The sequence below is a fragment of the Triticum aestivum genome, chromosome 3A, assembly GCF_018294505.1.
Source record: "Triticum aestivum cultivar Chinese Spring chromosome 3A, IWGSC CS RefSeq v2.1, whole genome shotgun sequence".
Taxonomy (NCBI): domain Eukaryota; kingdom Viridiplantae; phylum Streptophyta; class Magnoliopsida; order Poales; family Poaceae; genus Triticum; species Triticum aestivum.
Genome location: NC_057800.1, coordinates 472,586,588 through 472,658,676, shown reverse-complemented (window position 1 = coordinate 472,658,676; position 72,089 = coordinate 472,586,588). Strand labels below are relative to the sequence as shown.

The window sequence follows — 72,089 nt, the reverse complement described above, 5'->3', positions numbered from 1 at the left end:
CACCGCTGGCGACGTTCGTGTGGAGACGCACGGCGGTCAGCTTCTCCCACGGTACGCGCATTCTAGACTGAGGCCCCGTTCATGTCGGTGTAGCGCTGAATGTTAGCTGATAGACGCTGTTAATCTCACTGTTTGCCGAAGTAGTTTACTGTCAATATGCTCTGCTTAAGAAGCTTCCTTGCCCTGTTCTGCACTCAATCTGCTTAGCTGAGATGGCATGCCAAGGCCGATTAGTTGCTAAAATATCCTGCCATATATTTATTGTGACGTAGATTGCCATGGTCTAGTAGCCAATCTGTTAGCTGAAATAGCTCTACACCGTTTTATACTCGATCTTTGTTGCTGCGATGGCCTTCGATAGTTCGATGGCTGTGTGCTCGGCCTCATTGACTGCTGAAACAGCCTGCCATAATTTGGCACTCAAATCTGTTTGCTGAATTAGCTTTACATATATTTCGTTACTTAGATCTGCTCGTCCAAATATCTTGCCATAGCTTTAGACATCGACCTAGGTATTTTTTTCTGGACTTCATAAAAAAGCATATATGTTTTTCCTGTAATATCTAGTAGAAGAACTAATTTGTATGTCTAACAGATGGACAGGACTTGGATAACTTCTGCTCGAAGATTCTCCGCTGCATATGTCGAGGGGGTTGAAAACTTCATGAACTTTATCAGAGCTGAGTACGGTGGTCCGAAATCAGATGTGCTCTGCCCGTGTAGCAGTTGTATGAATTCAGTTACAAGACCCCAGTCAACTGTGCAAAATCATCTACACTTGTATGGGATGTCGGTCACATATACTAGGTGGGTTCATCATGGTGAAGCTGTGAACGTCAATGTTATTGACTACGTGGAAGCAGCAGATCACCATCTTGATCTGCCTGATGCTCAGGTGGAAGAGGAGGAGGAGGTGGTGGTGGCGGAGCCAGTGAGTTTGACCAACATTGAAACAATGCTACGAAATGCTCGTGCATTCCGTGAACTTTCACCTGCAGAAGAAAAACGGTGGGCCCGCATGTTGGAACAATGCAACGTTGCTGTCACCCCAGGAAATAAGCTGTCAGTATTCTCAGCTATGGTCACCTTTCTTCAGGTGAAGACATCTGAGCGGATGACCAACAAATCATTCGATGCGATGTTGGCTGCTTTCCGCGAATCTTTCCCAGATGCGTCTGAGCTGCCACACACCTACAGTAAAATGAAGAATTTCCTTCGTGCAGTTGGAATTGGATATGATATGATCCATGTTTGTAAGAATAATTGTGTTCTGTTCCGGAAGGATTATGCCAACTTAAGTGAATGCCCGAAATGCAAATCATCAAGATGGAAAGATGGCGATGCTGTGAAGAGGATTCCTCATAATGTTCTGAGACATTTTCCAATTACACCAAGATTGCAGAGGTTGTTTCATGATGCTGAAACAAGAGAGGATGTACTGTGGCATTCTAGGAACCAGGAGTACAGAGATCAGAATGTAATGAGCCATCCATCTCATGGTAGTGAGTGGAAAAGCTTCAATGATAAACACAAAGAGTTTGCTGCTGACCCGAGAAACATTAGACTTGGCTTAGCTTCAGATGGATTTAACCCATTTGGCCACCAGAGCGCCACATATAGCATGTGGCCAGTGCTTGTTATCCCTTACAACATGCCTCCAAATGTCTGCACCAAAGAATCAAACTACATGATGGCCTTGCTCATCCCAGGTCCAAAAAGTCCTGGAAAGGATTTTGATTTGTTCATGGAGCCTCTTGTGGAGGAACTTCAACAGCTATGGAAGGGTGTTCTCACTCGAGACCTATATAGCAGCCCACCAGCTGATTTCTTTCTGCGTGCTGTTATAATTTGGTGCATCCATGATTATCCGGCTTTGGGCACTATGTCAGGGCGAACGACACATGGTTACAATGCATGTGTTCGCTGTGACAGGAATCCGCTGTCATACGCAATACTTAGCAAGATCTGTTACATTGGACACCGCCGTTTCCTTGCCAAGGACAAGCCGCATCCTAGAAAATACCGAAGACATGTGTTCAATGCAAAGCATGAAAACCGTGATGCGCCAAAGAGGCTCACCGCCGATGAGTTGCAAGTGGAATTAGAGAAGGTCAGGCATATTACACCAGGAAACCATCCTGGTAATGGTAGCGGGAAAAGGAAGCGTGGCAGGGTAGAAGAGAGATTATTGTTTACCCGCAGGTCCACTTTGTGGGACTTGGAGTATTGGAAAGATTTGGATCTGAGGCATAATCTTGATGTGATGCACATCGAGAAAAATATATGTGACAGCATTATCGGCACACTTCTTAATATTGAAGGCAAGACGAAAGATACCTTAAAATCTAGGATTGATTTGACACACCTGGGTATCAGAAAGGATTTGCAGGTGCAAGATGAAGGTAAACCACGGGATATGGCACCAGCTGTGTACGTCTTGGACAAGGTAAAAAGAAAAGAATTCTGCGAGGTCCTGTCACGTGTGAGATTCCCACATGGATTTGCTTCCAACCCTGAAAGGAGAGTCAGTGCAGATGGAAACAAGGTACAAGGGTTGAAAACTCATGACTGCCACGTCCTACTTCAAAGGGTTTTACCTGTTATCCTTAGAGGATTGGGCCGCCCTGACTTATACAGAGCAGTTGCAGAGTTGGGACAATTCTTCAGGGAACTCTGCAGTAGGAATATCAGGATAGATGCTTTGGAGCGTCTTAGAGACAAGATACCAACTATCCTATGCGACCTTGAGAAGATATATCCTCCAGCCTTCTTTGATGTGATGGTGCATTTGGCTGTTCATCTACCTGATGAGGCACTACTTAGAGGTCCAGTACAGTATGGCTGGATGTACCCTATTGAAAGGCGGCTAGGCACTTTCAAGGGCTATGTTAGGAACAGAGCTAGACCCGAGGGTTCCATTGCAGAGGCCTACATTGCTACAGAAGCGTTGACATTCTGCTCAAAATACATTGAAACAGCTGATCAGCTTAGCAAAGAGGTGGGTGAAGACAATCCCGGGCTCAATGTTTTCGATTATTCTGTTCGAGTTACAGGGAAGAGTCGACAAGAGGACAAACCTAAAGATTTGGACAAAATGGTTTGGTATGTGTTGAATAACTGTCCTGAGATACTACCTTATATCAAGTAAGTGCAGTACTGCAGCTTATACATCGTAATCTACTAAACTTGCAGCACATTCTTATATATTTAGATGTTTGACGCGATCACTATGTTGTGCAGCATCTACAAAGAGGAGTTACTGCCGCAAAATCCAAGAAACATTGACAAACTGGTTATGGCAGGATTTGCGAAATGGTTCAAGAACCATGTAAGCTTTTGAAGTGCACTGTCAGTTTTTTTAATATATTGAGTACATAAGATGATCAGCTTGTCTATTTTCTAACCATAGGTTAAGAAGATGCGGGAGGATGGGCAGGCAGTTGATGATGCCCTTTACTCACTAGCAATGGGTCCTGATACTCGGGTAAGACATTATGAATCTTGCGTTGTTGGAGATGTGCGCTACAACACCCTTGCACGAGACGAAGGCAGGAAGACACAAAACAGTGCCATCATGAGCACGGATACGTATGACAAAGAGACAACTGAAATGTATGCTAACATAACAGACATTATTCAGTTGCAGTATATCTCCAGTTTCGAGGATCATCGGTGTGTGGTTCTGTTGTGCTGTCGTTGGTATAACCTGTTTTCCAGGATCGCAAAACCCAGAGCTGATGATTATTTCAAATCCATCAATGTCAAGGCGGCGTACCAGACCAACGAGCCTTTTATTTTGGCAAATCAAGCAACACAGATATTTTTCTTGGAAGACACATTTGCACGTAGCGATGACTGGAGAGTATTGCAAAGGTTTGAGCAGAGGAATTCGTTTAATGAAGTTGCACAACAAGATGATGCTTACACTGCTCCTGATGTACAAGATAACACAGATGTTCCTAATATCTTTGAGAACCATCACGTCAATGACGCCGGCGAAAAGATTGCCTGTCGTGCTGTGGACATACAAGAGTTGATCAAGAAGAAGCCAACGTTCGAGGACGTTGAGGACGAAGAAGAAGATGACACCGTGGGGAATTACGATTCAGACTGATACACATGGCGAAGATGTTGACGCTGCTGCTGCGGATGATGATTACATTGCTTTTGTCGTATTTGCCTGTCAGAAGACGTTTTTTATCTACTATGTGAAATTGTGTTTGCTATGACAACTGAAACCTGATGAACATGTTGTTTAGTATTTTGCTGTGAGAACATCACTTGTTATGTATGCTGATTTGTGTTTGGTGATTGTATGACAACTAAAACATGATGACATTGTTGTTTAGTTGTACTCATATTTGGCTGTGAAACTTGAATTTGATGACATAGTTTGCTGTTGGACTGCAATTTGCTCGACGTCTTCGAATGAGAACAAAGCTGACCCGACAGGGCCTCTGCTATTTATTTATTTATATGAGCAAAAGGGGATACCCCCTGATTTCCGTTAATAGAAATCATTAGATGTTCACAACACTACGCCCAGCCTGCTACACAGGTTTCATTCATTACTAGTTTCAGCAAAGTGCTCATGTCGTAGCCACTGAATACATCACGAGTGCTACATACACTGCAAATAAAGAGACAATCATCCTACAGAGCACATCGATTTTGCCCATTATCTTCACAAGCTCTTTCATCTCCTCATTGCTGTCAAGGCCGTTCAGCAGCTGTTGCTTGGCCATGATCAGAGGAACTGCATCTTTAACCTTCTGCTCTGCATCTTCCTCTTCTGTCGTTCCTTCAGTTACTTGTCCAACACCCCAACCTGCTGGTATTGGGATTCCTCGGCTAACCAAATAATCAGCGTAGTTGCATTCCCCCACATCAGCAACTTCCCAGAAATACAAATCACACGAATCTTCCCTTTTCTGCACGAATCAAATTGGTAGATCATCAACCAAACTATTAAAAAAATCAGCAACTGAAAGCAGCAGAACAACACTTAAACATATTATTACCCCATGATTCGGGCATTTGTAGAAGACTCGGCCAGGGTTGCGGATTGTGGTTGAGACGCGACGGATGACTCTGCGTGATTTGCAGCAGTGGCACCACACCAACGGCAGCGGGTTGCGATGAGCAATCGGCTGCGGTGCGCGTGCCGGCGAGGGTGTGATGAGACCCACAGGCGATGGTACGGGTTGCGACTTGGCGCATATCTGGTTGTTGCCTGCTGAAGAGCAGGTGGACGAGCAGCCAGCGGACATGGTTGCTGCGGCCAGAGCTTCTGATGCTAGGCAGAGTAAGTAGAGAAGAGGAGAAGCGAACGTTGGATATGTCAGTTTCATTACTTGCAGAGTAGCATAGCACCATATATAGTCATAGTCTAGGTTTGGATTCGAACCAGCTACAGGAGCACGTCTTTCTTTTTTCTAAAACTCGGCAACGTCTCATTACTGGTACACTAGCTTGTTCTGTACGCCTTCCCAAGTCTTTGATTTTCTTTCCCTTTTTTGCGAGGAAGGAAGGAGGACAAAATTGAGAGTTCCTGGGACTCGAACCCAAGACCTCTCGGTTGAAAACCAAGGGTGCTAGTCACTTATGTGGCGAACGTTCCCTGTGAGGAGGACGGCAGACGAACGCATTTTCCTCGCAGTTTTCTTCCTATATATAAAAAAGTATGCTACTTGGTGTCCGCTTAGTCAACAAACGATTGTGCCAACCTTGACCGTTGGATTGACATTCAACGTCTGTCGCGTTTCTTCAGTCTCTTCTTCCTCGAGCCGCCAAAGCCAAACCAGCGCCGGCGGGACCGCCTGCTCCCGCCTCCCACGGCTGGCTGTGATCTGCCCCGGCTCCTGTTCGTTCCCGTCCGAGGCCTCACCATCGTCCTCCGCCTTGGTTCGCTCGCCGCGGCGCCGCCCTCCGGTGTTGTCAACATGGTCAACAACCGAGAGGAATAAGGAGATGACTGTACATGGTGAGGATGACAGTAGGGACCCAGCAGCGCGCGCAGTAATTTTGTTTTTTCGGGACGGAGAAGGGTATCAACTGGGTTGTGCGGGACCCGTGGCCCGTCTAGCCCAGGCTTTTATTTCATATGTTTAGCACATGACCAGCCCAGTTTGTTTTTTTCCTTTCTGAAAATTGCTAGCCAGCTATTTTGTTTTTTGCAGAATAACCAACGTAGGCCTACTTGCTTTTCTACGCCCTGCTGGGCCGGAAATCTTTCAAGACGAGGAGGGATGCATTTTGCCCAGAAAATGGGCTATAAGTAATAAGAAATGGGCTATAAGTAATAATAAATGGGCTGTAAAATGAAAAAATACAGCAAACAGACAATTAGTTCCAAAATACTGTTTTCTTTCGGATTTTGATATTTTAAATTTCATTGTTTTTGTGCGGGTAAAATTTCATTGAATTTAAATTAAGGTATATTTAGATTTAAAATTAATTTGAATCTGGCTAGAAATTTCGGGCTGTATGCTGTTTGGGACAGATTTGGAGGCTGACTTGTGGGTCTACTAGGTTGACGTGTACTTTGGCTTTGTCAACTTAGTCCACAAACGATTCTAGCAGCAGTGACCGTTGGATGTTAATCCAACGGCCGTGCTGCTTCTTCAATATCTGATCTTCTTGCTCCAGCCGCCCAAACCAGCTCCGGTGGGACTGCCTGCTCCCGCCTCCCGTGGCCGGCTGTGCTGCCGCACAGGCCGCACCGCCCCACCCTACTTCATTGCTGGCCAGGCCATTCCTCTACTCACCCACACCTCCTGTTATTTTCCGGCGACGGCAGCCGGACCAGTAAACCCTCGTACTCCCCACCGCATGGGCAACCATTGCCGAGTCTTCCCCGGCTCTGTGTCGTTCCCTTCCTAGGCCCCGCCGTCGTCCACCGCCATGGTGCTCTCAGCGCGGCCTGGTCAACTTGGTCAACAAACGACATCCATCGGCTGTGGACTATACGCGCAAAATAATGATTCCTCCACCTGACAGCTGGGACCCACCGGAAGGGCCTCTGTATTTCGCGAAAAAAACGTTCCCCCCGCTGACATGTCGGACCCACCAGCTATATCTTCGCACGCAAGGAAGTGCCTCCTTATTACGCACAAAAAATGAATACCCCCTGCTAGCTGGGACCCACCATAGTGGGAGGATGACTTGTGGGCCAACAAAGTTGACGGGGACGGAGGGCTTTGTCAACTTAGTCAATATGAACGATTCTAGCTCCAGTGACCGTACGATGTCCATCCAACGGCCGTAGTGCTTCTTCAACCTCTGGTCTTCTTGCTCCAGCCGCCCAAAGCAGCGCCGGTCGTGCCGCATGCTCCTGCCTCCCATGGCCGGCTGTGCTGCCGCGGAGGCCTCACCGCCCCCTACTATTCCCACCGCTGGCCAGGCCCTGCGGCGACGGCAGCCTCACACCGCAGCCGAACCAGTGAACCCTCGTACTCCTCTCCGCGCGGGCTTCCACTGCCGCGTCTTCCCCGGCTCCGCGTCGTCCCCTTCCTAGGCCTCGCCGTCGTCCACCGCCGTGGTGCTCTCCGCGCGGCGTGGTCAACGTGGTCAAGGAACGACTTCCATCGGAAGAGTACTGTACGTGGAGAGGCTGACAGCTGGGTCCACGGCCACAGCCCAGTTTTTTTGTGATTTGCCAAGTAAGTCGCTTTGTCAGGCCTGTTGGGCTGCAAATCTTTCAAGACGAGGAGAGCTTTCATTCGGCTGGCCGAGAAAATGGCCCATCAGTAATGAGAAATGGGTTGTACATTTTTAAAACACATCAAACCGGCAATTAGTTTCAAATATCTTTTTTTTCATTTCAAGATTTTAAATTACATTAATTTTTATGCGTGGAGAATTTGTTGGATTTTATATTGATATACATTTATTTTTAAAATCAGTTTGAATGTGAGTCGAAATTTCGGATTAAAAACAGTTCGGACCGCACCGAAATATGCAAAATTTCGTATAATTTTTTAACCGTGGCCACAATTTGGGCTGTAATGCTAACAAAAAGAATATGGGCTCCAAAAAAACCTTAAGAATTAGCAAATGGGCTGAAAATTATTAGAAATAATGGCAGATGGGTTGTATGCTGTTTTCCACAGATTTGAGGCTTTCCTAAAAAAAGGTTGACGCACAAGCAGTGACTGTTGGATGTCCATCCAACGGCCGTCGTGCTTCTTCAATCTCTGCTCTTCCTGCTCCAGCCGCTCAAACAAGCGCCGGCGGGACTGCCTGCTCCCTCCTCCCCGCGGCCGGCTGTGCTGCCGCGCAGGCCTCACCGCCCCACCGTACTCCCATCGCTGGCCTAGCCATCCCTCTACTCACCCACACCTGCTGTTATTCTCCGGCGACGGCAGACGAACCAGTAAACCCTCGTACAGTCGTACTCCCCTCCGTGTGGGAAACAACTGCCGAGTCTTCCCTGCCGCCGTGTCGTTCCCTTCCTAGGCCTCACCGTCGTCCACCGCCCTGGTGCTCTCGGCGCGGCCTGGTCAACGTGGTCAACGACCGACATGCATCTGAAGTGGACTGTACGTGGAGAGGCCGACAGCTGGGTCCACGGCCGCACGCAAGGAAATGCCTCCTTATCACGCGCAAAATAATGATTCCTCCACCTGACATCAGGGACCCACTGAAAGGGCCTCCGTATTTCGCGAAAAAAATGTTACCGCCGCTGACAGCTCAGCCCCACCAGCTATATCTTCGCACGCAAGGAAGTGCCTCCTTATTACACAAAAAAAAATGAATACTCCCCCTGTTAGCTGGGACCCAGTATAGTGGCAAGCTAACTTGTGGGCCTACTAAGTTGACGGGGACGGAGGGCTTTGTCAACTTAGTCAATATGCACGATTCTAGATCCAGTGACCGTACGATGTCCATCCAACGGCCGTAGTGCTTCTTCAACCTCTGGTCTTCTTGCTCTAGCCGCCCAAACCAGCACCGATCATGCCTCGTGCTCCTGCCTCCCGTGGCCGGCTGCGATGCGGTGGAGGCCTCACCTCCCCCTACTACTCCCACCACTGGCCAGGCCATCCCTCTACTCACCCACACCCTTTGTTACTCTGCGGCGATGGCAGCCTCACACCGCAACGAACCAGTGCCCTCGTACTCCTCTACTCGTGGGCATCCACTGCCGCGTCTTCCCCAGCTCCGCTTCGTCCCCTTCCTAGGCCTCGCCGTGGTCAACGTGGTCAAGGAACGGCTTCCATCGTTCGTGGATTGTACGTGGAGAGGCTGGCAGTTGGGTCCATGGCCGCAGCAAGGAAGTGCCTCCTTATTACATGCAAAATAATTATTCCTCCACCTGACAGCGGGGACCCACCAGACGGGCCACCGTATTTCGCCCCCCTGACTGCAGGGACCCACCAGCTACATCTTCGCACGCAAGGAAGTGCCTGACAGTCGGGACCCACCTGGTCGAAGCGTACATAGCGTTGTCATTCTGGTCATGAACGTGTGCGTACATATATACTGGTGGATGTAGAGGCGCGCACGTGTCGTAGTAGAGGCGGACAGGGTGCAAGAAATAAAATATGGCCACGTATGTGTACATACGGGCGGGGTCTCGAACGCCTACTTGCGCATACGTATGGCGAGGGCTCGTTGACATGGCTGGGTCGGAACGGAGAAACAGCATCGTCGTCGTGTTCATGGGGAGGCAACGGAATGCGTCGTGCTCATGGGGAGGCAACGGAATGCGTAGTGTTCATGGGGAGGCAACGGAACGCGTGGGAGCCAACCGGCTGGGTCGGAACGGAATGCGTGGTCGTGTTCATCGGGAGGTTTTGGATGGAACAGGCGACGGAAACGAGGCCTGGCGTATCGTAAAACGAAGGAAACGGCCTTGTGTTCAACCGGCCACGTCTGAAACGGGATCCTGTTCATCGGGAGGGGTCTGGCGTACCACAAAACGGAGGAAACGGACCTCCTACGGTCGAAACGGGGGTCATGTTGATCGGGAGGGGTGTGGCGTACCGCAAAACGGATGAAACGGACTTGTGTTTGAGCGCTACGGTCGAAACGGGGGTCCTGTTCATCGGGAGGGGTGTGGCGTACCGCAAAACGGGACTCCACGGGATACTGTTCATCTCCACCATCGACCCCCTCCAGCATCCACGAGCTACTGTTCATCCACCGTCGACCTCCTCCAGCCTCCACCTGCGACTGTTCATCCACGGGCTCCTGTTCATCCAGCCTCCACCGCGCACTACTCCACCGGCTACTGTTCAACCAGCCCTCTCCATGGGCTCCTATTCAACCACCCCTCCACGGGTTACTGTTCATCCTGCCCTCCACCGTCTACTGTTCATCCTGCCCTCCACGGGGTGGTCCTGTTCATCCAGCCCTCCACGGGGTCCTGTTCATCCAGCCCCAACCGGCTCGATCGATCGGGGTCTTGTTCATCCAGAGGCAACACCACGGGGCCCTGTTCATCCACCCTCATCAGGAACTATTCATCCAACCCCCCCACCCCCAACCCCCGGCAACGCTCACTGTTCATTCAGAGGCAGCATCGATCGGCTTCAGTTAGCAGTAGTAGCGAAGGAATTGCTCGATCGGGTTCAGTTAACAGCCATCGATCGATCTCTTGGGTTCAGTAACGCGTAGCCTGGAGTGCAATTGCTCGGGTTCAGTTAGAGCCCAGCGCCTCGCTCGGGTTCGGTTAGAGCCAACTCCTCGCACACACGCGCGTACGTGTACGAGAGAAACGTGCATCGCTTGGACCCCGACCTCCCACCGTAACCGGGAACTCCCTGAAATTTTCCTCGCCCTCGCTTCTACCACGGTTTTTTCTGTCATGGACGGCCCAAAGAATGTCATGCAACTGCGTCTCCGGCCCGCCCAGGACGAAAACCCATTTTCTGTCATGATTTTTTTCATAGAAGTAGGAGCCCACCACATCTATGATGATACCGGGTTTTGTCACAATTATCGTCGAGAAGTGCCATATGTATGACAAAAAAAATTTGTTTGGCCCAAAATGTCATGGATGTGTCTTTTTTTGTAGTGCCTGCCGGAGGGGGAATCCCTCTCCGGTGGCCATCTTCATCATCCCGGTGCTCTCCATGACAAGGAGGGAGTAGTTCTCCCTCGGGGCTGAGGGTATGTACCAGTAGCTATGTGTTTGATCTCTCTCTCTCTCTCTCTCTCGTCTTCTTGAGGTGATACGATCTTGATGTATCGCGAGCTTTGCTCTTATAGTTGGATCTTATGATGTTTTCTTCCCCCTCTACTCACTTGTAATGGATTGAGTTTCCCCTTTGAAGTTATCTTATCGGATTGAGTCTTTAAAGATTTGAGAACACTTGATGTATGTCTTGCTGTGCGTATCTATGGTGACAATGGGATACCACGTGATTCACTTGATGTATGTTTTGGTGATCAACTTGCGGGTTCCGCCCATGAACCTATGCATAGGGGTTGGCACACGTTTTCATCGTGATTCTCTGGTAGGAACTTTGGGGCACTCTTTGAGGTTCTATGTGTCGGTTGAATAGATGAATCTGAGATTGTGTGATGCATATTGTATAATCATACCCACGGATACTTGAGGTGACATTGGAGCGTCTAGGTGACATTAGGGTTTTGGTTGATTTGTGTCTTAAGGTGTTATTCTAGTACGAACTCTAGGGCTGTTTGTGACACTTATAGGAATAGCCCAACGGATTGATTGGAAAGAATAACTTTGAGGTGGTTTCGTACCCTACCATAATCTCTTCGTTTGTTCTCCGCTATTAGTGACTTTGGAGTGACTCTTTGTTGCATGTTGGGGGATAGTTATGTGATCCAATTATGTTATTATTATTGATAGGACTTTCACTAGTGAAAGTATGAACCCAAGGCCTTGTTTCCTAGCATTGCAATACCGTTTGTGCTCACTTTTATCATTAGTTACCTTGCTGTTTTATATTTTCAGATTACAAAAACCTTTATCTACCATCCATATATCACTTGTATCACCATCTCTTCGCCGAACTAGTGCACCTATACAATTTACCATTGTATTGGGTTTGTTCGGGACACAAGAGACTCTTTGTTATTTGGTTGCAGGGTTGCTTGAGAGAGACCATCTTCATCCTACGGCTCCTACGGATTGATAAACCTTAGGTCATACACTTGAGGGAAATTTGCTACTGTCCTACAAACCTCTACACTTGGAGGCCCAACAACGTCTACAAGAAGAAGGTTGTGTAGTAGACATCAAGCTCTTTTCTGGCACTGTTGTCGGGGAGGTTAGTGCTTGAAGGTATATCTTTAGATCTTGCAATCGAATCTTTTTGTTTCTTGTTTTATCACTAGTTTAGTTTATAAAAGAAAATTATAAAAAAATGGAATTAAGTTTGCCTCATACGCTTCATCTTTTTAATATCTTTCGTGAGTATGATGGAAAGGAAAATTGTGCCAAAGTGTTAGAAGAAGAATGCATTAAAATGTTTGGCACTAAATATTTGAATGATGAGCATGATTGCAATGTTGTTAGTGTGAATTCCTTGAATATCCATGATGCTAATGATATGCAAAGCCACAAGCTTGAGGAAGCTATGTTTGATGAAGATGATATTTTTTGTCCCCCAAGTTTTGATGAGAAAATTTATTATGATGAAAGCATGCCTCCTATTTATGATGATTATATTGATGAAATTGGATTTTGAGAGGTCGTGACTTTATTTTGTGATGAATCCACTATTTCGGAAGAGGTTCCAATTGATTATGAGAACAAAGTTGCTATCTATGATGATTATTGTGATGACTTGTATTCTATAAAGAATAATGATATCCATGAAACTTGTCATCATGATTTTAACCTTCAATTGGATTATGCCTCACATGATAGTTGTTTTGTTGAGTTTGCTCCCACTACTATTCAAGAGAAGAAATTTGCTTATGTGGAGAGTAATAAAATTTCTATGCTTGTAGATCATGAAAAGAATGCTTTAGGTTCTGATTATATTGTTGAATTCATTCATGATGCTACTGAAAATTATTATGAGGGAGGAACTTATGCTTGTAGGAATTGCAATAATATCAAGTTTCCTCTCTATGTGCTTAAAGTTTTGAAGTTATGCTTGTTTTACCTTCCTATGCAAGTTGATTCTTGTTCCCACAAGTTGTTTGATCACAAAATCCCTATGCATAGGAAGTGTGTTAGGATTAAATGTGCTAGTCATATTCTTCATGATGCTCTCTTTATGTTACAATTCTTATCTTTTATGTGAGCATCATTGAAATCATCATGCCTAGCTAGGGGCGTTAAACGATAGCGCTTGTTGGGAGGCAACCCAATTTTATTTTTGTTCCTTGCTTTTTGCTCCTGTTTAGTAATAAATAATTCATCTAGCCTCTGTTTAGATGTGGTTTTATGTGTTTAATTAGTGTTTGTTCCAAGTAGAACCTTTGGGAAGACTTGGGGAAAGTCTTTGCGATCATGTTGTAAAAAACAGAAACTTTAGCACTCACGAGAATTGCTGCCATTTTTTATTGGAGAGTGCTATTTAGTTAATTATTTTTGAAGATGATTAATAGATAAATCCTCAGGTCCAGAAATTTATTTTAGAATTTTTGGGGTTCCAGAAGTTTGCGTTAGTTACAGATTACTACACACTGTTCTGTTTTTGACAGATTCTGTTTTTCGTGTGTTGTTTGCTTATTTTAATGAATATATGGCTAGTAAAATAGTTTATAAACCATAGAGAAGTTGGAATACAGTAGGTTTGACACCAATATAAATAAAGAATGAGTTCATTACAGTACTTTGAAGTGGTGTTTTGTTTTCTTATACTAACGGAGCTTACGAGTTTTCTGTTAAGTTTTGTGTTGTGAAGTTTTCAAGTTTTGGGTAAAGATTCGGTGGACTATGGAATAAGGTGTGGCAAGAGACTAAGCTTGGGGATCCCCAAGTCACCCCAAGGTAATATTCAAGTACAACCAAGAGCCTGAGCTTGGGGATGCCCCGGAAAGCATCCCCTCTTTCGTCTTCGTTCATCAGTAACTTTACTTGGAGCTATATTTTTATTCGCCACATGATATGTGTTTTGCTTGGAGCGTCATTTTACTTACTTATGTTTTCCTTGCTGTTTGAATAAAATACAAAGATCTGAAATTATTAAATTTTAGAGAGTCTTCACATAGTTGCATAATTATTCGACTACTCGTTGATCTTCACTTATATCTTTCAGAGTAGTTTGTCATTTGCTCTAGTGCTTCACTTATATCCTTTTAGAGCACGGTGGTGGTTTTATTTTATAGAAATAGATGAACTCTCATGCTTCACTTATATTATTTTGAGAGTCTTAAATAGCATGGTAATTTGCTTAAGTAATCCTAATATGCTAGGTATTCAAGATTAGTAAAAAAATCTTATGAGTGTTTTGAATACTAAGAGAAGTTTGATGCTTGATGATTGTTTTGAGATATGGAGGTAATAATATCAGAGTCGTGCTAGTTGAGTAGTTGTGAATTTGAGAAATGCTTGTGTTGAAGTTTGCAAGTCCCATAGCATGCACGTATGGTAAATGTTATGTAACAAATTTGAAACATGAGGTGTTATTTGATTGTCCTCCTTATGAGTGGCGGTCGGGGACGAGCGATGGTCTTTTCCTACCAATCTATCCCCCTAGGAGCATGCGCGTAGTGCTTGGTTTTTGATGACTTGTAGATTTTTGCAATAAGTATGTGAGTTCTTTATGACTAACGTTGAGTCCATGGATTATACGCACTCTCACCCTTCCATCATTGCTAGCCTCTTCGGTACCGTGCATTGTCCTTTCTCACATTGAGAGTTGGTGCAAACTTCACCCGTGCATCCAAACCCCGTGATACGATACGCTCTGTCACACATAAACCTCCTTATATCTTCCTCAAAACAGCCACCATACCTACCTATTATGGCATTTCTATAGCCATTCCGAGATATATTGCCATGCAACTTTCCACCATTCCTTTTATCTTGACACATTCATCATTGTCATATTGCTTAGCATGATCATGTAGTTGACATAGTATTTGTGGCAAAGCCACTATTCATAATTCTTTCATACATGTCACTCTTGGTTCATTGCATATCCCGGTACACCACCAGAGGCATTCACATAGAGTCATACTTTGTTCTAGTATTGAGTTGTAATCTTTGAGTTGTAAATAAATAGAAGTGTGATGATCATCATTAATAGAGCATTGTCCCAAAAAAGAAGAAAGGCCAAAAAAAGAAAGGCCAAATAAAAAAAGGGGAGAAAATAAAAAGGGGCAATGCTACTATCCTTTTACCACACTTGTGCTTCAAAGTAGCATCATGATCTTCATGATAGAGAGTCTCTTGTTTTGTCACTTTCATATACTAGTGGGAATTTTTCATTATAGAACTTGGCTTGTATATTCCAACAATGGGCCTCCTCAAGTGCCCTAGGTCTTCGTGAACAAGCAAGTTGGATGCACACCCACTTAGTTTCTTTTGTTGAGCTTTCATACATTTATAGCTCTAGTGCATCTGTTGCATGGCAATCCATACTCCTTGCATTAACATCAATCGATGGGCATCTCCATAGCTCATTGATTAGCCTCGTTGATGTGAGACTTTCTCCTTTTTGTCTTCTCCACATAACCCCCATCATCATATTCTATTCCACCCATAGTGCTATATCCATGGCTCGCGCTCATGTATTGCGTGAAGGTTTATAAAGTTTGAGATTACTAAAGTATGAAACAATTGCTTGGCTTGTCATCGGGGTTGTGCATGATGAGAGCATTCTTGTGTGATGAAAATGGAGCATGAATAAACTATATGATTTTGTAGGGATGAACTTTCTTTGGCCATGTTATTTTGAGAGGACATGATTGCTTAGTTAGTATGCTTGAAGTATTATTATTTTTTATGTCAATATGAACTTTTATCTTGAATCTTTCGGTCTGAATATTCATACCACAATTAAGAAGAATTACATTAAAATTATGCCAAGTAGCACTCCGCAACAAAAATTCTGTTTTTATCATTTACCTACTCGAGGACGAGCAGGAATTAAGCTTGGGGATGCTTGATACGTCTCCAACGTATCTTTAATTTTTGATTGCTCCATGCTATATTATCTACTTTGGATGTTTATGGGCTTTATTATACACTTTTATATCATTTTTGGGACTAACCTATTAACCCAGAGCCCAGTGCCAATTTTTTTTCCTTGTTTTAGAGTATCGCAGAAAAGGAAAATCAAACGGAGTCCAATTGACCTGAAACTTCACAGAACTTATTTTTGGAGGAAAGCAGCCCGGGAGACTTGGAGTCCACGTAAGGGAAGCAACGAGGAAGCCACGAGGCAGGGGGCGCGCCCACCCCCTGGGCGCGCCCTCCACCCTCGTGGGCCCCTCGTGGCTCCCCTGACGTACCTCTTCCTCCAATATATACCCATATACCCTAAAACGATAGGGGAGCACAATAGATCGGGCGTACCGCCGCCAGAAACCTCTGTAGGCACCGAAAGCCAATCTAGACCCGTTCCGGCACCCTGCCGGAGGGGGAATCCCTCTCCGGTGGCCATCTTCATCATCCCGGTGCTCTCCATGACGAGGAGGGAGTAGTTCTCCCTCGGGGCTAAGGGTATGTACCAGTAGCTATGTGTTTGATCTCTCTCTCTCGTGTTCTTGAGTTGATACGATCTTGATGTATCGCGGGCTTTGCTATTATAGTTGGATCTTATGATGTTTTGTTCCCCCACTACTCTCTTGTAATGGATTGAGTTTCCCCTTTGAAGTTATCTTATCGGATTGAGTCTTTAAAGATTTGAGAACACTTGATGTATGTCTTGCCGTGCGTATCTGTGGTGACAATGGGATACCACGTGATTCACTTGGTGTATATTTTGGTGATCAACTTGCGGGTTCCTCCCATGAACCTATGCATAGGGGTTGGCACACGTTTTCGTCGTGATTCTCCGGTAGGAACTTTGGGGCACTCTTTGAGGTACTATGTGTAGGTTGAATAGATGAATCTGAGATTGTGTGATGCATATCGTATAATCATACCCACGGATACTTGAGGTGACATTGGAGTATCTAGGTGACATTAGGGTTTTGGTTGATTTGTGTCTTAAGGTGTTATTCTAGTACGAACTCTAGGGTTGTTTGTGACACTTATAGGAATAGCCCAACGGATTGATTGGAAAGAATAACTTTGAGGTGGTTTCGTACCCTACCATAAGCTCTTCGTTTGTTCTCCGTTATTAGTGACTTTGGAGTGACTATTTGTTGCATGTTCAGGGATAGTTATGTGATCCAATTATGTTATTATTGTTGAGAGGACTTGCACTAGTGAAAGTATGAACCCTAGGCCTTGTTTCCTAGCATTGCAATACCGTTTGTGCTCACTTTTATCATTAGTTACCTTGCTGTTTTTATATTTTCAGATTACAAAAACCTTTATCTACCATCCATATACCACTTGTATCACCATCTCTTTGCCGAACTAGTGCACCTATACAATTTACCATTGTATTGGGTGTGTTGGGGACACAAGAGACTCTTTGTTATTTGGTTGCAGGGTTGCTTGAGAGAGACCATCTTCATCCTACGCCTCCTGCGGATTGATAAACCTTAGGTCATCCACTTGAGGGAAATTTGCTATTGTCCTACAAACCTCTGCACTTGGAGGCCCAACAACGTCTACAAGAAGAAGGTTGTGTAGTAGACATCACCCGTCATCTACTTATTACTACCAAATGCCTTCCCCTAGGCCCAAATCATGGTGAAGTGTCATGTAGTCGACATTCACATAACACCACTAGAGGAAAGACAACATACATCTCATCAAAATATCAAACGAATACCAAATTCACATGATTACTTATAACAAGACTTCTCCCATGTCCTCCAGAACAAACGTAACTACTCACAAAGCATATTCATGTTCAAAATTAGAGGGGTATTCAATATCATAAAGGATCTGAACATATGATCTTCAACCAAATAAACCAACTAGCATCAACTACAAGGAGTAATCAACACTACTAGCAACCCACATGTACCAATCTAAGGTTTTGAGACAAAGATCGAGTACAAGAGATGAACTAGGGTTTGAGAGGAGATGTTGCTGGTGAAGATGTTGATGGAGATCGACCCCCTCTCGATGAGAGGATCGTTGGCGATGAAAACGGCTTCGATTTCCCCCTTCCGGAGGGAAGTTTCCCCGGTAGAACATCTCCGCCGGAGCCCTAGATTGCTTCTACCCAGGTTCCTCCTCGAGACGGTGGTGCTTCGTCCCGAAAGCTTCCTTATGATTTTTTCCAGGTAAAACCCCTTCATATAGCAGAACATGGACACCGGGGACCTGCCAGGGGCCCACAAGCCCTAGGGAGTGCCCAGGGGGGTAGGGCGCGCCCCCAGGCTTGTGGCCACCTGGTGGGTCCCCCTCTGGTATTTCTTCGCCCAATATTTTTTATATATTCCAAAATAATTCTCCGTAAATTTTCAGGACTTTTGGAGATGTGTAGAATAGGTCTCTCTGATTTGCTCCTTTCCTGTCCAGAATTCCAACTGCCGGCATTCTCCCTCTTCATGTAAACCTTGTAAAATAAGATAGAAAAGGCATAAGTATTGTACCATAATGTGTAATAATAGCCCATAATGCAATAAATATCAATATAAAAGCATGATGCAAAATGGATGTATTAGTTGGAAACCTTCATGTGATTTGGGAGCAAATTTTGAATGACGATGCTTATCTAGAATGTAAAACTTTGAGCCAAATAATTGAAAGTATCCAACTTGGGCTTTGTTACTGGTGAGTAGCTCGTATGCCGCTTTACCAAGAAGCTTGTGAAGATAAAGTCGATCGGTGGCATGGCAAGTTGTTTCCACCAATTCTGCCCAAAAGTGTTCTAGTGTCTTGTATTCATCTAGCATCATTCTCTCCATCTCAATGAGAGTCTGGTTCTTTGTCTCAACAACTCCATTTTGTTGAGGTGTGTACATAGCTGAGAACTCATGTGAGATACCCTCTTCATCAACAAAGCTGACCACATTTGTTATATTGTCACTCCGAACCTTCTTGATCTTCACCTCAAACTAATTTTGAGCCTTTCTAGCAAAGACCTTGAAGATCTTTTGGACCTGACATTTGCCATCAAGAAAGAACACCCACGTAAATCTAGAAAAATCATCAACTATGACTAAACCGAAGGAGTTACCACCAAGGCTCTTGTAGGCGTTAGGACCAAAAAGATGCATATGAAGTAGCTCGAGTGGTATCCTCATGGTCATGATGTTCTTTACGGGATGGTTTGCTCCAACTAGTTTTGCCGCCTGACAAGCACCGCAAAGTCTATCTTTGTCAAAGATAACTTCTTTAACACTAAGAATATGATCTCTTTTGATAAGATTATCAAGATTTTGCATTCCATCATGTCCTAGTCTTCTATGCCATAACCAACCTTTACAAGATTTTGCAATGTGACACGTACGAGGTTAGGCTCTTTTAGTGAAATCAACAATATATAAATCACCTCTACGAATACTGGTAAAGACCATATTATGATTATCTCAACAAAACACTTGGCAATCTACTTTGGTAAATAGAACGTTGAAACCGAAGTCGGCAAGTCTAGATACGGAAAGAAGATTTTAACCAAGGGATTCAACAAGCATGACATTTTTAGTGGGTCTATCATGGGATATGGCCACCTTATCAAGGCCAAGTACCTTACCCCAAAAGTCAGATATTTGCATGGACCATCATTTTTTCAAGCTCATGAAACATGTCTTTGTCTGCAGTCATGTGATCAGTGCATCCACTATCCATAATCCACTCTTTTCCTCCGGACAAGTAGTCTCTAAGGTTTGCCATGAGGCTAAGATTCCTCATAGTCTTCTCATATTCGATGTTGAACTCTTTATCCTCATCATAATGGCCATGTTCAACATTGTCATCATCACTTAAGGTGTGTCCGTCACCACCTAGGGCAATTAATTCATTAGTTTCAAGATCATCACACTGCTCAAGTGAAGGAATTCGAATGGCTTCTAAAATGGTATTGCTAATACTTCTAACATCGCCTTTGGCATGCATGATACCTTGAAGCTCAAATAAGCAACCATCAAATTTATGATCACTAGGCTTCATCTTATGAAGAGCAATAGTCTTGTGACAAATCTCGTCGAGATTTTTTAGAGAGTAATTTGGATATCGCTTTTCCAAACCTTTCCACAAGGTATAGGCACATCCAAAGTTTTGCATACATCTAAGCAGAAGTTTAGGTAATCCTCTAACAATAAGATTAAAGGTTCTAAGATTATGAAGCATATCAAGTTCTTCCTTGGAGTGGGGTGCAAGGGATCAATGGCGGGCACATAGGGGCAATGAATATATTTGCTCAAATTCATCAAAGATATCAAGCATTTCATCTCTTCAAAAGTTGTAATATTCTCCATTGAGAATAGGCACTCTATATCTAAGACCCCCTAAAGTAGACACATCCATCTTCCTCCAAAGGTGATTAAACCAAAGCAAGGGAGACCAAATCCCGGATACCAATCGAGGGATCAAGAAGATAAATCTAGAGGGGGTGAATAGACACTAATAGGGCAAAAGGTGCAGTTTTAAATTCTCTTGGAATTTTGGCAGATTTTGGCACAAGTTAAGTGGCAACCAATACAATCTACACATGCATATCTAGAGTATAGGTAACATATAAGGAACAACATGCAAGTGCAAGAAAGTAAAGGGGGGTAGAGATAGGAAGATCAAATACAATGAAGACACGGTGATTTTTGGCATAGTTCCAATATACTCCCTCCGTCCCAAAAAACATGTCGTGCTGGCATTTTTGCAATTTAGTCGTCATCGTTTTCCCGACCAAACCCACGGTCCTCGTCATTCTCCTCAGTCCTCACTCGTCTGACGCCGACAGATTTGCTCGCCTCCTCCCTCCCCATGCCCCTGCCGCGTTGCTCCCCCTCCCCCTTGCCCCCGCATCCTTGCTCCTCCACACCCCCGCCGCCCCACGCCGCTGCCTCATTTCCCTCCGTCCGCCGCCCGCAGAGGAACACGAAGATTCAATTTTTTGGAGAAGACTGCCCAATGCCCAACGCCTGCTCTCCTTCCGCATGTGCCCATCGTCGACCACCTCCTCGTTGTCGACCACGAAGCTAGCACCCTCCATGGAGGTTTTCGGCCTGAGCAGTGGGAAGCACGTGTGCCGCTTTTCCACTTCCAAGATGGAGCACTACGCGGCTTCATCGACATTGATTACATCTTGCTGGAGCATTACACGGCTGCACCAAGGAGCCCGCCGGAGTCAAAGGTCTCCTTTTCCCCCCTTCTCCTCCCTTCGGTCTCTTGCAATTTATTTTTCATCTTGTTCGATTGGTCTACCGGAAATGGAACAGAGCTAAATAGAGCAAGCTAGAGTTGCATGGTGGTGTGTGGTGAGGGACAAGCCATCAAGTTGAGAGTATCTCTATTCTCTAGGAGAGCCTGCACCATGTTAAACCTCCACTTGCAGAATTGTTGTTTTCAGTTAACTGAAATTACACCAAAGAATTTCAGTTAAAAGATGTCCTCTTGCATTGAACCTGAACTAAAACTGATCGATATTTTAGCATTTTCTGTTTCAGGATTGGCTAAAATAGTGCTGAGATGGATGGAAGAACCCTTAAGTTTATTGTTCCTCTTTTCAAAAATAAAAGTTCATTGTTCCTGCATTGAACGGTTAAGCAGGGTCAGGTTGTGATAAATCCCTTTGTCAATTTCAGGTGTCCATCAAGTATGGATGGGTGGAGTATGAGAATCTTGCTTTGTGTCAATATCAGTTGTCCATCAAGTATGACAGTAAATTTCAGGTGTCCAACCAGCTGCTGCTCCGTCCTTATATTTATCTATGCCATAATCGTCTTTGTTTTCTGATAGACATAATTTTTTTGAGTTGTTGTTTATGGTGGTAAAAAGAGAAGAATGCATTTTAGTCCTGCTATCAAACACTTTGCTCTAACCACTTCTACTCATAATAATCTGAAACATTATTCACTATAGTCTCAGTTAACTGAATTTTCTGAAGCCATTTTCTTGCTCACAAGTTGACAGAAAACTGTTTGAAACAAATTTTGACATAAGTTAACTGAAACAAATTTAGAAATGATAGTTCTCCTGTGATTTAGATTCAGTAAACATGACAGTAAAATTGCTCTAAGAGTACTACCTAAATTCAGGGCTTGTTGTATTAAGCAAATCAATTGACTACCTATTCTTTTTTGCCTAACTGAATGTTGACACAACTAGTGGGAAATCCTACTAGTGGGAGTAACAAATTGTGGATTAACTCACATTGTCACAAGATAGATGCTCACATTGTAACAAGATAGATGCTCCTTTTCCTTCTGTAATTATTCACATTATAAGATATTTCAGTTAACTTAATTTGAAAGGTCTTGTGCACTGAATTTTTGACACATTTAATTATGGAGTAGATCAGTTAGAATAACTATGGAGTAATTATGAACATATGTTGATTGCTTGTGTCTTGTACACTGAAGCAATATTTGACTAAGCGTTTTTGTGCCAAGTCCCAAAGTCCCAATTGTTAAATTTAGTTAACATGTTTAACACTTGGTAAATTTAGTTAACTAAATCTGAATTGCTTTTTCTTCTTCTTAATGCACTTCTTGTGGTATGATTGTTTGGGAGCGATGGGGCTGAAATTGGTGTGCTCATTATTGGGGAGGGATGGGGCTGAAATTGTTGACTTCCTATGAAAAGAGGTCGTATGATTATTGGACCATGTGATTATTCAACTAAGGAGTATAGAGTATTCTAGATCTTCATCTAGACCAAGAATTTTGCAAAGTACATGTTCATTTTCTCTATTGTTGATCTGATCCATGTTGTCCTAAATTGTAAAGTACAGCTACAAGCTGTACAAAAGCTTTATCACATTTACTTTTGGTTCTCGTCAAAATTGATGATTATGTCCTTTTGTTTTCAGTCAGATTGGTATCCACTGGGCACTTTAAATTCAGATTAATTCAAATGTTTATACAAACTGTAGACATCTCAACACTTGCTTAAATTAATTCAAATGTTCTACAGATATTTATTGTCTGGCATTGCATTTGGATAGGAGTATTTTTCTGCTCCATTTGTCAATTGGGTCAAGATGCTACTCTACTTCACCATAAGCAGAAGTATTTTTCTGCTCAATTTGTCACACACAGTTTTACATCACCATCATAAGCAGAAGTATTTTTCTCCAATTGAAGTTTTACATCACCATCACACAGTTTTACTGTACCTTCTTCAGGGTGCAGAGTAGCAGCAACAGCAGCATGGGCAGGGTCAAGAAGTAGCAGCACGGGCAACTCAGTGGAGCAGCAGCATGGGCAGGGTGAGTGGAGCAGCAGCAGCACGGGCGGGGTCAGTGGAGTAGCAGCAGTACGGGCAGGGTCAGTGGAGCAGCAGCAGCACGGGCAGAGACCACCGGCGACAGGGGAGAAGCAGTCGCACAGGTGCGTGGGCAGGGGAGAAGGAGCAGCACGGGTACGCGGGCGTGGGAGATCGACGAGGTCACGCTGGAGATCGAGGATCACGTGCGCGAGCTCCTAGTCCACCGGATCATGGAGGTAGGCTCCAGCAACGCCGGTAGGGGATCACGGCGGCGCATGCGCCGGAGCTCGAGGAGGATGCACGGGAGCACGAGGAGGACGTGCGCGGGCTTGAGGAGGATGCGGGGAAGCTCGAGGAGGGATGCACACGGCCTCGAGGAAGACATAGCGGGAGATTCCGGCGACACCCGCAGGTAATCGCAGCAGGAGGGGACCGCGGCGGCGCAGGTCTGGGCTGCGGCGGTGGAGAAGGTAACTGTCAATGGCGGAGAGAGCATGTACTTGGCGACGGCGGAGGAGCTCATCTGGGCTCGCCGGCCCCTGGCGAATCACGCAGCTAGGCGGCGCCGGCCCTTGGCGACGCGCAGGCGACGAGCGGAGGAAGAAGACGGGGCGGAGGGACTTGTTTGAAACTCTTTTGAAACCACAAGGGGTTTTTTGCAAAATTACCAGTGAACTACGCCCGCGACATGTTTTTCGGGATGGAGGGGGTATGATGTTATCGTACATCCACGTTGATGGAGACTTCAAACCACAAAGGGTCAAGGTAGCGTGAGTCCATGGAGGGTTCCATCCGTGAAGAGTCCACGAAGAAGCAACCTTGTCTATGCCATCATGGCTTCCTCCCATGAAGGACTAGCCTCACTCGGGGTAGATCTTCACGAAATAGGCGATCCCCTTGCCCTTACAAACTTCTTGGTTCAAATCCACATGATTTGGAGGCTCCCAAGTGACACCTAACCAATCTAGGAGACACCACTCTCCAAAAGGTAATAGACGTTGTTGTTGATAATGAACTCCTTGCTCTTGTCCTTCAAAATATAGTCTCCTCAACACTCAATCAGTCTCTCACAGATTTGGATGGTGTGGAAGTAGGATTGAAGTAGAAAGCAACTTGAGGGGGATAGAAATCAAGGATCAAATAGTTAGAGTGAAACCTCTTGATCTCAACACAAAGGTAGGTGGTTCTCTCTCAGAAAATGGATATGGGAAGTGGTAGTTTCATCTTAGTTGCTCTCTGAGAGTATGTGGTGTGGGTGGGGTATATATATATAGCCATCGCCAAAAATCTAGCCATTACAAACATTTATTCACAATTCTATGGGCTCGGGTGAAACCATTCGATGAGACCGACCAGTGCAAAAGATTTGAACTACACACGTTTCGGTGAGACCCGATGAATCCACTCGGTGGGAATGATTGACGATGGTGTAAGCACTATCCACGCTTTGGTGACACCGATCGATTTCACTCAGAAATTCCGAAATGAAAGCCATAGGTTACAGAAAGGTTGCTAGTGCACTTCGGTGGGACTGAATGCCATCTAGGTGATACCGAGTTTCTAGGCTTTAGGGAGTGGCTCTATCAAGAGTGTATCTCAGTGGGTCCGGATTGGAATGGTTCGATGGGACCGAGATAGGCTTTAGGGTTTTGGACAGATAGGATTATGAGGGTGTGGTTGAGGGTTTTTGGAGCAATATCTCTAAGAACTTTGAGCAAATGACTCATGATCAAAACTCGTCCCCTTTTAATAGTATTGACTTTCCTATGGACTCAATGTGATCTTTGATCACTTTACCAAAAATGTAGAGTCTTGAAGCTTTGCCAAACCATTTCTTTGTAGCCTCAGGGATCCACATCTCGGTCCATGCACTTGCCTATGTAGAACCTTTCCTAAAGTATACTTGAGGAAAATGTTAGTCCAACAACATGTAGGTTGACATGAACTACCAGAACCACCAAGGGGGCAAATGTGCTTTCACTCATGTGTCGCAAATACGCCGTCAATCTTGTCCCATCTCTTGCTACTTTAAACGTTAGTAGACAACACGTGTCGGTCATGAGGTACAGAAGCACCATCATCACCCATCGGACTCCGCATGAGGAGCATGGATGGTTACCCACTATGACTATAATCAGTGATGAGGGAATTGATGTACCGTAGATGTCGATGTGCTAGGTGTGAGTTTTACGGTCTAGGCCAGTCAAATCGCAGTATCATACTTTCTTAGTCCTCTCGTTCCACCTCCCCGCTTTAGGCCCTCAAATAGATCTCTGCTCGTGCACTTCCTCCTCAGAACCCCCAATATCTTGCTGCTAGGAAAGATGGCTAGCAACGGGTCATGTCATAAACCTAGCAACTCAAGGTGTGCCTAGCTCTGCGAGGGCCAGTTCCTTTCCGACGAGGGTCTTAGCGAGGAGTCTTGCCCTCGACATACTTACGGAGTACCTTGGTCTACTAATGCTTAGATATCGTGTCATCGTTGTGGTCGGCATCCAGGTCCTTGAGTAGGCTTTTGTAATAGCTTTGTGGCGCTCTATTGTTCATCACATGCCTCATCTTGGCCTTGAGCACTTCTTCGGCCGAGAAGAACTCGTTCCACCAATCTTCCACATTGTCTCGCTCCTCGCGAAGTCAATGGTTTCCTCAGTTATCTTGTTAGTTATGCTAAGAAGACTCGGCCTCAACACGCCATGGTTGGGGTTACTGAGTGATTCATTCAGGATGTCTTGGCCTTCCAAACCGAGAGTGCTATGGGGCTCGTCCGCGTTTCATCGGGATTGGCGTTGTTGCCATTGTTGTTATTATTCCCGTTAGGGCCATTGTTGCCCCCATCGTTGTTGCCCTTGCCGCCTCCATTGTTGTTGCCATTGGGGGTGTCTACCATGCAGATGACATAGGTGGAGGTTGTGGTCCACTTACCTGTGGGTGCAGCGGCTATTATCGGGATGTCCGAGGAATCACTGACCTCCTCGTTCATGTCATAGACCTCCTCAGAGGCACTTGTGAGGATGTCAGTTAGGTCCTCAACATTGGCAACTGGATGGGTGGTGGGTGGGTCCAAAAATCCTACTTTTCCTGATGACTCCTAGATCTGATCGTACACCAAGGTCTGGTCGTCCGATATTGCTAGCTCCTGAATCTGATCTAAGATCTCAAGGATTTTTCACGATCTTTCTTGGCCCGATTTGATGTGTGACCATAGGGAGAATTTTTAAGATCGGGCCCAACCTGGGTCTTGGTTCTCATTTTGTGGCTTGGTCTATTGCCAAGTTCTCGGGCGGCATCATAAGGCCTTAACCTGAGGTCGGTCCCGATGAGAGGTTCTCGCACTCGTCCTGAGTCGGATTCGACATCAGGATCAAGGAGAGCATCTCGAACTGCTCTTTGATCTGGTTTGATACTGAGCTCATGAAGACCAACTCTCCGCATGAGTTTGTGATATACTCCAGGTTTCCGAATCTTAAGATCCGGCCTATAGCGAAAGTTTTCACCTGGCCAAGGTAGCCGGTCGAGTCGGGGTAGAGGGTGATGCTACCGAGAACGAAGATATGTCCCAGCATGAAGGTCATGCCCATGTTGATCTGCTCGCCGATTGTGATCCCCATCTGTAGGATCGAAAGTATGTTTGGAGGGGATGATTAGACTACTTGACCAAATAAAACCTAACCTTCTCCTAATTTTAGTTGTAGGCGGATTTTAGTAATTCTAGCAAGTCAAGTATCACCCTACACATGCAATTCTAAGAGTATAGCAGCAGAAAGTAAAACATTGCTCATGTAAGTAAAGGAGGGGTTTGGAGAATTCAAACACGATGAAGACACGATGATTTTTGACATGGTTCTGATAGGTGGTGCTATCGTACGTCCACATTGATGGAGACTTCAACCCATAGAAGGTAATGGTTGTGCGAGTCCACGGTGGGATCCACCCACAAAGGGTCCACGAAGAAGCAACCTTGTCTATTCCACCATGGCTTACGTTAGCGAAGGACTAGCTTCACTCGGGTTGATCTTCATGAAGTAGGCGATCTTCTTGCCCTTACAAACTTCTTGGTTCAACTCCATATGATGTTGGAGGCTCCCAAGCGACACCTAACTAATATAGGAGACACTACTCTCCAAAAGGTAATAGATGTTGTGTTGATGATGAACTCCTTGCTCTTGTGCTTTGAATGATAGTCTCCTCAACACTCAATCTCTCTCTCATAGATTTGGCTTTGGTAGGAGAAGGATTGGAGTGGAAAGCAACTTGAAGAGGCTAGAAATAAAGGTTCAAATGGTAGGATTGGAATCTCTTGATCTCAACACATGAGCAGGTGGTTCTCTCTCAGAAAATGAATGGTGCAAGTTGTGCTTCATTCTAATGGGTCTCTCTTGAGAGAAGGTGGTGGTGGAGGGGTATAAATAGGTAGCACCAAAAATCCAACCGTTACAAGCTTTTGACCTAACTCAGTTGGACCGAAGTGATAAACTTGGTGAGACCGACTAGTGCAACAGACTTGACCGTTAGCGTTTTCGATGGGACCGATTATACCATCTCGGTGAGACCGAAGTGCAATGGCAAATGCAGAGCATCGTTTTGGTAATTCCGATCAGTTTCACTCGATGATTCTGAAATGAAATGACTTCATCACAGAAACTTGGCATGACCATCTCGGTGGGACCGAGAGCCATTTCGGTCAGACCAAATGTCAGAGTTTTGGCTGTGGAAGTAGAAGGGCCATCTCGGTGAGTCCGGCTAGGATTGTATCTGTGGGGACGAAATGATAAATTAGGGTTTTGGACAAATGTATTTTGGGAAAGTGATTAAGGGTTTTTGGAGCAATATCACTAAGCACTTTGAGCAACAACCTCATCAACAATACCTCACGCCCTTTTAATAGTATTGGCTTTCCTAAGGGACTCAACGTGATCTTGGATCACTAAACCAAAAATGTAGAGTCTTGGGGTAGCAAAATTTGTTCTTCACATTTTGAGGGGTCCATATCCATTAGTCCATGCCATGTCAATCATTGATCTTCTCTGAAATCTATCATCAATATTCATTAGATCAATGACATATATGTTGTTATTAATTACGAAAACCACCTCGTGGATTAGTTGCACTTTCACCATCAAATCATTGCGACTTCTTAGTGGGACCTTTATGGGCCACCAATGATGGAGCTAATCTGTCAAATCTCGGGTAGGGGGTTCCGAACTAAGGGTCTAGAGATGATAGTAACAAGGACATGAGTTTTTACCCAGGTTTGGGCTCTCTAGAGAGATAAAACCCTACGTCATGCTTGTGTAAATTGCTTTCAGATGGAGTATAGAGTACATATGATCTACCTTGAGATTGTTGTGTGTCCTCTACGTGCCCTGCTCCTTGGTTTATATAGGTACAATGGGGGTCTAGGATTACATCCTAGTCGGCTACATAAACGAAAAACGAGTTGTATACGATTCCCAACATCTTGGAGTGCACGACAAGTCTTCGGGAGCCTTCCTTCTGTACTATGGGCAACTTCGATGTGGCCCACTGGTGAACCAACATGGGGTCCTTGGCCGGTCCATCAGGCCGGGAGACGATGTGGTGAAAGACCCCTAGTCCGAGAGGACAACATCACACGACATCTCAAATGGCAACATGGACGGTGGCTCAGGCGACGGTGCTGACGACGACGGAGGTCCCTGCGGCCAAGGAGACCTTGCATAGTCGTCGTCTGGTACCTCACCTTGTTTAGTTTAGGTTAGGTTAAAAAATAGTTTGAACTTGTTTAAATTTCATTTGTTTGATTGTAAATATATTGAAATTTAATAAATTTTGTTAGCATGAGTTTCATCAGTATTTGTATTCTATCCATTTCAAATGGCCCGCGTACGGTTGGATGGCTGGCGCCAAGCCCTCCGTCCAAGGACATATTTGGATGTGTCTGTAAACAGTTGATGCCGGTCATTTATTCGATGATCCGCGATTGGAATTGCTCTTATTTAGTTATCGTGCACAGACGTTTTGCATGCCAATATATGCTCCAGATGATTGGCCAAGCAAAAGTATCGTGCATGATATCATTCTATTGCCATGATGCAAGAAGGATGGAAAAAGAAGAAATCACATGAGTCGTGTTTGATATATCATCAACTTTGCAGTGCTCCCCCCAAGACTCCAGGACTCCAGGTGAGGTGAGTAGCGGTAGGCAGTAGCACTAGCACCACATGCTATGCAAAGCGTGCATGCTTGCTCTTGTCGTCAGCAAAGCAGCTGCGTGCTGCAGGGAGGAACAGGTTTGTCCTGAGAAAAGCAAATTTAATTGCTTGTCAGAGCCTAAAGCGGATTGTTCCTATGTGATCTTTATGCTTGATCGCATGCATAAGACAATGGATGTTTTGTCTGAATTGTGGCTCTGAAGATTGTCCAGGTGTTTTCATCAAAAAAGAAAAAAAGGAAGATCGGCGAGGCCGGTTTCTAGGCTAGCCCCCATTTGGGCTTGCACGAACACCTTACTCGCTTCTCTCTCTTTTTTTTCTCAAGAAAACTTTCTATTTATTCAATAATTGTCAAGACAGTACATAAAAAGTAATGGAAATTACATTCATATCCGTAGACCAAGCACCGAAACGAACCAAATACACATTGTCATCATCACTTCTTTCACTGAAGCCGGGCAAACCTTGTTATACTCGATAGTCGAGAAATCGGCGTGCTAAAGCCCCACAGGACTACCGCAATAGAAGAGCAACCATCGCCGATGTAGAGAAGCATACATCAAAAAGATTCAACCTACAGGCAGACGAACAAAGACCTGATCCAAACAGAACCACTAAAGACAAACATGACCGAATTTCACGAGATCCACTGGAGGCACACCTTCACATGCCCTCCAATTATGCTAGATGTACCGTCGAGACAGAAACTAGATGGGCAGAACTTTATTCCACCTTCAGAGAGCCACCACCGCCTCGTCTTTTTGAATAGGACACAAACCCTAACCAAATTATAAAAACACATAGAAACGAAGTCCTCCCGCTTACAAGGGCCACCGCGCCTCCATGGGCCTAAGGTTACAGGAGACTAGGCAGATCCGCAGCGGCGACAGGGGACAGGAGGTAGGACGCGTCAAAATTAGGACAATACACATGTAAAGTGTGTTATACAATGCATTATCTTTTCATGTCACTTTTAGCAACTAATTTTGCATGCTGCTAAAAAATTAGGTGATTATTAGAATAAATTAGAAAACCTACAAGTAAGAGAAGACATACACAAATATCATAATACTCTAAAAATGTAAAAATCATAATTCTGCTATTGCTTGCCACACACATGCATAAATAAGCTGGACGAGAGTGTTTTGATTTGATAGATCGCCGGTGATTGATGTAGTTACATCGCCACATTTTTTTAGTAAAGGGCGTACTTTATTAACTCATAATAAAGTATTAAGAAGATACAAACCCAGTGAATACACACATCATCTGCATAATTAAAATGCACATAGCTGACACCAACACACAAAAAGATCATGTCGGTAAAGAGCAAAGCCGTGTAAGACCGAAGCTATGCAAGGGGAAGCATATATTTTGGATTAATGCTTGGGAAGAGCCTCTTGCCTGCCATCGGAGGAAATGTTGTAAGTATAAAAACTATTGCCCACTCAGCAACTCTAGCAGGTCCCAAAAACACATGAACTCCATATAGATTCTACGGGGTAAAAAAAGAACATTCTAGCAGATTCTCTCTATACAGGGTGCTCGAGTCCGGGCATGGGTTTTTTCTTGCAGAGAAAAAGGAAAAGAGAGTCCCAACGACGAGTGGGTCCCATGATATGGCAGAATTTTAGAAGCTACCCCCTCGGTAAAGAAGTATTTTACAGTATCTAAATTTGCACGACTGCTTTTGAGCCTCCAAATGATTTCGGTGTGCACTCCAACCCGTTTCAGAGGCTGCCTTTTCTCTAGAATCTGCTAGAGTTGCTTGCTCTTAGGCACACCTCTGGTTAGTAACAGGCTGTTACTAACAGCATGCACTTGCGTAATAACCACAAGGCATAACGGACAAAAAATTAGACCCAGAATAACTATGGTTCCTTCTTGTTACCTAAACGTGCTTTTACAACAGCTAGAACGCCAACCCCCATGTTTTTCTCGCCAGAAACTGCAACCCAGAATCCCAGCTTGCCTTCAGTTTTTGCTTCTTTTTCTTGCAAGGCAATCCAAAACAGGCGGCAAATAGAAGCCGGTCACCGGCTTCATTCCCTTCAAATCCCTACTACAGGCCCATCTTCTCTTTCCTGATACTACATCCTCAAAGACGTGTTAAAAGGAAGCAAACAAAGAGGGTGTTAAACACATCAATATCTACATGACTGACGGATATCTTCATGAAGCGCATCTGGTTAGGTAGTTAGAGTATAATGTTTATCTCTTCTAACTCTTATCTCTACCTTCTTTCTTCCTCTCCAAGAATGTAATCTCAACCGCATGTATGCGCTGTTATGGGAGGTGCGCCCCATCTATATAACATGAAGCCGGAGGCCTAAGAAGGCAAGACGTTCCGCTAGTTCGCACATGGTAATCAGAGCCCCATCTCTTCCCATCTACTGAGATCCCATCTACCGAGCCTAGCCATGTCTTCCTCCTCCTTCTCCGGCGCTTCCCAGACCACCCTCAATAGGCAGGTCACCGAGAAGCTAACACGCACGAACTACGTGCTCTGGCGCACGCAGGTCACTCCTCATCTGCGCGGCGCCGGTGTCTTCGGTTACGTCGATGGCACCACACCGGAGCCGGCCAGGCTTCATGTCACCAAGGACAAGGATGGCAAAGAAAGCGTTGAGCCCAACCCTCTCCACCCAATCTACCTGCTCAACACCCTCTCCAAGGAGGTACTGATCGCGGTGACCACGGTCACCACGGCACACGCGCTCTGGACAGCGGTGGCAGGTATGTTTTCCTCGCAGTCCATGAGCCGCGTGAATAACATCAGGGCGGCGCTCATCAATGCGCAGAAGGGCAACCAGACGGTTGTTGCCTATTTCGCCTCTCTCTGTGGCCTCGCCGACGAGCTTGCCGCTGCGGGGAAGGCCATCCAACATGACGAACTCATCTCCTACATCATCCACGGCCTCGACATCGACTACCAGCCCCTCGTCTCCGCCCTCGACGCACGCGTCACGCCGGTCTCCCTCGACGAGCTCTACGCCATGCTCAGCAACTTCGACCAGCGCATGGCCCAGTTTAATCACTTGGGAAGCGGCGGCTTCCGCTCCTCTGCCAACGCCGCGGTGCGTGGCCGTGGTGGTGGATCACGTGGCCGCAGCTCTTCTCGCGCCAAGGGGCGATCTGGCGGACACGGAGGCGGCGGCAACAGCCGCTCTGGTGCATCTCGCGGTCGTCGTGGCGGCGGTCCACCTCGGGCCCGACCGGAGACGCCTCGCTGCCAAATTTGTGGTAAGCCAGGGCACACCGCGAAGGATTGCTGGTATCGTTATGATGAAGACGACGAGGACTCCCAAGATGAAGAAAAAATGGCTGCCGCCGCTGATGAATCCTACGGCATCGACACAAATTGGTACGTCGATAGCGGCGCCACCAATCACATCACCAACGAGCTTGAGAAGGTCACGATGAAAGACAAGTATCGTGGCAAAGATCACATCCACACGGCAAGTGGAGAAGGTATGCAGATTTGTCACATTGGTCATTCTACGTTTCGTACCCCTCACCGTCCAATTCATCTCAAGAAAATTTTGCATGTCCCTAGTGCTGCTAAAAGTCTCCTCTCTGTTCATAGAATTGCCCTTGATAATCATGTTTTTCTCGAATTTCATCCTTATTTCTTTCTGATCAAGGACCAGGCCACGAAGAAGGTTCTCTATCGAGGTAGATGTGTTCGAGGGCTTTACCCGTTGATTCCGGAGCTTAGGAGACTCAATAAACAAGCCAATGGTGTTGTCAAAGTTTCGTCAACACGATGGCACGATCGATTAGGGCATGCTACTTTTTCTTTAGTTGAAAGATTGCTTAGGAAAAATAAACTTCCATTTGTTGGTGAGCGAAATGTCGAAACTATTTGTGATTCTTGTCAGTGTGCTAAAAGTCATCAATTACCGTATCCAGTATCTACTAGTATCTCTACCAAACCACTTCAATTGATCTTTTCTGATGTGTGGGGTCCTGCTCCCACTTCTGTTGGTAGACATGAGTATTATGTAAGCTTTATAGATGACTATAGCAAGTTTGTGTGGATTTACCTTCTCAAAAAGAGATCCAATGTCTTTCAAGTTTTTCAAAACTTTCAAGCCTTAGTTGAACGAAAATTTGATAGCAAAATTATTGCAGTCCAATCGGACTGGGGGGGGGAGTATGAAAAACTCAACTCCTTCTTCCAAACACTTGGCATATCACACCATGTATCATGCCCTCATGCCCATCAACAGAATGGCTCCGCTGAACGGAAGCACAGACACATAGTTGAGGTCGGGCTAGCTCTCCTGGCAGGAGCCTCCATGCCCCTCAAGTTTTGGGATGAGGCCTTTCTTACTGCTGTTCACATCATTAATATGCTTCCTAGTCGAGTCATCAATAATCAAACTCCCGTAGAAAGACTTCTTCACACCAAACCAGACTATAAATCTCTTCGCGTGTTTGGGTGTGCTTGTTGGCCCAATCTTCGCCCATACAACAAAAGAAAACTCATGCTTCGCTCAAAACAATGTGCTTTTCTAGGGTATAGTCCTCAACACAAAGGTGTCAAGTGTTTAGATATTTCTACTGGTCGTGTCTATATATCCCGTGACGTCGTTTTTGACGAAACACAATTTCCTTTCGCCACCCTACACCCAAACGCCGGTGCTCGCCTCCGAGAAGAAATTCTCCTCTTACCTACTCATCTTACCACAATTGATCAAGGGGGTCCGAATTCTGATAATCAAATGTTGACTAATCCTACTACTAATGGTGTGCATGAGTTTTCTGATGATGTTCCAGGAGATAGTAGTGAAAAAATCGTGTCGGCAGGTCCATATCGCATGTGTCCGCATCCAGGAGGCAAATCATCCTCGGGATTGGCTCCGCAGCAGCAGCTCAGTCGATCTCCCTCGGGATTGGCGCCGGCAGACGCGCCAGACGCGCAGGCGACAGCACCAGCCGGCCGTGCGGCTGTCTCCAGCCCAGCGCACGCCGCGCATCACGCTCCAACTGGTGGCGGCCCAAGTGCCTCTCTGCGCCAATCCCCGTCCGACACGAGGCAGCACGCGGTTCGCCAGGACGGCGCGCGCTTCCGTGACCAGCCGGTCACGTACAAGCGGCGCGACCAGGTTCGCCGACCTGACACGGGGCCCGGATCTGCTGCGGGACCGGGCGCAGACTCCTGTGCACCCACGCGCGCGCCGAAGACCGGCGTTCGCCTCGAGGCTGATCCGTCGTCATCCTCCAATGATGAGGCCCCAGGATCTTCTGCGCCTACAGAACATGCTGCACCTGATCACACTGCCACAGAAGATCCGGTGGGAGCAGATTCTGCTACAGGAGCTTCTGTTTCGAGATTTTCTGTGGCCGAGGATCCTGATGCTGCACCGTCACGACGTACACGACTACAGCATGGGGTAATACATCCTGTTAATTATAAAGACATAACCAAATACGGTATGGTTTGTTCTACAGGTGAACCAGGTGAACCCCAGACGCTCCAGGAAGCGCTTGGTGATGAAAGATGGAAAAAGGCTATGAATGAAGAATACATGGCACTCCAGAAAAATAAAACTTGGCATTTGGTTCCCCCACAGCAAGGTAAAAACTTAATTGATTGCAAGTGGGTATTTAGAATAAAGAGGAAATCTGATGGAACTATTAATCGCTACAAAGCTAGGCTCGTTGCAAAGGGTTTGAAACACCGGTATGGCATAGATTACGAGGACACATTTAGTCCGGTTGTTAAAACTACCACTATCCGTCTTGTTTTGTCTATTGCCGTTTCCAGGGGATGGAATCTCAGGCAACTTGATGTTCAGAACGCGTTTCTTCACGGTGTTCTGGAAGAGGAGGTATATATGAAACAACCTCCTGGGTTTATAAGTAAAAGTGCACCCTCTCATGTCTGCAAGTTGGACAAAGCACTTTATGGTTTGAAACAGGCACCAAGAGCATAATGCTCTTGTCTCTGTCACAAAATGCAAACACTTGGTTTTGTCCCTTCAAAGTCTGACACCTCTCTGTTCATCTACAACAAGTTCAATACATGCATGTTTGTCTTGATATATGTTGATGATATTATTGTGACAAGCTCATCTGATGAAGCTATCACAGGGTTGTTAAAAGATTTGAGTGCAGACTTTGCCTTGAAGGATCTTGGAGACTTGCATTATTTTCTTGGGATTGAAGTAAATAGGCACAAGGATGGACTTCATCTCTCCCAAGAAAAGTATGCAGTTGACTTGGTAAGAAAAGCTGGTCTACAGGGTTGTAAACCTACACCTACTCCACTGTCCAGTTCAGAAAGAAAAGTATGCAGTTGACTTGGTAAGAAAAGTTGGTCTACGGGGTTGTAAACCTACACCTACTCCACTGTCCAGTTCAGAAAAGTTATCTCTCACACAAGGAACTCTCTTGACTCAAGAGGATAGCACAAAATACAGAAGCTTGGTAGGAGCTCTTCAATATCTTACTCTTACTAGGCCTGATATTTCTTTTGCTGTCAACAAAGTATGTTAGTTCCTTCATGCACCTACAACTGTTCATTTGACTGCTGCCAAACGGATAGTTAGATATGTCAAAAACACATTAAGCATGGGTCTCAATTTTAGCAAGTCATCCTCTACACTTGTCAGTGCATTCTACTTGTCAGTGCATTCTCTGATACTGATTGGACAGGCTGTCTTAATGATAGACGCTCTACTGGTGGTTTTGCTATTTCTTTGGACCCAACTTAATTTCATGGTGTGCTCGCAAGCAAGCTACAGTCTTCAGATCTAGTACAGAGGCAGAATATAAAGCATTGGCAAATGCCACGGCTGAAATCATATGGGTTCAATCCATGCTCAAGGAACTTGGTATAAAAAGTAAACAAGCTCCATGTTTGTGGTGTGATAACCTTGGTGCTACCTATCTCTCAGCTAATCCAGTGTTTCATGCCAGGGCCAAACACATTGAGATAGACTTTCATTTTGTTAGAGAGAGGGTGGCTCACAAACAACTTGACATTCGTTTTGTGCATTCCAGTGATCAAATTGCAGATGGATTCACAAAAGCATTGCCGTTCAAGAGCTTTGAAAACTTCAAGTATAATCTCAACTTAATGGAGTTGTGATTAAGGGAGGGTGTTAAACACATCAATATCTACATGGCTGGCGGATATCTTCATGAGGCGCATCTGGTTAGGTAGTTAGAGTATAATGTTTATCTCTTATAACTCTTATCTCTACCTCCTTTCTTCCTCTCCAAGAATGTAATCTCAACCCCATGTATGCGCTGTTATGGGAGGTGCGCCTCATCTATATAACACGAAGCCGTCGACCTGAGAAGGCAAGACGTTCCGCTAGTTCGCACAGAGGGCACCAGCAGCAATGACTGCTACACAGCCGGACATGGAATTGCAGAAGGATCAGAGGCATCCTCTTTTGTCCAACAGAACTGATGGCACTGACAACATGAGCCCCGTGCAGAAAGCAATCAGACAGGCATACCAGAGCACCGGGCACCTCGCCAAACTCCTTCCATCAGGCACCGTGCTTGCCTTCCAGCTGCTGGCTCCAACCATGGCTAAACAAGGCCACTGTGGTGACTTGGATCGGATGATGATGGGAGGGCTTGTGGTGCTCTGTGCACTCTCGTGCTTTGTTGTTACCTTCACAGATAGCTTCAGGGATGAGAACGGAAAGGTACAATACGGGTTTGCCACGTTCAAGGGATTGTGGGTCATTGATGGTGGAGTTACTCTTGATCCACACGCTGCGGTTGAATATAAGATGACATTTCTAGACTTTTTCCATGCAGCTGTCTCAGCAGTGATTTTTGTTGCAATCGCCCTATTTGACCAGAATGTGGCATCTTGCTTTTATCCAATACCATCAGAGGACACAAAGCAAGTTCTCACAACATTGCCAGTTGCTATTGGAGTTATTGGAAGCATGCTGTTTGTTAGCTTCCCAACCACCCGCCATGGCTTTGGCTTCCCAGTCTCTCCACAGTACCTGGGTCTTCAAAAGATTTGTTTGCTCTAATTCCTGTTGATCAAACACAGAGTCGAAAACCCCTTAAGCGGGATAGAGAGAAATATACAGCACTATTTCTCTAAAATAATATTTATAAGAGTACCTATGGTGGCCTTCGACATGAACATGTTTTGTGTATTCATAAATGAACAGTGCTGGCACCTGGGAGGACAATATATTGGATACGTCTTTGGCACATACCACAATTTTTTAAATCTTTCATATGATACAACTAAGACTTCTGGTTGAATGGTTAAAGCGCCGAACTCATAATTGGTAAATTTGAGGGTTCAATTCCTACTGGATGCACGTGAACAGGAACGTTCCATAAGTCTACTGGAATTGGCTCTCTATCCACGGAATCTCATCCATCATGTATATTCATACCATAACATAGGAACAATATGAACTCGAATTCTTATTGATACTCGAACTCAGAGCATAGGAGGGAAAGTCGATACATGGATGGAATCAAACACTAGGCAGGCACGGAAAAAAGTCTTCATTAATTGTGAAAGAAGCAATATACCAGGAGTTGATAGCTTGTTTTTGCCTTGAATCTTCATACATATATGTAGTTAAGTTTTGTATTGTAATTTGCTAGTTTTTCCAAAATTAACATGTCTAGAAAAGAAGACTTTAAAAATCATATCAGACTGCATTCTTGAAGTCATACCACACAGCTTTTAAGTCGTCGTGCAATAACCTGAACAAACATTTTGGTCAACGAAATAAGGAAACAGAAGACACATGACAAGAATAGAAATGAACTTCAGCAGAGCGCGTGTATGTATCTTTATACATACAAAAACAAGAGATATGGAAGACAACCCCACATCGTACCTGAACAGTGCCCGCATGCTTGTCACTTCAAAAATTATTCATACAATAAATATTAGTACTTCGCATATCCTGGACATGGAAGCACTGGAGTTTAAGGGTTTTGGTGGCAGAACTCTCTCTCACTTGTGCAACCGCATGATGGAACGAGTGTGTCGGTTCACAATTTTTGCTTGATAAGTCTTAGGCAGATCATGTACCAGCACAGTCTAGCAGGGGGACAGCCTGGTGCATGTAGCTCCCGCTTGTGCAGAGTCCGGGGAAGGGTCCGACCAGCACAGTGTAGCACCACATTTGTTTTTATTTTCAATCAGATAACTGCTAATTGGTCCCATATTTGCTCAGCTTCTTGTCTGACTTTCTTCTTACTCCAATACCCACTGACAATAACATCCCATGTTTCCCTCTCAGGGATGCACCTCTCTGACAACATGTCAAGCACAACACGAGCTGCTTTCTCCAAATGGTTCTTTTTGCAGAAGAACTCAACCAGGAGATGGAAGGTGCTTGGCTCGGTAGAAATGCCACGAGTCCTCATGCTCTGGTACACCTGGAAAGCCCTCCCAACTTCACCCTTAACACATAATGCTGTCACCACTGCAACGTTTATCCTGACATGAAGGCTCCAAGTCACCCGGTTCGGTTGAACGCCAGCAAGAACCATCTCATCCAGGTAATTTGCAGCCTCCACAGCCCTTCCTGCATCACACAGCCCAACAATGAGCTTCCCAAACAATCCAGCATCAGGCTTCCTCCCCTGGAGACGCATCCGGTCCAAAACCTCCATTGCCTCCCTCAGCAGGCCCTCCTTACAGAGGCCATTAATGACAGAACTATATATGATTGTATTTGGCGGCTTCACCTCCTTGGCCAACCTCTCCAGCAAGTCCAGTGCTGATGCTGCACGCCCACCCTTGGACAAACCATCAATCAGAGAACAATAGGTGACAACATTAGGTGCAATACCTCTCCTCCCCATTTCGTCAAACATCTCCAGTGCATCATCCAAGCAGCCCTCCCGTGCGAGCCAATTGATGATAGTCGTGTAAGTAACCACTGTAGGCGCAACGCCATTTTCTACCATCTCGGAAAACAGCTCCTGGGCCTCGGCCCTGCGGCTGCGGCGGCAGAGCCCGTCGATGAGGGTGTTGTAGGAGCAGGCGTCAGGTTTGGGGATGTTGCGGAAAAGGCGGACCGCGTCGTCGATAGGAGCGTCGGCATCAGAGCAGTGGGCCTTGAGGAGGACGTTGTAGGTGGCGATGGTGGGGCCGAAGCCGGCGGCGCGCATGTCGGCGAGGAGGGAGTGGGCGAGGGGGAGATGGGAGTGCGCGACGAGGCCGGCAAGGACGGCGGTGTAGGAGCGGGCGGAGTGGGGGAGAGAGAGGGCGGAGGGGGCGGAGCGGAAGAGTTGGAGGGCGTCGAGGGGGCGGCGGGTGCGGGAGAAGGCGCGGAGAAGGGTGAGGAAGGGGGGCTCGAGGTCGGCGTTGGAGGGGAAGAGCGCGCGCGAGCGGGAGAGGAGGGAGGTGGCGAGGGGGAGGAGGCCGGCGGAGGCGAGGCGGGAGGTGAGGAGGGAGACGGTGTCCGGGGAGGGGAGGATTTGTGTGGGCGCGGAAGTGGAGACGGGCGCGGCGGTGGCCGCGTCGAAGAGGGCGAGCGCGCGGCGGGGGTCACGCTCGGCGCGGACAAGGCGGTGGAGGTGTTCGGCGGTGAGGTTCTTGGGCCATTTGATCGGGGTGAGGTTCGCCGGCGGCATTGGGGGATGGAGGGATGAGAAGCAGGTTTGCCGGCTAGCCGCTTGGCGTCGGCGGCAGAGGTCTCTACAAAGGGAGGCGGCGGGGCCGGTTTTTGCTTCAGCTATTTCCGCCTACAAACCTTTCAACGCGCTCAGAGGGATCAAAATTCGATCTCACAGCTAAGCCCAACTTACGGCATCCGTCCGCAAACCCCTAAGGAGGTATTTGTTTCAGCAATTTTCGTCCGTTACCTGTTTACGTTGTAAACGGATAACGTTACGTGCGTTTGGTGACGACCTTGTGTAATCAGGTCCCTCTGTAATCAGATCCGGGATAGTGATCGGTCGATACCCCCACCCCCCATCGGTAAAGGATTCCTTCCCATCCTCGAGCGCTCCTCACCCCCCCCCCCCAGCCCTCCTCCCCCGCAACTCCTTCCTCCCCTCGATCCGCATGCACCGCCACCTCCGCCACCTCCCTTCAAGTCCAGCGCCGCCACCTCCCCTCGATCGGCCCGCTTCGAGTCCAGCGTCGCTGCCTCCCCTCGGTCCTCTCCTCCTGATCCAGTCGCCGGGAACGACCACGCCAGCCAGCCGCCGCCACAGCCGCCGACGAGGATGTACCACCGAAGCCGCCGACGAGGAGCAACAAGGCCCGTCTCTGGATCAATCTCTTCCTCCTTCATCAAGCTCCTCCTGCAAATCTCGATCTGATCTGTTCTTGATTTGTTTCCTTTACACTGCAGAACAAAAACAGAACGAGGTTTGTCCATTCCAGTGTTGTTACAGTGTGTAATCAGTTCCCCTTTACGTTTACGTTACCACTCATCGAAAACAAACACCTCCTAAATGTCCGTCAAATTTGAAATTCAAATGCGTCCGATGACATAGCACACCGGATCACATCAGTGCACGATCACAACCAAAAAGAGGCACAAGTACGTTTTAGTGTTTAGGCCAACTTCAACGCACGATCCCAAACGAACATCCATTGTATCTGCTTTTCGTTAGTTTGGGAGGCAATGGGTTGTGTCCGCTCGGACTTGTGGATGCGTCCGTCATTCATCCAACGCACAGCCGCATCTCGTCCGCCCGGAGACCATTTATACTAAATCGAGCATAACATAGCAAATAGTTCAAATCAAACAAACGAAATAATTTCACATCCGAAGTAGTCTTACAACCCAATAGAAATTTGTTTGAAAGAGATTAAGCTGATAGATCTACGGGTTGCCAATGTGAGTCCACATGTGTTCAACCAAATCATTCTGAGCTGCACATGAGTTTGTCAATCACACATTTAACGATGGAATTGGACAAACTGTTGGAAGGTTGCAGGCGGTGGATGCTCAGGCTCAATATTTTCACCTTGGAAATCAAATCATTGGTCGTAGATGTTGTCACCACGCTCATCCTCTAGGATCATATTGTGCATGATCACACAAGCAGTCATCACCTCCCAAAGCTTCTGAGTGCTCCATGTCAATGTAGGGTTCCGAACGATACCCCGTCGAGATTGAAACACACCAAAAAATGCTCCACATCCTTCCTAGCACTCTCCTGCATTTAGGCAAACCTCTATCTCTCTCCTTGCGGATTGGGTATGGTCTTCACAAGAGTTGACCACTGAGGATAGATACCATTAGCTAGGTAATATCCCTTGTTGTAATGGTGGCAATTGATTTCAAAGTTGACCTTTGGGGAGTGGCCGTCTGCAAGCCTTGCAAACACTGGAGAAGGTTGAAGCACGTTGATATCATTGTGAGAACCAGCCATGCCGAAGAAATAATGTCATATCCATAGATCTTGTGGAGCCACCGCCTCAGGTATGACAATGGCATCCTTCGCATGCCCCTTGTACTGCCTCTGCCAAGCAAATGGACAGTTCTTCCACGTCCAGTGCATACAACCTATACTACCAAATATGCCCGGAAAGCCCCTATCGGCATTGATCGCCAACAACGTCTCTGTATCAGCGACAGTTGGCTCTCTCAGGTACTCAGGGCCGAACACTGCCATCACGGACTTGCAGAAACTATACATTGAGAGGAGACATGTGGACTCACTCATACGAACATACTCATTCACAAGATCATTGGGAATTCCATATGCAAGCATGCGGATAGTCGCGGTGCATTTCCGGTAAGAAGAAAAGCCAAGCTTGTCAAGGGCATCCTCTTTGCACTCAAAGTATGGGCCATATGCTACCACTCCCTCCCGAATACGATTGAACAGATGTCTCCTCATTCGGAATCGGCGACGAAATTGATGTGGTTTGAAGAGTGTGGCATTCTCAAAGTAATCGGCATAGAGAAGGGTGTGGCCTTTCTCCCTATTGCGGTTCAAAGTCGGAGCATGGCCGGGGATTGATCCCTTGAACCGAGGCCGCTTCCTACTAATGTGGTCATGGACGACCAATGCAGCCACCACAAGCTCTTCATCATCCTAGAACGAATCATCTGATTAGCAAACGAAGTTGTGAAAGAAATGCTCATCCCCGCTATCCATTGTACCTTGTGAGCAAAGCGTCGAACACCTTGCAGTCATGGTGGAGACGTGGCCGGAACGAGCACGTTGAGCTTCCCTCGTCGGCAGCAAAAGCAAGGTTGGGGTTGGTGGTGGTCATCGGCGCCCTGCGGCAATGCAGCCTACCGGAAGTTGTTGGGGTCGATGGGCAACACCGATGGTCGTAGCTTCTCTCCCACCGGCAACAAGGAACCACGAAAGCCGGTAAAAAGCTTACCGTAATGTGTTGGGGAACGCGGTAATTTCAAACATTTCCTATGCACACGCAAGATCTGTTGGGGAACGTAGTAATTTTAAAAAAAATCCTACGCACATGCAGGATCATGGTGATGCATAGCAACGAGAGGGGAGAGTGTTGTCTACGTACCCTCGTAGACCGTTCGCGGAAGCGTTATATCAACGCGGTTGATGTAGTCGTACGTCTTCACAATCCGACCGATCCAAGTACTGAAAGGACGGCACCTGCGAGTTCTGCACACGTTCGGCTCGGTGACGTCCTCGCCTTCTCGATCCAGCAAGAGGGGCGAAGTAGTAGATGAGTTTCGGCAGCACGACGGTGTGGTGACGGTGTTGGTGAAGAACAATCTCCGCAGGGCTTCGCCTAAGCACTACGAAAACTATGACGGAGGATAAACTAGAGGGGACGGGGTTGCCGGTACACGGCTTGGTGTTTCTTGATGTGTCTTGGGTGCTAGCCCTACCCCTCTATTTATATGTTGAGCCTTGGGGTCGAAACTTGGAGTAAAAGCCTCCACAAAGTCGGTTTCACCCGAAAGGCAAGAGTCCTTCTCGGACTCCAGGGCCAGACACCAGGGTTCCTGGCGTCTGGACCCAGACGCCAGGGACCCTGGCGTATGGCCCCTAGACTCCGCAAAACTTCCTTTTTCGCTTTCCAAAAACCTTGTGGGCTTTCCCCTTTGGCCCAAATAAAGTGTTCTCGTACCCAAACATTCTAGGAAACATCCGGAACCCCTTCCGGTGAATTTCGGAACCCTTCTGGAGTCCAAACACTATTATCCCATATATCAATCTTTATCTCCAGACCATTCCGAAGTTCCTCGTCATGTCCGTGATCTTATTTGGAACTCCGAACAACATTCGGTCACCAACATACATAACTCATAGTACTATATCGTCAATGAACGTTAAGCGTGCGGACCCTACGGGTTCGAGAACTATGTAGACATGACCGAGGAACCTCTCTGGTCAATAACCAATAGCGGGACCTGGATGCCCATATTGGCTCCTACATATTCTACGAAGATCTTTATCGGTCAAACCGCATAACAACATATGTTGTTCCCTTTGTCATCGGTATGTTACTTGCCCGAGATTCGATCGTCGGTATCTCAATACCTAGTTCAATCTCGTTACCGGCAAGTCTCTTTACTCGTTCCGTAATACATCATCCCGCAACTAACTCATTAGTTGCAATGCTTGCAAGGCTTATAGTGATGTGCATTACTGAGTGGGCCCAGAGGTACCTCTCCGACAATCGGAGTGACATATCCTAATCTCGAAATACGCCAACCCAACAAGTACCTTCGGAGACACCTGTAGAGCACCTTTATAATCATCCAGTTATGTTGTGATGTTTGGTGGCACACAAAGTGTTCTTCCGGTAAACGGGAGTTACATAATCTCATAGTCATAGGAACATGTATAAGTCATGAAGAAAGAAATAGCAACAAACTAAACGATCAAGTGCTAAGCTAACGGAATGGGTCAAGTCAAACACATCATTCTCCTAATGATGTGATCTCGTTAATCAAATGACAACTCATGTCTATGGTTAGGAAACTTAACCATCTTTGATCAACGAGCTAGTCAAGTAGAGGCATACTAGTGACACTCTGTTTGTCTATTTATTCACACATGTATTATGTTTTCGGTTAATACAATTCTATCATGAATAATAAACATTTATCATGAAATAAGGAAATAAATAATAACTTTATTATTGCCTCTAGGGCATATTTCCTCCAGTCTCCCACTTGCACTAGAGTCAATAATCTAGATCACATCGCCATGCGATTTAACATCAATAGTTCACATCACCATGTGATTAACACCCATAGTTCACATCGTCATGTGACCAACATCCAAAGGGTTTACCAGAGTCAATAATATAGTTCACATTGCTATGTGATTAACACCCAAAGAGTACTAAGGTGTGATCATGCTTGTGGGAGAAGTTTAGTCAACGGGTCTGCAACATTCAGATCCGTATGTATTTTGCAAATTTCTATGTCAACAATGCTCTGCATGGAGCTACTCTAGCTAATTGCTCCCACTTTCAATATGTATCCAGATTGAGACTTAGAGTCATCTGGATCAGTGTCAAATTTTGCATCGACGTAACCTTTTATGGCGAACCTTTTTGTCACTTCCATAATCGAGAAACATATCCTTATTTCACTAAGGACAATTTTGACCGTTGTCCAGTGATCTACTCCTAGATCACTATTGTACTCCCTTGCCAAAAATAGTGTAGGGTATACAATAGATCTGGTACATAGCATGACATATTTTATAGAACCTATGGCCAAGGCATATGGAATGACTTTCATTCTCTTTCTATCTTCTGCGGTGGTCGAGATTTGAGTCTTACTCAGTTTCACACCTTGTAACACAGGCAAGAACTCTTTCTTTGACTGTTCCATTTTGAACTACTTCAAAATTTTGTCAAGGTATGTACTCATTGAGAAACTTATCAAGCGTCTTGATCTATATCTATAGATCTTGATGCTTAATATGTAAGCAGTTTCACCGAGGTATTTCTTTGAAAAAACTCCTTTCAAACATTCCTTTATGCTTTGCAGAATAATTCTACATTATCTCCGATCAACAATATGTCATTCACATATACTTATCAGAAATGTTGTAGTGCTCCCACTCACTTTCTTGTAAATACAGGCTTCACCGCAAGTCTGTATAAAACTATATGCTTTGATCAACTTATCAAAGCGTATATTCCAACTTCGAGATGCTCTCACTAGTCCATAGATGGATCACTGGAGCTTGCATATTTTGTTAGCACCTTTAGGATTGACAAAACCTTCTGGTTGCATCATATACAACTCTTCTTAAATAAATCCATTAAGGAATGCAGTTTTGTTTATCCATTTTCTAGATTTCATAAAATGCGGCAATTGCTAACATGATTCAGACAGACTTAAGCATTGATACGAGTGAGAACAGGAGATCTATCTCCTTGTTGATCTCCATGGGTTCTTCTCTCTTCAGCTCTATCTTCATTAGCCAAGCATCGTTGCCCTCATTGTTGGAGGAGGAGGGAGACGACATGATGCTTGGCTTTGACAACCCTGGCAGAAAACAGCTCGGAACAAGAACAAGAGATTTTTGTGTGATACGGTGGTCAAAACCTTCGGGAGATTATATAATGAATTTTCACCGACCAAAATACGTAAAGTGCAAGAAAACGGAGTCCGAAGAGCGCACGAGGTGCCCACGAGGTAGGGGGGCGCGCCCTCCACCCTCGTGGAGCCCTCGTGTCCTTCCCGGACTGCTTCTGATTTTCTATTTTTCTAAATATTCCAAAACAGAGAAAAATTGCCATTAGATCTGTTTTGGAGTCGGTTTACTTACCGTACCACATACCTATTCCTTTTCGGAGTCTAAAATGTTCCGAAAAGTGTCCCTTATGTATTCCTCTGGGGTTACAGTTTCAGTAACATTGGTTTTAACATTTATAGGATTACCTGAGATATAATGTTTGATTCTTTGACTGTTCATCACCTTTGGATTTGTGCCTTCGAAGTTGTTGATTTGTATGGCACCAGAACGATAGACCTCCTCGATAACGTAAGGACCTTCCCATTTAGAGAGAAGTTTTCCTGCAAAAAATCTTAAACGAGAGTTGTATAGCAATAAATAATCACCTACATTAAACTCACGCTTTTGTATCCTTTTGTCATGCCATCTTTTAACTTTTTCTTTAAACAATTTGGCATTCTCATAGGCTTGGGTTCTCCATTCATCAAGTGAGCTAATGTCAAATAACCTCTTCTCACCGGCAAGTTTGAAATCATAATTGAGCTCTTTAATAGCCCAATAAGCCTTATGTTCTAGTTCGAGAGGTAAGTGACATGATTTTCCATAAACCATTTTATACGGAGACATACCCATAGGATTTTTATATGCAGTTCTATAGGCCCATAATGCATCATCAAGTTTCTTGGACCAATTATTTCTAGATATATTAACAGTCTTTTGCAAAATTAATTTGAGTTCTCTATTACTCAATTCTACTTGACCACTAGACTGTGGGTGATAAGGAGATGCAATTCTATGATTAACATCATACTTAGCAAGCATTTTACGGAAAGCACCATGAATAAAATGTGAACCACCATCAGTCATTAAATATCTAGGGACTCCAAACATCGGAAAAATAACTTCTTTAAGCATCTTAATAGAGGTGTTATGATCAGCACTACTAGTTGGATAGCTTCTACCCACTTAGTAACGTAATCAACATCAACTAAAATATGTGTATATCCATTAGAGGCAGGAAACGGTCCCATATAATCAAAGCCCCAAACATCAAATGGTTCAATAACAAGTGAATAATTCATAGGCATTTCTTGACGTCTACTAATATTACCAATTCTTTGACATTCATCACAAGATAAGACAAACTTACGAGCATCCTTGAAGAGAGTATGCCAATAAAAACCGGATTGCAATACCTTATGTGCAGTTCTATCTCCAGCGTGGTGTCCTCCATAAGCTTCGGAGTGACACTTGCGTAGGATCTGTTCCTGTTCATGCTCAGGTACACAACGTCTAATAACACCATCTACTCCTTCTTTATAAAGATGTGGGTCATCCCAAAAGTAATGTCTTAAATCATAGAAAAACTTTTTCTTTTGCTGGTATGTGAAACTAGGTGGCATAAATTTAGCAACAATGTAATTAGCATAATCAGCATACCATGGAGCAGTATGAGAAGCGTTTATGACATTTAATTGTTCATCAGGAAAGCTATCACCAATAGGTAGTGGGTCATCAAGAACATTTTCTAACCTAGACAAGTTATCTACAACAGGGTTCTCAACTCCCTTACTATCAATAATATGCAAATCAAATTCTTGTAGCAAGAGAACCCATCTAATAAGTCTAGGTTTAGCATCTTTCTTTTCCATAAGATATTTAATAGCAGCATGATCCGTGTGAATAGTTACTTTAGAATCAACAATATAAGGTCTGAACTTATCACAAGCAAATACAACTACTAAGAATTCTTTTTCAGCAGTAGCATAATTTATCTGGGCATTGTCTAGAGTTTTACTAGCATATTGAATAACATTTAATTTCTTATCAACTCTTTGCCCTAGAACAGCACCTACAACATAATCACTAGCATCACACATAATTTCAAAAGGTAAATTCCAATCAGGTGGTTGAACAATAGGTGCAGAGATCAATGCTTTCTTAAGTATTTCAAATGCTTCTACACAATCATCATCAAAGACGAACGGTATATCTTTTTGTAATAAATTAGTCAGAGGCCGAGAAATTTTTTAGAAGTCCTTAATGAACCTCCTATAAAAGCCGGCATGACCAAGGAGACTTCTTATACCTTTGATGTCCTTGGGACATGGCATCTTTTCAATAGCATCAACTTAGGTTTATCAACTTCAATGCCCCTTTCACAAATTTTATGCCCCAAGACAATACCTTCATTAACCATAAAGTGGCACTTCTCCCAATTCAAGACAAGGTTAGTTTCTTCGCATCTCTGCAAAACTCGATCAAGGTTGCTTAAGCAATCATCAAAAGAGGATCCATAAACTGAGAAATCGTCCATGAAAACCTCACAAATATTTTCACAAAATTCAGAGAATATAGCCATCATGCATCTTTGAAAGGTAGCAGGTGCATTACATAAACCAAAAGGCATACGTCTATAAGCAAATGTACTGAAAGGGCAAGTAAAAGTGGTCTTTGATTGATCATCAGCTGACACAGGTATTTTAGAGAAACCAGAATAACCATCTAGAAAGCAAAAATGTGTATGTTTGGATAATCTTTCTAGCATTTGATCAATGAAAGGTAAGGGGTAATGATCTTTTTAGTAGCCTTATTTAATTTGCGTAAATCAATTACCATCCTATAACCTGTAATAATTCTTTGCGGAATCAATTCATCTTTATCATTGGGAACGACAGTAATACCTCCCTTCTTAGGAACACAATGGACAAGACTTACCCACTGACTATCAGCAACGGGATAAATTATACCTGCCTCAAGGAGCTTTAGTATTTCTTTTCTTACCACTTCTTTCATCTTAGGATTCAGCCGTCATTGGTGATCAATAACTGGTTTGGCATCTTTCTCCAAATTTATTTTGTGTTGACATAGAGTGGGACTAATGCCCTTAAGATCATCAAGAGTATATCCAATAGCAGCACGGTACTTCTTCAGAGTTTTTAATAATTTTTCTTCCTCCTTCTCTGAAAGGTTAGCACTAATAATGACATGATATATCTTCTTTTCATCAAGATAAGCATATTTAAGAGTATCAGGCAGTTGTTTAAGCTCAAACACGGGATCACCCTTGGGTGGAGGAGGATCCCCTAAGATTTCAACAGGCAAGTTGTGTTTCAGAATAGGTCCCTGTTTAAAGAACACTTCATCTATTTCCCTTCTTTCATTCATAAACATATCATTTTCATGGTCTAGCAAATATTGTTCTAAAGGATCACTAGGAGGTACGGCAATAGAAGCAAGACCAATAATTTCATCTTTACTAGGCAGTTCCTCTTCACGGTGTTGTCTACGAAATTTAGAGAAGTTGAACTTATGAGACATATCACCTAAACCAATAGTAACAACATCCTTTTCGCAGTCTATCCTAGCATTAATAGTGTTTAAGAAGGGTCTACCAAATATAATGGGACAAAAGCTATCTTGTGGGGAACCAAGAACAAGAAAATCAGTAGGATATTTAGTTTTCCCAAACAAGACTTCAACATCTCTAACAATACCAATTGGTGAAATAGTATCTCTATTGGCAAGTTTAATTGTGACATCAATATCTTCTAACTCAGCAGGTGCAGTATCATGCATAATTTCTTTGTATAAGTCAATAGGTATTGCACTAGCACTAGCACCCATATCACACAAGCCATGATAACAATGATCTCCTATTTTAACAGAAATAACAGGCATGCCTACCATAGGTCTATGTTTATCTTTAGCACAAGGTTTAGCAATTCTAGCAGTTTCATCACAGAAATAAATAACATGCCCATCAATATTATCAGCCAAGAGATCCTTAACAATAGCAACATTAGGTTCAACTTTAACTTGCTCAGGAGGTGTATAGGTTCTAATATTGCTTTTACAAACCACAGTTGAAGCTTTAGCATGATCTTTTATCCTAACAGGAAAAGGTGGTTTCTCAACATAAGCAGTAAGAACAATAGGATCATTATAAGTGATAGTTTTTTCTTCAACTTTAATAGGTGCAACTACTTTTACTTCAACGGGAGGATGATATTTAAACCACTTCTCCATAGGGAGATCAACATGAGCAGCAAAAGATTCACAGAAAGAAGCTACTATGTCAGAGTCAAGTCCATATTTAGTGCTAAATTTACGGAAAACATCGGTATCCATAAAAGATTTAACACAATCAAACTTAGGTGTCATACCTGACTCCTTACCTTCGTCGAGATCCCAATCTTTAGAGTTGCGTTTAATTCTTTCCAATAAACCCCATTTGAATTCAATAGTCTTCATCATAAAAGAGCCAGCACAAGAAGTATCGAGCATGGTGCGATTGTTATCAGAAAGCCGAGCATAAAATTTTTGGATAATCATTTCTCTTGAGAGCTCATGATTGGGGCATGAATATAACATTGATTTAAGCCTCCCCCAAGCTTGAGCGATTCTTTATCCTTCACGAGGCCAAAAATTATATATATAATTACGATCACGATGAACAAGATGCATATGATAAAACTTTTGATGAAATTCCAATTTCAGTTGTTTGTAGTTCCATGATCCCATATCATCACATAGCCTATACCATGTCAATGCATCTCCCTTCAAAGATAAAGGGAAGACCTTCTTCTTGATTACATCATCAGGCATACCTGCAAGTTTAAATAATCCACAAACTTCATCCACATATATTAGGTGCTCATCAGGATGTAATGTTCCATCTCCTGCAAAAGGATTAGCTAGCAGTTTTTCTATCATACCCCAAGGAATTTCAAACTAGACATTTTCATTTTCAGTAGGTTTAGTAGGTTGAGGAGCGACTCTTTGCTCTACTGGTCGGGGTGAAGATACCCCGAACAAGCCCCTCAGAGGATTACTTTCAATAGTAACAAGTGACAGTAAATTTCAGCACACTATATAAATTTTTCCTTACCAAATTCCACCTACCAAAGGCGCTTCACTCCCCGGCAACGGCACCAGAAAAGAGTCTTTATGACCCACAAGTATAGGGGATCTATCTAGTCCTTTCGATAAGTAAGAGTGTCGAACCCAACGAGGAGCAGAAGGAAATGATAAGCGGTTTTCAGCAAGGTATTCTCTGCAAGCACTGAAATTATAGGTAACAAATAGTTTTGTGATAAGATAATTTGTAACGAGCAACAAGTAACAAAAGTAAATAAAGTGCAGCAAGGTGGCAAACTCTTATATAGAAGAAAGCGCTCCCGAGGACACATGGGAATTATCGTCAAGCTAGTTTTCATCACGTTCATATGATTCGCGTTCGGTACTTTGATAATTTGATATGTGGGTGGACCGGTGCTTGGGTGTTGTTCTTACTTGGACAAGCATCCCACTTATGATTAACTCCTATTGCAAGCATCCCCAACTACAAAAGAAGTATTAAGGTAAACCTAACCATAGCATGAAACATATGGATCCAAATCCGCCCCTTACGAAGCAACGCATAAACTAGGGTTTAAGCTTCTGTCACTCTAGCAACCCATCATCTACTTATTACTTCCCAATTCCTTCCTCTAGGCCCAAATAATGGTGAAGTGTCATGTAGTCGACGTTCACATAACACCGCTAGAGGAGAGACAACATACATCTCATCAAAATATCGAACGAATACCAAATTCACATGACTACTAATAGCAAGACTTCTCCCAAGTCCTCAGGAACAAACGTAACTACTCACAAAGCATATTCATGTTCATAATCAGAGGGGTATTAATATACATATAGGATCTGAACATATGATCTTCCACCAAATAAACCAACTAGCATCAACTACAAGGAGTAATCAACACTATTAGCAACCTACAGGTACCAATCCCAGACTTAGAGACAAGAATTGGATACAAGAGATGAACTAGGGTTTGAGAGGCGATGGTGTTGGTGAAGATGTTGATGGAGATTGGCCCCCTCCCGATGAGAGGAGCGTTGGTGATGATGATGGCGATGATTTCCCCCTCCCGGAGGGAAGTGTCCCCGGCAGAACAGCTCCGCCGAAGCCCTAGATTGGTTCCGCCAAGGTTCCGCCTCGTGGCGGCGGCGTATCGTCCCGAAAGCTTGCTTATGATTTTTTTTCCGGACGAAAGACTTCATATAGCAGAAGATGGGCACCGGAGAGCCAACAGGGGGCCCACGAGGCAGGGAGCGCGCCCAGGGGGATAGGGCACGCCCCCACCCTCATGGCCAGGGTGTGGCCCCCCTCTGGTATTTTCTTCGCTCAGTATTTTTTATTATTTCCAAAAATAACTTCCGTGGGGTTTCAGGACTTGGAGTTGTGCAGAATTGGTCTCTAATATTTGCTCCTTTTCCAGCCCAGAATTCCAGCTACCGTCATTCTCCCTCCTTATGTAAACCTTGTATAATATGAGAGAATAGGCATAAGTATTGTGACATAATGTGTAATAACATCCCATAATGCAATAAATATCGATATAAAAGCATGATGCAAAATGGACGTATCAGCAACCAAGTGTGGATGAGCTGAGGAGGGGGGTCTCTCCCTCCTCGAGCTCCCTACTACGGATCCAGAGGAGAAGAAGGCCAAGGTCAAGGACGTGAAGCGCAAAGGGGTGGCCGTGCTCGCGACAGAGCTGGACACCAAGCACGGCCGAGACCTCCCCGAGTCGTCCAAGGGCAGTTGTACGTTCTGCGCCTTCCACAACGTGCGCAGCCACAACACCAACGACTGTGAAGAGCTCAAGGCCATTCGAGATGGACGATTCGGTCGATGCCCCGAGCGCAATGACCGGGGCTACGGCCGAGGAGGTGGACGAGGTGGAGGACGTTGGGACGACCGTGGGCCCTGCCAGGAGTGGCACGACCAGCCTCTCGAGGACCGCTGGCAGGACCAGCCTCGTGAGGACGCCTGGAGGGACCAGCCTCGCGAGGACCGTCCTCAGGGCAACCCTGGTCTCCCTCTGCTGCTGCCGCCACCACGGAGGAACGCCGACCATCAACAGGACGAAGGGGCTGGGGGCTTCCAGGAGCCGCGCGCCATCGCCTGCATCTTGGGTGGCGCTCAGGCCCCAGGTTCTCAGCGCGTCTTCAAGATGTTCTCTCGCGAGGTGAATGCAGCCCTCCCCAAGCTCGAGGCCACGCGCCCACTCAGATGTTCCAAGTATGCCATCACCTTTAGCTCGGCGGACCATCTCAAATGCGCGACAACTATCGGCGTTCTCCCGATGCTCTGTTCACCCGCCATCAGCAATGTCCAAGTCACCAAGACCCTCATCGACGGCTATGTAGGGCTCAGTGTCATGTCCATCGAGACGTTCGACATCCTTCAAGTGCCATACGATCAGCTCCAGCCCACCAAGTCTTTCTCAGGAGTGACTGACGGCTCCACCACCCCGATAGGGCAAGTTCGTCTCCTTGTCACCTTCGGCCAGCGCGACAACTACCACACCGAGCTTGTTGACATTGACGTCGCCCACATCCGCCTACCATACAATGCCATCTTCGGGTACCCAGCGCTAGCCAAATTCATGGAAGTCACCCACCATGGCTACAACATCCTCAAGATGCCTGGAAGCGGCAGAATCATCACAATCACCTACGAATAAAGAGACGCGGCGTGCTCCCTCGAGCATGCTTTCCAAGCTGCAGCAGCCGGGGACCCTGGAAGCACGTATGTGCAGTACCCTCCTGAGGCCAACCCCAAGAAGAAGAAGCAGCTACCCCACACAGGGCCTCAAGGGAGCGGCGCCTCCAATAGCGCCACCTCAGGATCGGCGCTCGCGCCTGGGGCGCCTCCCTCCCTCACATAGGGAGGCGCGCCCAGCGCCCTCCTCGGGCAGGGCTCGGGAGCTCTCTTCTGGAGGGCCTCGGACCTAGCCAGCATCACGAGAGAGGCGCTCGGGCACCACGTGGAGGCGTGCTTCATGGCACGCTTCCCTCAGGAGGACACCGGGCGAGGAGCGCCCGACGCTCAGGAGTTCATCACCAAGGCCACTCAGGAGCTGCAGAATGCAAGAGCCATGTGTGGCGACCGCCGCCCACCTGGCGCTGCTCCCCATCTAGGAGAGGGTGGTGACATCCCAGAGCTCAACAGGGCCGCATCTCAGGAGCGCTTCTGGCCTTCGCGTGCTGGACGGTGTGAGGGTCCACCTCATGGCTACGTTTGCATGTCGTTCGGCCTGCCGAGTGTGGCAGCTGCCTTCCAGCGCAACCTGCGGAGCATCCTGGTAGGTCAGGAGGCCAGGCATCACACAGTCCTGGCAGAGGTGGAGACGGTCCTCGGGAGGCCACCTGAGCCTCCAGAGCCTCCCGAGGCTTTGGGCCTCGATGGCTCGTGAGGAGCGACTTCTTCGCCACGCATCTTCATCTACCCCAACACTCCTTCAACAACCAAACCAGGAGACATTTTCCAAGTTTATTTAGCTGGATCGCCCCCTGGGCTACAACATTCCCAGGCCGCGTGGGTCTGTCCCTGCGGCATGTATCCCTTTACGTCTTTAGCTTACTCTACTAGGGGCGCCCCTCAAGCTGCATCATCCCCAAGCCGCTTGGGTCCAACCCAGTGGCATGTACCGTTCTTGCATTTACCTGAGCTAGTTTGCTTTTCTTGCATAATCTATCTATGGTTATCACCTGCTTGATAGTCACCCACCATGGGAGCCGCGCGCCGATCGTCTTTCTTCAGGATCCTTCGCATAAGAAGGCGAGGCACGACGTCTGTGCTCGGGCCCGTTGATATGTCTCCAACGTATCTATAATTTTTGATTGCTCCATGCTATATTATCTACTGTTTTGGGCAATATTGGGCTTTATTATCCACTTTTATATTACTTTTGGGACTAACCTATTAACCGGAGGCCCAACCCAGATTTGCTGTTTTATGCCTATTTCAGAGTTTTGAAGAAAAGGAATATCAGACGGAGTCAAAACGGAACGAAATCAACTGGAAAAGTTATTTTTGGAAGGAAACACACCTGATGGACTTGGACCCCACGTCAAGGAAGGAACGAGGTGCTCACGAGGGTGGGCCCCCCCTAGGGCGCGCCCGTTGTCTCGTGGGACCCTCGTGGCTCCTCCGACGTCCTCCCTGCACCCATATATACCTATGTGACCTAAAACTTCCAGAACGAAAGATAGATCGGGAGTTCCGCCGCCAGAAGCCTCCGTAGCCACCGAAAACCAATCTACACCCATTCCGGCACCCTGCCGGAGGGGGCAATCCTTCTCTGATGGCCATCTTCATCATCCCGGTGCTCTCCATGACGAGGAGGGAGTAGTTCTCCCTCGGGGCTGAGGGTATGTACCAGTAGCTATGTGTTTGATCGATCTCTCTCTCGTTTTCTTGAGATGATACGATCTTGATGTATCGCGAGCTTTGCTATTATAGTTGGATCTTATATTTCTCCTCCCCCTCTTCTCTCTTGTAATGAATTGAGTTTCCTCTTTGAAGTAATCTTATCGGATTGAGTCTTTAAAGATTTGAGAACACTTGATGTATGTCTTGCCGTGGATATCTGTGGTGACAATGGGATATCACGTGATTCACTTGATGTATGTTTTGGTGATCAACTTGCGGGTTCCGCCCATGAACCTATGCATAGGGGTTGGCACACGTTTTCGTCGTGATTCTCCGGTAGAACTTTGGGGCACTCTTTGAGGTCCTTTGTGTTGGTTGAATAGATGAATCTGAGATTGTGTGACGCATATCGTATAATCATACCCACGGATACTTGAGGTGACATTGGAGTATCTAGGTGACATTAGGGTTTTGGTTGATTTGTGTCTTAAGGTGTTATTCTAGTACGAACTCTAGGGCTGTTTGTGACACTTATAGGAATAGCCCAACGGATTGATTGGAAAGAATAACTTTGAGGTGGTTTCGTACCCTACCATAATCTCTTCGTTCGTTCTCCGCTATTAGTGACTTTGGAGTGACTCTTTGTTGCATGTTGAGGGATAGTTATGTGATCCAATTATGTTAGTATTGTTGAGGGAACTTACACTAGTGAAAGTATGAACCCTAGGCCTTATTTCCTATCATTGCAATACCGTTTACGCTCACTTTTATCACTTGCTACCTTGCTGTTTTTATTATTTCAGATTACAAATACCTTTATCTACTATCCATATACCACTTGTATCACCATCTCTTCGCCGAACTAGTGCACCTATACAATTTACCATTGTATTGGGTGTGTTGGGGACACAAGAGACTCTTTGTTATTTGGTTGCAGGGTTGCTTGAGAGAGACCATCTTCATCCTACGCCTCCTACGGATTGATAAACCTTAGGTCATCCACTTGAGGGAAATTTGCTACTGTCCTACAAACCTCTGCACTTGGAGGCCCAACAACGTCTACAAGAAGAAGGTTGTGTAGTAGACATCAAGCTCTTTTCTGGCGCCGTTGCCGGGGAGGTGAGTGCTTGAAGGTATATCTTTAGATCTTGCAATCGAGTCTTTTAGTTTCTTGTTTTATCACTAGTTTAGTTTATAAAAGAAAACTATAAAAAATGGAATTGAGTTTGTCTCATACGCTTCACCTTTTTAATATCTTTCGTGAGTATGATGGAAAGGATAATTGTGCTCAAGTGCTAGAAGAAGAAATCTATAAAATGTTTGGCACTAAATATTTGAATGATGAGCATGATTGCAATGTTGTTAGTACGAATTCTTTGAATATCCATAATACTAATGATGATTGCACTAGTTATGATGAAAATGCCTCCTATAAACATGTCAATTTTTGTGGAGTAGACTGGGTTTGCAAGTACACACCAAATAGGGAAGATAGATATTGCAAGAGGCATAAGTACTTAGAAACCAAATTGTTGCAAGAAGAGCTAGATGAATGTGCTGAAAGATTCAATATTTTCGTGCTCCTTGTGAACTTTGCAATGAACATGGTCATTTAAAGCTCCAATGCTATTTGTTTCATGATCAATTTGTGTCCAAATATTGTGATAATTTGATTACCCTTGAACATCATAAAGAGCTTAGCCTTCTTTTGGGTTATGAAGAAATGAAACGTATAACTAAGGATATTCCAAAATTTGCCCTTGATAAAGTTCTTGTTTTTGATCTAGAAAATATTTATATGTATTGTGCGGTGAATTGCATTGAAAATCCTTATATTGCCAACTACATAAAGAAAAGAAAACAATTAGAAGATGAAGAGAATACTAATGAAAGGGAAGAGACTTCCCAATATCCTCCTATTATTTCTTATGATGAATCAGGCAACGAGGGGGAGCCTCCTATTCAACCAATCTCATTAATAGGAGCTCCAAAAAGAGGATTGAACCCACACATGATGTGGTGAAGAAGAAGAAAAGAAAAAGGAAGAGAGGTAAAAAGATATCTCTCCCAAATAATGCTGCTCCTATTACTATTGTGCCTTATGAAAATATAAATGTGGAGGATAATGATACTTCTTATGATCTTGAAAATCTTTTTGGCACTTGCTTGGAAGAATATGATAATTGCTATACTATTGGTGCTATCTATACTATTAATGATGGGAGTGACTATGCTTATGATATGAAAAGGCCCAAGCTTGGGGATGCTATGTTTGATGAAGATGATGTTTTTGAGAATATATTTGCTGCAATTAATGTTTGTCCTAAGCTTGGGGATGCTACATTTAATGAATATGATATTTTTAGTCTCCCAAGTTTTGATATGCAAATTTATAATGATAATAGCATGCCTCCTACCTATGATGATTATTGTGATGATACTTATGCTATAAAAAGTAGTGATTATATTTATAAAACATGTCATGATTATGATTACCCCTTCTCTAAACATTACTCTTTTAATGTGGAAACAATTTATAGTATTCGAGTCTCTTGTGATGCCCCCACTATTCCGAATAAGAAGAATTTTGCTTATATGGAGAGTAATAAAATTTCTATGCTTGTAGATCATGAAAAGAATGCTTTAGGTGCTGGTTATATTGTTGAATTCATTCATGATGCTACTGAAAATTATTATGAGGGAGGAACATATGCTTGTAGGAATTGCAATAATATTAAGTTTCCTCTCTATGTGCTTAAAATTTTGAAGTTATGCTTGTTTTGCTCTCCTATGCTAGTTGATTGTTGTTCCCATAAATTGTTTTCTCACAAAATCCCTATGCATAGGAAGAATGTTAGACTTAAATGTGCTAGTCATATTCTTCATGATGCTCTCTTTATGTTTCAATTCTTATCCTTCATGTGAGCATCATTGAAATTATCATGCCTAGCTAGGGGCATTAAACGACATCGCTTGTTGGGAGGCAACCAATTTTATTTTAGTTCCTTGATTTTTTCTCCTGTTTAGTAATAAATAATTCATCTAGCCTCTGTTTAGATGTGGTTTTATGTGTTTAATTAGTGTTTGTGCCAAGTAGAACCTTTGGGAAGACTTGGGGAAGTCTTGTTGATCATGCTGTCAAAAACAGAAACTTTAGCGCTCACGAGAATTGCTGCCATTTTTATTTGGATAGTGCTATTTAGTTTATTATTTTTGAAGATGATTAATAGATAAATTCCTCAGGTCCTGCAATTTATTTGATAATTTTATGAGTTCCATAAGTATACGTTTGATCCAGATTACTACAGACTGTTCTGTTTTTGACAGATTCTGTTTTCATGTGTTGTTTACTTATTTTGATGAATCTATGGCTAGTAAAATAGTTTATAAACCATAGAGAAGTTGGAATACAGTAGGTTTAACACCAATATAAATAAATAATGAGTTCATTACAGTACCTTGAAGTGGTGATTTATTTTCTTATACTAACGGAGCTTACGAGTTTTCTGTTAAGTTTTGTGTTGTGAAGTTTTCAAGTTTTGGGTAAGGATTCGATGGACTATGGAATAAGGAGTGGCAAGAGCCTAAGCTTGGGGATTCCCAAGGCACCCCAAGGTAATATTCAAGGACAACCAAGAGCCTAAGCTTGGGGATGCCCCGGAAGGCATCCCCTCTTTCGTCTTCGTTCATCGGTAACTTTACTTGGAGCTATATTTTTATTCACCACATGATATGTGTTTTGCTTGGAGCGTCAATTTATTTTGTTAGGATTTGCTTGCTGTTATTTAGAACAATGTTTTGCATCTTTTATTTCAATAAAAGTGGCATTGATAGCCTTTACTATGCCTATGTTACAAGTATACATGTTGCTGTTTGAAAACAGAAAGTTTACCGCTGTTGCAATAATTCCCTAGAAAAGTCAGAATGTGATAAAATGTTGAAACCTTTTGCATATTAAGATCTGATAAATTTACTACAGTGGGAATTTTCTTTCATAATTTTTGGAGCTAGGGAAGTATGGATGTTGCTGCATTCTTTACAGACTATCCTGTTTAGGCAGATTGCTGTTATGTTTGCATTGTTTGCATATGTTTGCTTCTTTAATGATTCTATTTGAGGATAGGACTATTAAATATGCAGAGGCATTTAGTATGCAATGTTGAATAATAATTTTAGTGATTTGCTACAGTAGAGTATGATAAGGTTTTGGCAATGGTTTATACTAACTTATCTCACGAGTCCTTGTTGAGTTTTGTGTGGATGAAGCTTTTGAGATTTAGGGAGACCGTGATATGAGAGGAATTAAGGAGACACAAAAGCTCAAGCTTGGGGATGCCCAAGGCACCCCAAGATAATATTTCAAGAAGTCTCAAGCATCTAAGCTTGGGGATGCCCCGGTTGGCATCCCACCTTTCTTCTTCAACAACTATCGGTTAGTATCGGTTGATCCTAAATTTTTGCTTCTTCACATGATGTTTGCTATTCTTAGAATGACATTTTATTTTGCTTTGCTTGCTGTTTGAATAGAGTACCAAGATCTGAAATTATTAAATGTTAGAGAGTCTTCACATAGTTGCATAATTATTCGACTACTCATTGATCTTCACTTATATCTTTCGGAGTAGTTTGTCATTTGCTCTAGTGCTTCACTTATATCTTTTAGAGCATGGTGATAGTTTTATTTTGAAGAAATAGATGAACTCTCATGCTTCACTTATATTATTTTGAGAGTCTTAAATAGCATGGTAATTTGCTTAAAATCCTAATATGCTAGGTATTCAAGAATAATAAAATTCTCTTATGAGTGTGTTGAATACTATGAGAAGTTTGATACTTGATAATTGTTTTGAGATATGGAGATGGTGATATTAGAGTCATGCTAGTTGAGTAGTTGTGAATTTGAGAAATACTTGTGTTGAAGTTTGTGATTCCCGTAGCATGCACGTATGGTGAACCGTTATGTGACGAAGTCGGAGCATGATTTATTTATTGATTTCCTTCCTTATGAGTGGCAGTCGGGGACGAGCGATGGTCTTTTCCTACCAATCTATCCCCCTAGGAGCATGCACGTAGTACTTTGTTTCGATAACTAATAGATTTTCGCAATAAGTATGTGAGTTCTTTATGACTAATGTTGAGTCCATGGATTATACGCACTCTCACCCTTCCACCATTGCTAGCCTCTCTAGTACCGCACAACTTTCGCCGGTACCATAAACCCACCATATACCTTCCTCAAAACAGCCACCATACCTACCTATTATGGCATTTCCATAGCCATTCTGAGATATATTGCCATGCAACTTTCCACCGTTCCGTTTATTACGACACACTCCATCATTGTCATATTGCTTAGCATGATCATGTAGTTGACATTGTATTTGTGGCAAAGCCACCGTTCATAATTCTTTCATACTTGTCACTCTTGATTCATTGCATATCCCGGTACACCGCCGGAGGCATTCATATAAAGTCATACGTTGTTCTAGTATCGAGTTGTAATCATTGAGTTGTAAGTAAATAGAAGTGTGATGATAATCATTCAATAGAGCATTGTCCCAAAAAAAGAAAAAAAGAAAGGCCAAATAAAAAAAGGGAAGGCCCAAAAAAGGGGCAATGCTACTATCCTTTTTTCCACACTTGTGCTTCAAAGTAGCACCATGATATAGCGAGTCTCATATATTGTTCTTCAAAGTAGCACCATGTTCTTCATATAGAGAGTCTCATATGTTGTCACTTTCATATACTAGTGGGAATCTTTCATTATAGAACTTGACTTGTATATTCCAATGACGGGCTTCCTCAAAATGCCCTATGTATTCGTGAGCAAGCAAGTTGGATGCACACCCACTAGTTTCTTTTGTTGAGCTTTCATACATTTATAGCTCTAGTGCATCCGTTGCATGGCAATCCCTACTCACTCACATTGATATCTATTGATGGGCATCTCCATAGCCCGTTGATACACCTAGTTGATGTGAGACTATCTTCTCCCTTTTTGTCTTCTCCACAACCACCATTCTATTCCACCTATAGTGCTATATCCATGGCTCACGCTCATGTATTGCGTGAAGATTGAAAAAGTTTCAGAACATCAAAAGTATGAAACAATTGCTTGGCTTGTCATCGGGGTTGTGCATGATTTAAATACTTTGTGTGGTGAAGATGGAGCATAGCCAGACTATATGATTTTGTAGGGATAACTTTCTTTGGCCATGTTATTTTGAGAAGACATAATTGCTTTGTTAGTATGCTTGAAGTATTATTATTTCTATGTCAATATAAACTTTTGTCTTGAATCTTATGGATCTGAATATTCATGCCACAATTAAGAAGAATTACATTGAAATTATGCCAACTAGCATTCCACATCAAAAATTATCTTTTTATCATTTACCTACTCGAGGACGAGCAGGAATTAAGCTTGGGGATGCTTGATACGTCTCCAACGTATCTATAATTTTTGATTGCTCCATGCTATATTATCTACTGTTTTGGGCAATATTGGGCTTTATTATCCACTTTTATATTACTTTTGGGACTAACCTATTAACCGGAGGCCCAGCCCAGATTTGCTGTTTTATGCCTATTTCAGTGTTTTGAAGAAAAGGAATATCAGATGGAGTCGAAACGGAACGAAATCAACTGGAGAAGTTATTTTTGGAAAGAAACACACCTGATGGACTTGGACCCCACGTCAAGGAAGGAACGAGATGCTCACGAGGGTGGGGGGCGCCCCCCCTAGGGCGCGCCCCCTGTCTCGTGGGACCCCCGTGGCTCCTCCGACGTCCTCCCTGCACCCATATATACCTACGTGACCTAAAACTTCCAGAATGAAAGATAGATCGGGAGTTCCGCCGCCAAAAGCCTCCGTAGCCACCGAAAACCAATCTACACCCGTTCTGGCACCCTGCCGGAGGGGGCAATCCTTCTCCGGTGGCCATCTTCATCATCCCGGTGCTCTCCATGACGAGGAGGGAGTAGTTCTCCCTCGGGGCTGAGGGTATGTACCAGTAGCTATGTGTTTGATCTCTCTCTCTCTCGTGTTCTTGAGATGATACGATCTTGATGTATTGCGAGCTTTGCTATTATAGTTGGATCTTATGTTTCTCCTTCCCCTCTTCTCTCTTGTAATGAATTGAGTTTCCCCTTTGAAGTAATCTTATCGGATTGAGTCTTTAAAGATTTGAGAACACTTGATGTATGTCTTGCGTGGGATACCCGTGGTGACAATGGGGTATTCTATTGATTCACTTGATGTATGTTTTGGTGATCAACTTGCGGGTTCCGCCCATGAACCTATGCATAGGGGTTGGCACATGTTTTCGTCGTGATTCTTCGGTAGAACTTTGGGGCACTCTTTGAGGTCCTTTGTGTTGGTTGAATAGATGAATCTGAGATTGTGTGACGCATATCGTATAATCATACCCATGGATACTTGAGGTGACATTGGAGTATCTAGGTGACATTAGGGTTTTGGTTGATTTGTGTCTTAAGGTGTTATTCTAGTACGAACTCTAGGGCTGTTTGTGACACTTATAGGAGTAGCCCAACGGATTGATTGGAAAGAATAACTTTGAGGTGGTTTCGTACCCTACCATAATCTCTTCGTTTGTTCTCCGCTATTAGTGAATTTGGAGTGACTCTTTGTTGCATGTTGAGGGATAGTTATGTGATCCAATTATGTTAGTATTGTTGAGGGAACTTACACTAGTGAAAGTATGAACCCTAGGCCTTATTTCCTATCATTGCAATACCGTTTACGCTCACTTTTATCACTTGCTACCTTGCTGTTTTTATTATTTCAGATTAAAAATACCTTTATCTACTATCCATATACCACTTGTTTCACCATCTCTTCGCCGAACTAGTGCACCTATACAATTTACCATTGTATTGGGTGTGTTGGGGACACAAGAGACTCTTTGTTATTTGGTTGCAGGGTTGCTTGAGAGAGACCATCTTCATCCTACGCCTCCTACGGAGTGATAAACCTTAGGTCATCCACTTGAGGGAAATTTGCTACTGTCCTACAAACCTCTGCACTTGGAGGCCCAACAACGTCTACAAGAAGAAGGTTGTGTAGTAGACATCACCCGTCCCTGCAGCTTCGATAAATCCAACGATTGAGCTCTGTCTGGCGGGCCGGCCCCGTTCACGTCACCTCCTGGGGTCATTGGTGCTTGGCCTTCTCGTGCGATAACCTCATGAAATTCATTTGGTGTAGGTTATCTAACCATCTCACAGGAACACCAGAGCCATCAAGGACAAAGACCAGGCGCAACCCGCCTTGAGGTAGGGCCTCATGAGTCCCGCGCTGGCTCACGAGTGCCCAGACACATCTCGTCTAGCCCTGCCGTGCAAGCCACATGTCAGGGCGGGGCTATACACGCTCCAGGGGCTCTCCGCAGTAGGGAGTCCCCTCCCACGTGCCAGTGGAAGCACCATGCTCCGCGCTGGCAGTCGACACTGCCGAGGAGCGGCTATGCCCGTGCAAGTGCGGAAACGCTATGCTCTACACTGGTGATAAACAACCGAGGGCGGCCTCACGGACGCATCAACCTCAGGGAGCCTCTGAGCCCAGTGTCTGGCCTCATCGCAACACCTCCCCTCGGGAGAGTCGCGCGAGGGGGCTGGGCACGGGGGCTGCGCTCAGGCCATGACCAAGCATACGCCACCCTGCCAGGTCCCTTGGACCTGGTCGTCGCGTGCCCTCCCAAGCGGAGCCAAGGTACGAAGGTCGTTTGAATGTCAAGGGGGACTCCTGAGCATCGCGACTTAGGAGCCTAACTGACCACGTAGCCCCTCACTCCTTGGTACGTCCTAGTAATCCGGACGGCCCAATGGCGGCTGAGGTATGCGCGGGGTCAGGCCCTGCCGACGTAGAACACTAGGCCTACTCCCAGATCTCCTTTTTATAGGCTATTTGCGCATCAAGGGGGACTCCTGAGCATCGCGACTCAAGATCCTAACTGATCACGTAGCCCCTCACTACTTGGTCCGTCCTGGTGATCCGAACGGCCCAATGGCGGCTGAGGTATGCGCGGGGTCGGGCCCTGCCGGCGTAGAATGTAAAGCAAATGGAAAGGAAATCGCAGAATTTCAAAGCAAATATTACAAGACATATTGTTCTCCTGAAACCAAACACGAGTTTAACGCCTCCACGAGGCATGGTGCATATTGCAGAAACTAAACAGGAAAGGAGCCACCAACAAGTCATCTCGTCATCCCTAGACACCGTCGTCGCCTGCAAGGGATGCTTCTTCTTCAACAGCGTCACCTTCACCTGTACCACCAGCTGGAGTTGTAGGATCAGTAGCACCGCTAGTCGGGGGCGTGGGAGCGAAGACGCGGAACTTCTTTAGCAGGGCCTCCACTTGATCCTTCATGGCTGCAGCAGCGGTCGTGCAATGGTCGTTGTCCACAGGCTCCAGCATCTCGTTAAGGCGGGTGGCGGGATCGCGAAGATGGAGGTGCCTGAAGACGCGCATCAACGTGGCTGAGGAAAGAACGCGGGCTTCTTCCTCTGGCATGGGGCCGATACCGCTCACGATGTCCTCAAGCGCATTGACCAGATAAGGAAGCAGCTGGGCGGGGCCCTCGTCGCCGGCGGCCAGCGGCTCCTCCAAGACCTTCTCGTAGAGTGACCGCAGCGCCGTCTGAGACCTCTCCTCGAGGAGCTTGAAGGCTGCGCGGTCCTCAGCCAGGACCTTTTCCTTGGCTTCAAGCTCGGCCTTCTCCGCCTTCAGCTTTTGCTCCAGCTCCTCTAGCCAGCTACGCTTTGTGGCCTGCGCCTTCGCCAACTGCTCCAGCTCGGCACCGCGATCCCTAACGGCGTCCCGTCGGGCCTTCATCTTCTTCTCCTCCGCCTTGCGGCCTTGGGCTTCTTTCGCGCGCTCCCTCCGCACGGTCTCCAGCCTGACCTCCAGCGACCGGCAGCGGTCCTAGGCGGCCCAGCATCCTTCAGCGCCACCTCGCGGGCGGCCACAGCTTGGGTGACAGCCTCCCTGTCCTTCTCAGAGTCCACAGCAGCTTGGCTCAGGGTCGCCTGGACAGACACATCAGAGTGAAGCCAGCCAGAGACCAGCTCCAGGTGCCCGGCCACCAGGCGATGGTCGGTGCCTTGAAGATCTTCTCGCAGCAGGGTTATCGCAGAAAGAGCACGCTCCAGGATGTCAGGAGAGGTGGAAGAATCCGGAGACAACAATGCGGCAGAAGAAGGAGGAGGCGAAGTCGTCACCATGGCCTGGGAGGCCAGAAGCTCCTGAGCTTCAGGGACCCCAGCGCCCAAGCCAGACGTTGGCACCACCGGAGCTAGCAGGGCCATGGGGGCTGACTCCTCCTGAGGATGCTCCACCAAGCCTCGCGAGGATGATCGGGCTGGAGAAGCGAGAGCGCCGTTGCTGCCCTTATCCATGGAGAGGGGTGCGGCCGCAGGAGGCGATCTGGGCTCGAGAAGTACCACCTCGTCCTCCTTTCTCTTCTTTGCCGTGGGCGTCGGCCTAATTGCACAACGGAGAAGCGTCAAGGACAAGCAGCAGAAGCAAGAACAAGGCAGGACAAGAACACTCACTGGTCCACCGCGGCGTAGTCCCTCCGCTTCTTAAGCTTGAAGCCTGAGAGCCTCGCAGCTTGAGGCATAGGTGTGTGGCTCTAGGAGTAGAAGCAAGGGCAACAGATGGACCGGAAGCAGCTCCAGGCGGTGTCAGGGCAGGAGCGTCGTCCCGGGAGATCAGCGCCGACTTGCCCCTCGTCGGAACCACGGGCGGATCCTCTCTCTCCGGGAGGACGCCGGCCTCGTCATCATCATCAGACAGGGTGCGCAGGATGTCGGCCTTGCGCATGGGGGAGGTCTCCCCCATCCCCTCAGGGGTCGCCTCTGAGTCATTCTCCTCACCCTCCTCCTCTTCCCCCTACCCGCGGGAATTGCCAGAAGACACGTCCACTGTCGCCGTCGCCACCGGGACCCCAGGGGGCGCCGGCGGCACCAGGCCGCGCCTGTCAAAGCTGGGCATGGCAGTCATGACCTGCGCCTCGTCCCTACGAAGGAACAAGGGAATGTGGGCACTCGGTGGATACTCTTGATCGTCCCCGGCCAAGAGGCGGAGAGCCATAGCCAGCTCCTCTTCAGACAAGGCCTCCGGAATCAAGCAAAGCTCATCTTCTCCGCCCCAAGCATCCACAAGGGGCTCGAGCGCGCCTGGAGAGGAGCCACACGCAGCATCAGGAATTCTCTCGGGAGCATGGCCCCCGTGACCTTCGCCGCCTTCGCGTTGCCTGGCCTCAGGTCGGTGGTCATCTTCTCCAGCACCAACTTCACCCAGTCGTCAGTAAGCTTCACACGGGACCACCCCTCGTCAGGCTAGGGCATCTCCGTCGACAGCTTCAACCGCGTGTGGACACACTTGGCATCCATCATGACCCACTTGCTCCTGAAGCCATCAGCCTTCTTTCCGGCCTTCGAGATCGCGTTGGCCTAGCCAGCTGCGACAAAGTTGGCGCACCCAGAGGTGTGGCCGTCATTGATTCGGATTAAGAAGAAGTGGTGCAGCAGTGCCATGGACGGCATCACCCCGACATATGCCTCATAGTAGAAGGCAAAGAATGACAAGAGAAGAACGGAGTTGGGATGGAGATGGGGGGCCTACAACCTGTAATGATGGAGGATGGCATAGAAGAAGTCGAAGAAGGGAGGAACCAGGCCCGTGACGACGCTGCTCATAAAGAAGGGGTAGATGGAGCTCTTCGAAGCCTCCGGCTTGGCGGAGCCATCCCAGAGCTCGGTCTCCCCCTTCTCGTTGCTCTCCCCCGCCGTCAGCAGGCGCGTAGCGGCGAGGTTCTTCTCTGAGACATTGGGCGCGTCCAGAGCCGGCTCGTACCAGGCAGGCGGTGAAACGGCCTTGGCCTTTCGGGGCGCCATTGGTCGGAAGCTCGGAGGGGGATTGAACCAGATCTGGAGATTTTGGAAGCAAGGAGTGAGAGAGGGGATCTGGAACGAGACGAAGGAAAGCAATGAAGGCAAGTGTTGCCCGCGCCGGCCTTTTTGTCAGATGGGTAGTTGCCAAGGCAGCATGGGGAAGCGGAGACGCCCACGTCCAATCAATCGCCACGTGTCAAGCGGGGCCACAGGCTATTGGGGCCCGTGGCGCTTCACACTTGCCCTTTGGTTTCACATCGAAGCCAAGTCCGAGCGCGCCTTGGGCCCGGGGCCTACTGTCGGCGTTCTGGGAACGGGGGTCCCCAGACTTGCCTGCATGCAGCTCGCGGCGTGGCTCCACCAATGGCCCTATACGACCCATCTTCACCAACAAACACTCAAGAACCTCGCGAGGGGCCAAGCCTCGCGAGGCGGATGACACAAGACCTCCTCGGGGGCAGCTTCACCAGGCAGGCTCGCGAGGGGCGGAGAGATCAAGGCAAGGGACACCTCGCGAGGTTTCTATGATGCAAGCCATGACGACTTGAGCCAGGCGGGCGCCAGCGTGCGTAGTGTCCTCGTTTCCTCTTTGGTGCTAAAGAGGCAAGCACAGGCGAGGAGTCCCGAGGCATCAGGCAAAGGTTTCCATATTGGTGCAACAAGACCAAGACCGGCAGGACGGCAGGATGGAGGTCACCGTGGAGCCCAAGACGACGTCACCACCAAAGCCTTTGGCAGGCGAAGACCACCTTTAGTCAGGATAACTTGTACTAGTTGTCTCCCTTAGAATTTGGCCATTGTGGGATCCCTTCCCGCTCAATATTTGGGAAGAGGACCAGGGCCTCTATAAATAGGAATAGCCACCACCGTAGCAAAGGAGAATGGATTAGCACAGATTGGATCGGAGCCAGCTCAGATTGGATCAGAGCCAGCTGAGATTGGATCGGAGCCATTCCATCCATAGCCTCACACAAGTTCACCAAGCACAAGAACACCTCTCCTCAGGAGGCTGTTCTTCCCTTGTAACTGTTCATCCTCAGCCCAAGAGGCAATCCACCACACCACACTGGAGTAGGGTATTACACCACATCGGTGACCTGAACCAGTATAAATCTTGTGTCCTCTTGTTCTTTGGGTCCGTCGAGCTAGGCCATGAGGTCATGATGTGTGCGTGCTAGAGGGGGGAGAGATCTTTGTGCGCACCCCAGTGTTCAAACCTCAAGGGTTTTGCCGGAACCCGAAATCCGACAAATGAAGCCTTCACGGGCCTGCTAAGAGGCTTTGAGGTATGTAATGTAATATCTTAACCGCTCTTTATATGCAGAATGTGCATGTGTATAGATAGTAGCCCCTGAGACTCTGGTTGGCCTCCACAAGGAGGCGATCAGAGGATCAAAAAGGTATGCTCAGGAAATGACATGATTAGTTTGAAAACAGGCTGGTATGTCAACGGCGACTGCCCATGCTATGGAAGTTGCATATTTAAAGCAGAAACTTGAGTCAGCGGATGAGGACATTACTCTTATCAACAGGCGGCTCGACGAGGCACAAGGTATGTTTTCGGGCCGTTGTCTTATGCATGTATACTAATATTAGCACGAAGCTGAAAATTATATACCGGGACATGCATAATTGCAGATGGTGGTGCCGCGGTTGAGACCCTTCGGGCTGAACTTGCCCGGGCCAAGGAGCAAGCCAAAGTGAACAATGCGACTGTCAAGAAGGTAGCTGCTGAGTTAAAGGTCGAACAAGCCGCTCGGCGCCAGTGCGAGGAGAGAATATCTACCATAGCACAAGAGCTGAAGGGTGCCGCAAGCCAATGCGAATCACTCGAGAAGGATAACAAAGCTAAGGCAGCCGAACTCAACCAGGATTTACAAGAGGCGCGAGAGGCAAGGTCCGAGTCTAGAGCGGCTCGGGAGGAGATCCGGCAAGCTGGGGAGATAGTGGCTGGTAAGCCCTTTCTATTACAGACTAAATTCGGTGACCCGAAGTATGCCCTGCTTGATCAATTGTGGAGTTCTCCAGACTCATTCTTGGACCTACCGAAGAGTGTCGCCGATGCAGCATAGTTTTATCAAGCGCAAGACGGACAAGCAGTGGAGAATCTTTTCTGGTCACAGTTCAACGTGCCAAAGCGTCTGTTGTTGAACGAACAAATGGCCCAGTGGGCCGAGCTCCACTAGGTGTCCGGAGCTGCCATGAAGGAAGTCGTGGTTTGGCTGTGGCCAACTGAGCCAATTCCGAACAGTTATTTCGGTTTGGTGCAGCGACTTGTTGATGCGATGCCGCGTATCGATGCCGTAAAACGGTCGGCATGCATTGAAGGTGCACAAATGGCCTTAATTTGCCCGCGTCAAGACGTATTGGGCGAAAATGAAGGCCGCCGATGTTGCAGCAAACAGTCCACCCGAGGGCAAGGACCATCGCACGCCGGAGCATTATGTTGAGGATGTTCTAGAGGGTGCCCTCTTGATGGAGGTAATACCCTACGTCCTGCTTGATTGATATTGATGAATATGAGGATTACAACAATTGATCTACCACGAGATCGTAATGGCCAAACCCTAGATGTCTAGCATGTAGGATTGTGATTATGATTGGCTCTACGGACTAAACCCTCCGGTTTATATAGACACCGGAGGGGCCTAGGGTTGTACAGAGTCGATTTACAAAGGAAGGAATCTACATATCCGAACGCCAAGCTTGCCATCCACGCAAAGGAGAGTCCCATCCGGACATGGAGAGAGGTCTTCTGTCTTGTATCTTCATAGCCCATTAGTCTGGCCCATATTACATAGTCCGGCCGCCAGTGGACCCCTTAATCCAGGACTCCCTCACCCTCCTCGTGGTTGTGGTCGATGAGATCTGACTTGGCAATTGAGGATCCCAAGCCGCCACCGTAGAACGTGTCCTTCAGAAATGACAAAATGGGCTCGATGGCATACAAGGATCGCAAATCCTTGACCACTTGGCGGAGGAGATCAGCGGCAGGGCCGTCGAAGAGATCGACGGTGGTTGAACCAGAGGGGTTGGGGATGGACCACTTAACCTGTGACACGGCCCGCGTGAAGCCATCGCTGTCGACGAGCTTGATGTCGTAGCCAGCTTTCCCGAGATATAGTAATACGCTAGCCTGCTGACATGAAGCCTTCGGCATGGCAACATATTCAACGTCTTCGCCGGCTTCTGCGACGACGTGTTGCTCCGAGATCAACAGGTCGGGGAGAACGGTGGCCGCCTCGCCAACGTCCGACGGAGAGGCCATGATAAACCTCTTCTTGGTCGAACGCTCGTCGGGCTCCCAAGATACGTGGTTGACCTTAGGCTGCGACATTTTGGAGCAGGGGATGTGGATCTGGCGGGGAGAGACACCACATGCCTCATCTAAAAACTTAGGGGAGTGGGGCGACGCTAAGGGAATCACTGGGTAACCTGAACTTTATTATCTAAGCTAGGATGAATGGGCAGACCGACAGGGGTTGGCGGCGGCGCCGGCGGTGGCCGCGAGCTAGGGTTCGAGGGGGGAGGGGGCCGGGTGGGGGCAGTGGAGGAGGTGGTGTTTGAGGATACGCTGCGGCTACTGAAATTTTTAGTAATGGTGGGTGGACGAGGGACGGCGACAGTTCAAATGCCTTGGGTACTGCAATTTTACTATAAGGTTAGTGTTGGAGGAGTGTGGGCGACGGTTGAAGTACGGTGGCTACTAAAATTTGGGTAAAGGAATTGATGCGGGGCGGGAGTGCTCAATATCGCACACGGTCCAATAAGAATATGCGTGTATGATAATAAGGAAAAGTGGCGGAACCACCGGTTTTTGTAATGCTCAAGGCGGGTAGTTTGTTTTTATATTTCTAGTTAGCTGGTCTATCGCACACGGTTCGTCCTAATGTCTAAATAAACTACCCGACTTTAGCTTGCGTAGGTGGTGATTTTACAGTGCCCTTGCATCGAACACGGTTAAGCCATTACCTCCACCCTTTGCTCGCGCTTGCGCAGTCGTGGTGATTTTACAGCGCACTTGCATCACACACGGTTGAGCCAGTACCTCCACCTTTGCTCGCGCTTGTGTGGTCATGGTGATTCACAGCGCACTTGCATCACACATGGTTAAGACATTATACCCGTGTCTATTGAGCATCATCAGAGTCTTTGTAGCAAAAAAAACGTTAGAGAGGGTCAGAAGACATCCACACCAGCATGTGGCCCAAATATATATGAGTGAAAAGGGTGGTCTGTGATGTTCAAAATTCCAATGCACAACTTTGACTGCGCAGGCCCACGGGTGGGCGCGTCATTGAAGATCGATGAGAGGGGCCAGAAGTGAAGAACCACCTGGAAGTGGCCAAATATATGTAGGAATATTGGCTGTGATGTTTAAAACTTTAAATACACAATGCACAACTTTGGTGGCACCTGCCTCGCAAACCCAAAAGCACCTTTGGATATATCTATAATGACATAATGTCCTAGCTAGCTAGGGTGCTCGACCCACCACCTCCCACTTTGTGTCAGCAGGGCGGATGCACGTAATGATACTTTGGTCATACATGCATGTCACCATGACCTACCATAAAATGGACTAGTGAATCTATCGTTTGGTCAAACGACAACTGTTGTTGTCGATAAACCGCTTGGGCCAATAGATTGAACCATCATAAAAATCGCACGAGAGGGACCACAAAACCAGCACCTCTTGCATGCGGCACAAAATGATGTACATTGGAAGGGGTGATGTGTGTTTCAATATAGAATAATGTACAATTTAGA

General features: G+C 45.9%; 2 protein-coding genes across 5 annotated transcripts; one reads left to right on the top strand and one right to left on the bottom strand.

Annotated features, from left to right (window-relative positions):
* Window positions 1-36,375: 36,375 nt before the first annotated feature.
* Window positions 36,376-40,294, bottom strand: LOC123061707 (pentatricopeptide repeat-containing protein At5g46100). Of its 4 annotated transcripts, XR_006429234.1 has the most exons (3): window positions 38,406-40,294; window positions 38,239-38,268; window positions 36,382-37,574 (listed from the first exon to the last, which is right to left on the bottom strand). XR_006429234.1 is itself a non-coding variant. In XM_044484917.1 (1 exon), the coding sequence occupies exon 1, from the start codon at window positions 40,153-40,155 to the stop codon at window positions 38,713-38,715; it is 1,443 nt and encodes a 480-aa protein (XP_044340852.1). In that variant the 5' UTR covers window positions 40,156-40,294; the 3' UTR covers window positions 38,403-38,712. The 4 variants fall into 4 exon arrangements, 1 of the variants encoding a protein (XP_044340852.1); XR_006429233.1 differs by having other exon boundaries at window positions 36,376-38,268; XR_006429235.1 differs by lacking the exon at window positions 38,239-38,268 and having other exon boundaries at window positions 36,383-37,574.
* Window positions 36,915-37,571, top strand: LOC123056940 (protein DMP6-like). The gene has a single exon (XM_044480150.1). The coding sequence runs from the start codon at window positions 36,915-36,917 to the stop codon at window positions 37,569-37,571; it is 657 nt and encodes a 218-aa protein (XP_044336085.1).
* Window positions 40,295-72,089: the final 31,795 nt, after the last annotated feature.

What these genes read in the sequence shown, in the direction of transcription:
- LOC123056940 (XM_044480150.1), top strand. Translation starts at nt 36,915, where the DNA reads ATGACTGCTACACAGCCGGACATGGAATTGCAGAAGGATCAGAGGCAT.
- LOC123061707 (XM_044484917.1), bottom strand. Translation starts at nt 40,155, where the DNA reads ATGCCGCCGGCGAACCTCACCCCGATCAAATGGCCCAAGAACCTCACC.